Raw genomic sequence first — 72,089 nt, forward strand, 5'->3', positions numbered from 1 at the left:
TCAAATTCCAAATATGTAACTAAAATAATGTCAAGAAAACCATAATGCAGATTTGCAAAAGTGACCCCAGGTAACGCCATGCACCTCTCCACCCTCTGGCACTTGTAACTCTGGTGTCTTTAAAGAGACCACTGTTGGTGGCAAGAATACCATAAGTAGCAGCCCACATGTTTCTTGTTACCATGCAAAAAAGGCAACACAGATGTTGTCTTATTGTATGTTATTCCATACTTGCATTAAAGGGGGGTTTCTGTTTTGGGACCCCAACTGTTTTTTATTTGTTTTTATGTTCTTCTTTTACAGTCTACAGTTTTGCATTCAAAAGCTATGTAAGGAAGTCCGAAGTTTCAAGGTAAACTAATTCATTCTTATTATCTGTTCATATATTTTGTTTTTATCTGAGGTATTTTGCTGTTTTTCTGGTCTTAATTTCTCCTTTTCGGGGTGTTTTGTTATGTAGAAATCATTTCTGTTACTTATATTCAATTAAAAATGTATTTAAGGCTGTTAAAATTTCTTCACTTTTGGACTACCATAGATACTTTTTATAACGTGGCCACCTAGAGGCGCTTCAGCTCCCCAAACCCAACACAGACAGACATCAGGTACAAGTCCAGCAACACAAACATTTTATTTTCTGCTGTGGAAACCTTTATTTTGTCCTCCAGCTCCCTGAACAGTACAAATACACCATTAAACAGCACAGCACTTTCTCTTCTTCTTTTTCTCTCTCTCCTCATCTTCTGCCTCCACTTCTCCTGCGGCCAGGTTCGTCTTCCTATTCCTGACTCTGGCTCCTTGAATGAAGTGAGGCAGTTCCTTTTATGCTACACCTGGGAGCACTTTAGCTCATCAACATTATCTTGAAGTATTCCCAGGTGTGGTGGAAGCCCAAAGTAGGGCTCTGTAGCTCCCCCTGGTGGCTCCCGACAAAACCCAACAGGGCTGGGCTAAACTCTAACTACCATGAAGCCCTATGGGAATCCAAGGCACCACTGAAACCTAGGGGGGCTGCCATCTAGCACTCCGTGGGAGGCAGCACAATGTGTATATCTGCTCCCTCGGCCCTTCCTTTATGATGGCCTCCCAGCTGGGGTCCATCACACTGGATGCCACCGTTTTGATGTAATAGCATAAAACATAAAGAAGACTTCTTCTCGGTGTGTACTTTATTTCTTTTTGTGATTTATCTAATAACAGACCTTCTGCTTTGAATTTAGACCACGATTTTTGCTGTACATTTCTCATTTTGTTGAAAGACAGGATGGATTTGTGGGTTTTTGACTCTGGCTAGGGTTTTATGTTCATAAAAATTACTTACAAATGCTTTGATATCACTTCAATTTTTTTTTTGTCCAGCACCACCTGTCTTTGGCACCTACTAATATCGCTTTACCATTGCATTAATTATAATCAACAAACATTTCAACACACAAACCTCAGAATTATATTCATGCCTCAGGGTAAAATATCCCTAAGCACCCATCAAATCAATAATCTGGAAAGTGTCAGTTCCATCCAATAGACACAAGCTGGCGTTACCCTTATATCTGGAGCAGGACGATATAATAAAATGTCTCCACCTGATTATCAGAATACTGCATAGTCTACTGGATGACTACAAAATGTTCCAGTTGCAGGTATTAGGAGGCCAGGATGTGTATGTCAATTTCAGTGAGAGGGGTGGCAGAATACTGCTATAATTGGACCAGGAGTAAAATCTCCAGTGTTTTTCTGAAACGTATTGGTTCCTTTCTTAAGGTATCTTCTGATCCCAGTACATAACAAAATTTTGATTAAGATTAATGCTATTGTAAGGGTTTATTGCACCCTGGGATCGGTTTTTTGATGACTTCTGTACCAAATTGATATATAATGGGGTATCTAATTTCCAGTATCCCATATTTATCTTTGATTTATAAGTGGGTTATTATTATTTATCCCTTTGATAATGTTGGGGTGATAAAATGTATAACTTGCCTCAGAGCCCCTCTTTTTTTCCCTTATGACTCGGGGTGAAACAAATTGTTAACAACTTGATTAATACTATCATCGAATGTTTAATTAGTGACCTATGCTTTTATTAATATGGGATACAGAGAAATCTTATATGTAATGTAATTATTTTGATATATATATATATGTGTGTGTGTGTGTGTGTACAGTAGGGTGGTACTTGAAAATTACTTTAAAAAATGTTAAGGTCTCAACCATTTTTTCACTTGCAAAGTGCTTGCTTCTGTTTCCATAAACTTTTATGAATTTTTTAAAAAATCTAAAGGTGTCACATTCAGCTTGAACTAGTAACGGTTTCCAGCTTTCGGTGTTTGAACTTCAGATGTTGATTCTACTACTGTACTAACTGCAGGTAAATTATGATACTTCTTACTATTTTTTAAAAAATCCTTTCAAGTTTACTTCTTTATCACTATTGCCTGCCATTTTGCTGTTTACTCTTTGTAACAATCTCAGTAATTTAGCGTTCTTACAGTAATTTCTTGTTGAATGTGATTGGGTGAGTTTTTAATTTGTGAACTTTTTGTAAGTTGTTTCTTACTGTAACTAATAGCGTTTACATTATTTTATGGTAATTTGTTCTTATTTTACTTCCTCTATACTTATTACTTAAACTTACTGCAACATTTTCTGTGACTGCTTGGCAATTTGCTAGCATCTGAAATTTTTGTTTTGTTTGCTTTTCAGTAATTACATGGCCGCAAGTTTGTCTGCACATTTGACACATAACCAGAGTACAGTGTGGTTGGTAAGCCAATTGCTCATATAAATGTTCATAAGCTGCCATCCAAAGGGGTCACAATTATGTTTCACAGTCTGCAAAGTAACTGATCAAAAGTTTGATGCCATCAACTGACTATCTTTATTTTAGTCCAGATGAATGGAATGATCTCCCAGACTATCAAGCAGCTGTGTGAGAATTGCTAGTTGGAAATGAGGCATTGCACTTATTCAGGATTACAACTCTGCAATAATGACTAATGAGGAGCAGAAAGAATATATTCTACAGACAGTTGAAAGGTGCAGCAAGATGTTTCTTGACAGTAGAAAATGTACTGTCGCTGCCGCACAGTGACAACATTTTCTAGTTAACGACTGTAATGTTGTGCAATACAATTTTGATTTACTGTTATCTGGAAAAGCACAGTAGAATGCTATTCAGTGACAGCAGAAACACTGCATTTTAATTTTGTATACTAGTGACCAACATTAAACCTATGATGAATACAGTATATTGAATAGTAAGCATTACATGTACGGAATTTTGATATACAGTATCGCTGAAACTTTGCATACTTTGTGACACCAGTACAAATGCTGTAAATGAAACAAAATTTCTTGCCTGTCATGTCACGTGTATATCAAACACATTCAGGGATTGAGGGTTGAGAAATTCCAACATTTAATTTTTATGCCCATTTAAGTACCACCCTAATGTACAGTTGTACTGAGAAATGGGGTATTAATTAACAACTGGTTATATATAAGGTCAGTTTAATATTTTATTTTTTACTATACCTTTCCCAGTTCAAACAAATGGTTTCTCAGAAATATTTCCAAGTAATATGGTAATTTTCCTGCTAACAATAAATGCAAGTGGCTGTAGTTCCCCTTAAGGTTCTTCAGGTGTCACCAAAAAAAATCTAAACTATACATACTGTAAGAGAATCAAATTACTCAGATTGAACAGTTGTCCAAATAGGTGAATATTTTGGTTGTTTGTCATTAAAAGGTTAGAATCAGTATCTGCTTACAGTACAATCAAGTTCAATCATAGGAATAAGAATAATTGTTTATTGGCTGTCAAATGTCCAAGCTGTACTGTATTTAATTCATTTGTGAATTACAATTAGGTCCATAAATATTTGGACAGAGACAACTTTTTTCTAATTTTGGTTCTGTACATTGCCACAATGAATTTTAAATGAAACAACTCAGATGCAGTTGAAGTGCAGACTTTCAGCTTTAATTCAGTGGGGTGAACAAAACGATTGTATAAAAATGTGAGGCAACTAAAGCATTTTTTTTAACACAATCCCTTCATTTCAGGGGCTCAAAAGTAATTGAACAATTGACTCAAAGGCTATTTCATGGGCAGGTGTGGGCAAGTCTGTCGTTATGTCATTATCAATTAAGCAGATAAAAGGCCTGGAGTTGATTTGAGGTGTGGTGCTTGCATGTGGAAGATTTTGCTGTGAAGAGACAACATGCGGTCAAAGGAGCTCTCCATGCAGGTGAAAGAAGACATCCTTAAGCTGCAAAAACCAAAAAAAAAACCATCCGAGAAATTGCTACCATATTACGAGTGGCAAAATCTACAGTTTGGTACATCCTGAGAAAGAAAGCAAGCACTGGTGAACTCAGCAACGCAAAAAGACCTGGACGTCCATGGAAGACAACAGTGGTGGATGATTGCAGAATCATTTCCATGGTGAAGAGAAACCCCTTCACAACAGCCAACCAAGTGAACAACACTCTCCAGGGGGTAGGCGTATCGATATCCAAGTCTACCATAAAGAGAAGACTGCATGAAAGTAAATATAGAGGGTGCACTGCAAGGTGCAAGCCACTCATAAGCATCAAGAATAGAAAGGCTAGATTGGACTTTGCTAAAGAACATCTAAAAAAGCCAGCACAGTTCTGGAAAAACATTCTTTGGACAGATGAAACCAAGATCAACCTCTAACAGAATGATGGCAAGAAAAAAGTATGGAGAAGGCGTGGAACAGCTCATTATCCAAAGCATACCACATCATCTGTAAAACAAGGTGGAGGCAGTGTGATGGCTTGGGCCTGCATGGCTGCCAGTGGCACTGGGACACTAGTGTTTATTGATGATGTGACACAGGACAGAAGCAGACAAATGAATTCTGAGGTGTTCAGAGACATACTGTCTGCTCAAATCCAGCTAAATGCAGTCAAATTGTGGCGTTTCATGATACAGATGGACAATGACCCAAAACATACAGCCAAAGCAACCCAGGAGTTTATTAAAGCAAAGAAGTGGAAAATTCTTGAATGGCCAAGTCAGTCACCTGGTCTTAATCCAATTAAGCATGCATTTTACTTGTTGAAGACTAAACTTCGAACAGAAAGGCTAACAAACAAACAGCAACTGAAAGCCGCTGCAGTAAAGGCCTGGCAGAGCATTAAAAAGGACAAAACCCAGCATCTGGTGATGTCCATGAGTTCAAGACTTCAGGCTGTCATTGCCAGCAAAGGGTTTTCAACCAAGTATTAGAAATGAACATTTTATTTCCAGTTATTTAATTTGTTCAATTACTTTTGAGCCCCTGAAATGAAGGGATTGTGTTAAAAAAATGCTTTAGCTGCCTCACATTTTTATGCAATAGTTTTGTTCACCCCACTGAATTAAAGCTGAAAGTCTGCACTTCAACTGCATCTGAGTTGTTTCATTTAAAATTCATTGTGGTAATGTACAGAACCAAAATTAGAAAAAAAGTTGTCTCTGTCCAAATATTTATGGACCTAACTGTATATATTTTCCAAGATTCCAATCCTATCCCAGTCACTTTCCATGTGGAGGTTTGACATTGTCTCTAAGGGTGCAGGTTTTTTATCGAAGACTCTGTTAATTTTTTTAAGTTCCTGTCGGTTTGCTTGGTTGCATTAATTGGCAACTCTGAATGAGCTTAGGGGCGGCACGGTGGCGCAGTGGTAGCGCTGCTGCCTCGCAGTTAGGAGACCCGGGTTTGCTTCCCGGGTCCACCCTGCGTGGAGTTTGCATGTTCTCCCCGTGTCTGCGTGGGTTTCCTCCGGGCACTCCGGTTTCCTCCCACAGTCCAAAGACATGCAGGTTAGGTGGATTGGTGATTCTAAAATTGGCCCTAGTGTGTGCTTGGTGTGTGAGTGTGTTTGTGTGTGTCCTGCGGTGGGTTGGCACCCTGCCCGGGATTGGTTCCCTGTCTTGTGCCCTGTGTTGGCTGGGATTGGCTCCAGCAGACCCCTGTGACCCTGTGTTCGGATTCAGCGGGTTGGAAAATGGATGGATGGATGAATGAGCTTAGTGCATAATTTGGTAGGTGAGTGTGTGCAAGCTGTGATTGACTGGAGGGATGCTTCCAGTCCCATGCTTGTGGACCAAAGACTGATACCAGCCATCCTTTAAAGGTTTATAGGGTAGTTATTGTCATGTGTACAGAGTGCAGTGAAATTCTTACTTGCTTGTGCTATTCAACATGTAACACCCATGATTAGTGAGTGTAGCAACATTCTTTAAAGTGTCGCAAAAGTTAATTCTCAATACATAAACCCCTTTTGTAAACTAATTATTTCACAACGGGAAGTCATGCTTTAAATTGTTCTTGCATTGCTTTATCCAATTCATTTCTTTAACTATAAAAAAATATTCCTTCCCAAAATCAAAGATGAAATCTTTATTGAAAGAAGTAAGTCCAGAAAAGGAAAGAATAAATGAGATGTGATAGAAGTTGTGCCTTTTTATAATGGAGATATTTCCATTTCTCTAATAATGTAAAAGAACAAACATATCTCTAAACTGTTTTACAATTTACTGAATCATAGGAGTATGAATTGGCATCAGCTTTGTTCTTGGATTACATCATTACAAAGGCTTAGCAATGGAATAAGGAAAATTAGAAGCAGCTTTAAACTACATTTAGCCCAATTCTGTAAACTTTATTCAGTGATTTTTAGGGATCACAAATGATTCCATCAGATTTAATAAGAGTTTCAGCCCTGTCATTTCTTTTACAACTTTAGAGTGCAATTCTAAAATGCAATATGTTTCAGAAAACTTTCTACAACTGTTTCTTTTTAAGACATCCGGATGCTTCTTTTTCAGTTTCACTGAATTATCATATAAGGTCCCTAAAATTATAAGGCCTAATGTGTTACTTTATAATTTATCATGTACTACACACAACAATAGACCACGTGTAAAAGAAGAAAAAAGTGTAGTTTACAGCATTTTTTGGCAGGCAGTGGTTAAGGCTTTAGATGTCAAACTCTGACATTGCGGGTTCAAATCTCACTACTAACACTGTGATACCATAAGCACGTCACATCACCAACCTGTGCTCCAATTGGAAAAACAAAGGAAATGTAACCAATTATATCTGAAATGTTGTAAGTCACCTTTGGATAAGGGTGTTAGCAGTGACTGAAGTGGATACACATATAGTAAAAGATCTTCAGTCTTGCATAAGGTAAGACACAAGCAAAGAAGGTGCAGGTCAAAGGAAACAAAGAATTGGGAGTGCGGGGAGGGGGTGTACTCTTGGAGTTTCGAGCTGCACTATACACTGACATACTAAGAGTGGGGGGGGGAGTATGTTTTAAATGTGCATAACACAAGACAGTATACTCAAAAACACTGTCAGAATACACAAATCACTCCAAACACTGATGGTACACACCAGCCTACTTCAAGCTGTTGGCTTCAGCCAAGTAATAATATATTTGGGAAAAAAAATTAACTTTTTTTTTTTAGTAAAAAGTCTGACACTTAAACCCTGATACCCAAATCAATTTAAAATAGAACTTTTCTCTTCACTCTTATGGACTATTCTTATTTAAAAGGTCACAGTGTCAACCGTTGGGAGCCTTAAGTGGAAGATCAATCAACACATTTGCAGATGGCAGGGCCTTGCCCATAGCTTAAGTAGCACTGCTGTTTATGGGCATAAGGACAGACTCAGGCTGCCATAGGCAATCTGACTGAACACTTCCTGTTTACACATGCAAGGCAGGTGCTGCAATACAGAGAGTCCATTTACACAAAAGATCTCTCAGGCTGACATTGAAGTGAGGATAAATGGTGTTTAGAACATAAGAACAATCTAGATAATAACAGGCCAATCAGCCCAACAAAGCTTGCCAGTCCTATACACTTAATTCTTATACAAAAACATCAAGTCAAGTTTTGAAAGTCCCTAAATTCCTGCTGTTTTCCACACTACTCGGTAGCTTATTCCATGTATCTATGGTTCTTTGTGTAAAGAAAAACTTCCTAAAGTTTGAACAAAATATACCCTTAACAGGTTTCCAACTGCGTCCCCGTGTTCTGATGAACTCATTTTAAAAATAACAGTCTCGATCCACTGTACTAATTCCCTTAATAATTTTAAACACTTCAGTCATGTCACCTCTTAATCTTTTTGCTTAAACTGAAAAGGCTCAGCTCTTTTTATCTTTCTTCATAATTCATCCCCTGTAGCACTGGAATCAGCCTAGTTGCTCATCTCTGGACCTTTTCTAGCATGGCTATGTCCTTTTTGTAGCCAGGAGACCAAAACTGCACACAGTGCTCCAGATGAGGCCTCACCAGTGCGTCATATGAGCTTGGACTTGTACTCTATACACCGTGCTATATAACCTAACATGCTGTTAGCCTTCTTAATGGCTTCTGAACACTGTCTGGAAGTTGATAGTGATGTGTCCACTATGAGTCCTAAATCCTTCTCATAAGGTGTATTCTGGATTTTCAGACCACCCATTGTGTATTCCAACCTAACATTTTTACTTCCTGTGCGTAATACTTCACATTTACTGACATTAAACTTCATCTACCACAAATCTGCCTAAGCTTGTATGCTTCCCAAGTCCCTTTGTAATAATTTAATGGATTCCAGATAATCAGCCAATCCATCTATCTTGGAAAGAAAAGGTCTCTGCATAAAATATAGCCACTTTTATACATGTGTTTTATACATGTTAAACATGTTAAACTATAATTATGGAGGTGAACGGCAGGTTTAGTATCCCTTGGTGCGTATACTGCATGATAAAAACTTCACTCTTAGTGATAGTTTTCTGTTCAAGTAGGCCTAATATTACACTCTTTTTTGTTTAGCCTTAAACCTGGTTTTGTATTCTGACTTTGAGTTCATTCTTGCCCTTTGGTTTTGCCATTCCGATTATTTAACTTTCCTATTTTTAACTTCTGACTTTGTATTCAGCCTGATGTTTCATTCCCTTGGCTTTTCTCTCACAATAGTATTGAGGTCCTTCAACATGTCCATAACACCCTGGAGTATGTTCTCAACTGTTGCCCTATTTCACTACGGAAAAGGTACTGCCACTTGATTCACGACAGGTACTGATGGAAACAGCCAGTACCATTTCCACCACCACCCAGTACAACCATTTTTAAGCTTTGTGCCAGGGCTAGAAAGAAGACATAATCATAGTCAAAGGCAATGGCAGGACTTCTCAGGAGAGCATCAGACTGGGAATTATCAGTGGACCTTGGCAGGCAGCTGAAATTTCCAGTGTTTATCACTAGTAACACACACAGGATAGACACTGTCCTGCTGTCAGCAACAACAAGGCTGGTGGTTGCAGCAGAGAGGGCCTTTTGGTGTCTATGGCTTAGGAGGAGCAATCTGGGGGCAACAGCCAGTCAGACACAAGCTATGGCCTAATCAACCTACTTGGGTCACCTGGGTCTGCTGCCAAGAGACCTGAAATACCCTATGGCTCCAGGTACAACATTGATGATGTGTCTAAGTACATCAGCAGATGTATTTTGTTAATAAAGCAGCAATAATATTAGTCAAAATTACAGCTATGTCATTTTCTGTTCTGCCGCATGCCGACATATGCTATAAAAAACATTTCCCATAATATTCTTAGGTAATGTTTTGTGATGCCACTAAGAAGCCCTAAATCTGAAACTAAAATTAAAAAGAAAAGAATTTTAAATATTTACATTTAAAGGAATATTCCACCCAAAAATCATATTTTGTATATTGTTATAGGTCCCAGCATGAAACCCTGCAAACAGACTCTACTGTATATCCCGATAATAAACTGAAATACACATATAAAATAAATATCTTGAAAACAGTCATGGCATTCATCTTTGACCTCTCTTTGGCAATAGTTTGAAGAGAGATAGCTGACACAATAGTGTATAACCCAATGATACAACAAGCCAGCCCTCTAGTGGTGAAAAGCTTTGTGGCTTTTGGGATGGAAGAAAAATACTAATCCTAGCAAACTGTAATATCTATCTATCTATCTATCTATCTATCTATCTATCTATCTATCTATCTATCTATCTATCTATCTATCTATCTATCTATCTATCTATCTATCTATCTATCTATCTAAAAGATGTGTACAACTAAAGATTAAAAGTTAAAGAAAAGCATTAACAGGAAGAGGATATTCCTTGGACTTGTGCATATCCGAGATGCTTCAACAAGCAGAAGATCAAATCACCCATGCAGTTTCACAGCCTGCCGAAGAAAAATATCAATGTACTCCAGTTGTGGATCTGAATATAAATGCTTGCTCATGTCTGAGGGTGTTCTGTTTTAGTTCTTGAGAGTGTTTTCTGGAACTGATTTATTTCACAATTTTTTAGTAAAAACATAGGAGTTCTTAACGTTGTGAACAAACGACTGGATGACTTCACACATGCATTATGCAACACAAGTAACGAGAGATTTTTTCACAGGTGTTTTGATATTGTTTGCTGTTGTCCTGCATTGGTCACCATAGACACCTATTATATGAAAACCTTTGTCACCTTCCTTGTGTCTGAAAACATGACATTAAAACTTTTCTTGAAAAAATTGAAACTACCCTATAACTCTACAAACTTCATTGGGTAAGTAACATATAAAAAATATTAGTTTTAGGTGGAGAATTCCATGAATATATGCTAATTTTTACTAAAGGTATTTAAAAAATAAACATATCAAAATAGTTGGATTTCAATAAAAACAAACTGATATCAAGAGTAAAAAGTGTGGTTTTTAATCTTATAAAAATTGTAGAAACATAAGCAATTGAAGCCATTCTTCTCTTGATGTACTGTAGATCTGTTGCATAACTGATTTTTGAAATCCTTCAACCAATGAGAAATAAAGGCACATTCTTCTTTTACAAGGGGGCTCCGCCCCCTGCTCGCTTCGCTCGCCTACCCCCGGCGTTTTGAACCCGTGCCCGCTGGGTAGCCATGTGTGAGGATGACGCACGTTTAATACGGAGAGCTCGCCCGTGTCACTCTGGGGCTCTCCACTGTTAACACGTACCTGATTATATTTTCCCTTTTTCGAGTAATAATTTTCATTTGTTTGCGATACTGTGATGTTTATCGTAATGTTAATAATGCATAACTGTAATGTGATTCACCTATGCCGTATAGATTGGATGTGTGAGGATGACGTATGTTTAATACGGAGCGTTCGCCCGTGTCACTGTGGGTCTCTCCACTATTAATACGAAGCTCTTTCCGAACTATTATACGGTGCATTGTGGAGCACTGCGGACTCTGTAGTGTTTCCCATTTCACTTCGTATATCGTTTAGTCGAGCTGTTTCTTTTTGGAGGAGTCTGTACCAAGTTTGCGTCATTTCAGACGCACGTTGTAGGCACTTGCGTTCATTAATTATATCCAGGCAGGCGCGTGTTTGTATCTTGGTAACTGGAGCCGTGTCGTGTTGAACCCGTGCCTGCTTTGCCTATGCAGTTTGAGACGCGCGTTGTAGGAGTCCACGTTCATTAGATCTACGCATTAGTGCCACTCACAATATGGCGGCCACGCCTGCGCATTCCGTATTATGTTGGTTCTAACCATGCTGTGTAGGCGCATTTGCCTTTTGTACTCTACTGGGCTTTGTGACGCCCGATGTAGGCGCCTGAACCTTCAGGGTCCGTATCCACTGTGTGGTGTGGACGTTTAACTGTCGTTGGTTCTGCCTTTATATTCTGTATGTCGGTGTGCATGTGTTTAGTGCCTAGGTTTTTTTGTAGCTGTTGCATTCCAGGTTACATCATCTGTAACCCGCTCTCTATGTGTTCGTCCCCGTTCTTTAATCCCTTTATGAAGTTTTACTTTGTTTCCTACTGTGTGTTTTATTTCTGACCTCGCTTTATCCTGCTTGCGGCATGTCAGACGGTTCGTAGTCTCTCTCGTTTTACTGTGGGGAGGGGGGCTTTGTTTTGTAACCTGCTCTCTATGTGTTTGTCTCTGTTCTTTAACCTCTTTATGACGTTTTACTTTGTTTCCTACTCTGACGGTTCGTAGTCTGTCCCGTTTTGCTCTGGTGCGGGGGGGGGGGCCCTGTGTGTTGTCTGCGCACGTGGGTAGTCTCTCCCATTTCACTCGGGGGGGGGGGGGGTGTGCTTTGTTTCTTTAATCCCTTTATAAAATTTTACTTTGTTTCCTACTCTGTGTTTTATTTCTGACCTCGCTTTATCCTGCTTGCGGTATGTCAGACGGTTCGTAGTCTCTGTCGTTGTACTCTGGGGAGGGGGGCTTTGTTCTGTAACCTGCTCTCCATGTGTTTGTCCCTGTTCTTTATCCTCTTTATGAGGTTTTACTTTGTTTCCTACTCTGACGGTTCGTAGTTTCTCCCGTTTTGCTCTGTTGCGGTGGGGGGGGGGGGGGGGGCTGGGGGGGGGGCTTTGTGTGGCGCCTGCGCACGTGCGTAGTCTCTCCCGTTTCACTATGGGGGGGGGGCTTTGTGTGGCGCTTGCGCACTATGTCTTTTGCGTCCACAGGCACGACCCTGCGTCCATATCCGGTTTACCATTCTCGTTTAGTAATATGGATAGAATAGGAAGATATACAAAACATGCTTAATTTACAAATTATAAATTTTATTGTCAAATAATAAGACACATGATCACTGTGTATTGTGAGAAAGTTGCACTTGGAGGCTGATATTACTAGTTAATGACTATTACATACATTTTGGATTATCAGGTGCTTAGCTGTCCTATATTATTTCCTTCCTTTCTGCAAACCAGTTTCAGAAATGCATTCCTGAATTTCTGTGTTACAAAGAAATACATAATGGGATCTAGAGCTCCATTGAGGCTCGTTAGAGCAGAAGTAATGCGATTGCTGTGAAAGTGTGTACTTGTGCATGGCCTGTTCTTTTGATTAAATGCAAGGATATAGGCAAATCGGCTTACATGATAGGGAACAAAGCAGACAACGAATATGACTAAGATCATAACAGTCAGCTTAATGGCTTTGTTCTTAATGGTTTCTTTGATGTTTCCTCCCCTCCATAAAGCATGCACGATTGCTATATAGGAACATAGTACAGCAATAAAGGGTATGATAAAGGCAATGCTAAGAGATACAAGTGCTCTCCTTGATGTTTTCTCCCGGTAAAGCTGCAGGCATTCTGTGGTGGCATTCCTTTGCACAGTCTGATTAGACAGAAGCAGTGGGAGCATGGATGTAATTAACATAACCCAGAGGATCACACTCACAATTTGGGCATACACTGGCTTCCTTACTTTCATGGATTTCACAGGAAAGACAATGGCAAGAAATCGATCAAGACTGATGCACATCATAAAGTATAGACTTCCATACATGTTTAGATAGAAGAGGAACCCAAGGAGACGGCAGGAAGGTTCTCCTAGTAACCAGTTGTTATCACTCATATGGTAGATGATCCGCATTGGAAGAATCAAGATGTAAGAGATATCAGCCAAGGCCAGATTCCTTAGGAAAACAATGTTTGTGTCACTTTTGTAGTTGTAGAAGAAAACCCACAATGCCAGTATATTTCCAGGAATGGCTACAATACAAACCAGGATATAATAGACTGTGAATAATGGATTCTCAAGATTTGATTTGTCCATGTGCCAACTGCTGCTGTTGCACATGTTTAGATGCTGATCCTGAAACAAGAAAGACACTAATGATTAATATGGTACAAAATACAACCTTTGATCTTTTTTAATTCAATCCTAGTAATGAATTTGCTTTTTGCATAAGAAATTATACAGTAGATATGGCTTTAGATTTCTTAAGTATTCATTTTAAATTGGCCTTTTTGATTTTATTTGCTAGGTTTTATACTGGATTACCATTTAACTGGGTATAGCATAATGGATGAGCAAACACAGAGGGCACAGAGAATAATGGAAATTAATGAATCAACCCCCATTTTTAAAATAAAGAACAGAAGCTATTGTTTTGTACTTTTGGAAGTTGCTATCCTGCCTACACCATTTTTCTGTCATTAGTAAATTTCTTACTTCAGCAACAAGCTGATCTCCCTTTTCAGACAGCCCACCACCAACTGCTGCTGACTGTGGAGTAACGTGGTCCTTTGGGAAGACAAGGTCATGTGGACCATCCCTTACTTACCACGCAGACACGGGGAGAACATGCAAACTTCACGCAGGGAGGACCCGGGAAGCGAACCCGGGTCTCCTAACTGCGAGGCAGCAGCGCTACCACTGCGCCACCGTGCTGCCCTCTGAGAATCATGAGCACATAAAATATATCTCCATTCAAGATTAAGGGGGCTTGATTTCCTTACACTGTTAGAGTAGGACATGCCGTTTGGTTGCTGTTCTCTGCATGATTTCCAATACAATGATTACTTTTTATGACCAGAAGTGCACACAGTACTCCATGTACGGTTATACTAATGAAATAAAAATTTGGAGCATAACTTCTTTTTGTTTATAATCTGTTTTTTACAATAGAGTCCTTTTAATTGTTTCTGCCCTTTGCTGAATAACAATGTTGTAGCAATGTACATTTCTAAATACTTTACTGAGTATGCATCATGTAAGTCAACTTTGCCCATTTTTATTTGTAATACTAGGTGGCTTCGCCACCTGCTCGCTTCGTTCGCCAACCCCTCCCCCCCCCGTTGTGAAGAGGGGGGCTGATGGCACCCCAAGGAGACGTGGCTGCTCCTCCAAAACCCCTCTTAAACAGTGGTACAACGGGAAACAAATACAGTTTTTTTAACCTCCTCTTTGCTCGATCAGCTACCAGCTTTCTGCTGTTGCTGTGCCTCATGATCTGTACTTCACTCGCTAACCCCTGCCAGTGCTACATGACATTGTGAAGAGGGGGGCTGAATTCATCCCAAGCAAACGCAGCTGCTCCTCTGAAAACCCTCTTAAATGGTGATACAATGGAAAACAAATACAATTTTTTGTATCTCCTCTTTGCTCAATCAGCTGCTGGATTGCTCCTGCTTCTGTGCCGTGTGATCTGCACTTCGCTTGCCTAACCCTGCCAGCACTATGCGTCATTGTGCATTGTGAGGAGGTGGGCTGAATGCACTCCAATGTGATACGGTTGCTCCTCCAAAACCCCTCTTAAATGGTGATACAATGGGAAACAAATACCAGTTGTTTTTTTTACCTCCTCTTTGCTCGGTCAGCTGCTTGCTGCTTCCATGCTGCTTGATCGGCATTTCGTGCATCGCTTCAAACATTTAAAAGCCTGTACAGCACCTGTCTTTTTGTCCTCAAACACTATGCGATCTCTTTTCACTGTTCCGTTATTTCACCGAGTAATATTTTCCTTTTGTTTGCGCTAATGTGATCTTTACTCTCATTTTTTTGAGACATTCTAATTGTCCTACTTCCATTATCTCTAACCTGCTCTGCATGTGTATCATGGGAGTTGCCTCCAAAGGTTGTAAGTATGACGTGACGTGAAAGAGTCTCTGCCTCTCTTCAAAAGATCTCTCTCCCAAAAATCACGTCTCATCACCAGATTTTTTTTATGATAGACATGTTGCTTTTATCTGCAATTATGACTTTGATGTTGTCAAATTCAATTATGTTTTTGAAGTGTTGAGCCAGTTTTGAAGATTATTTTACTGTCATCAGCATTTACTGCATCCCAAATTTTGGAGGGACCTGCAAATCTGCCAAGTTTTCATCACTAACTCTGAATCTTTGTGGTTAATAGTAAATTTAATAAGTTAGTGTTGTGATGTGAGATTTTACATATAACTTGATAAATATTTTGTATGTCTTTATTTGTAATTTAGGCAAAGCAATGTAATTTAGTGTTTACCTACACCCCCCCCGCCCCCCCCCCCCCCCTAGGAATGGGTCTGTTTGAATTTTATGACAGGATTTCGGGGATGTGTCTTAAAAGAGTTTGCAGAGTGTTTCTTTGCTAAAGTCATTTCTACCCCGCCCAACCCCCCGCAAGTAGGCTAAGGTGTACTTTAACATATGGTTTGGGGGCAGGTGTTAAGATGCTCTATTCCCCCATTGGTCTGAGGTATGGCTGTAGGGGTTGGACAGAACATCTATAAATGTACGTGTTTAACCTCACAATCTCTCTCTTGCTAACCTGTGATGATGTAGAAGTATCTCTCTCTTACTAACCAGCATCTGAAAGAAGCATCTCTCTTACTAACCTGTGATGATGAAGACAACACAATGAAGAGCACAGCTCAGCAGCCATTTTGAACAGACATGTGGCTGAAAGCTGAACACCAATGATTCCTTAACTAGAGACATTTAAGTAACTACAAGTCTGTGTGCTGCCTGAACTACATATCACCATTTAATCAGGTTGTATGGTTGCCAATATTCAAATATACTTTGCATTTTGTTATTATTTATGAATATTATCAGTAATACATTATTTTATGTGTAACTTAACTTCTGCTTGTCTTTTTACTACATCTAATTGCCTGAGGTTATAGATATAGAAGGGAAGGTGGGGATAAGTTATATACAATAATACCTTATAAACAGTGGTAAGACTGTGAGATTAGGCATTCTGACAAAGGCTACATATTAATAATACAATAGGGGAAAGTAGAGCAATATATATATTACTCTACCAAGACAAAACAGTTAGAAAATGTACACATGGCATAACATTCAAGTGCATTAGGCAACTAAGTTAACTTATATGAAAGTTGGAGCATTTCATATTTTTTGTTTATATTATCCAAGAGTCATTTATCACATATTTACGTATTAATTATAAAAATAACAGCAATAAGAGAATGCAATTATGTATGTTAGTAGACTACATTAAATATGTGCTTTTAAACAGAACTTTACAATTGAGTTAAAAACAGAGTACAAATAGGCTTATGGTGGCTTATTAGCTGCTATAGGCAGCAAATTACAATTCAAGTGTTGGAAAAATAGCATCGATTGATGTGTGTTAGTAGTGGAAGATCTTTGACTAACTGATGTTCAGTTTCCACATAACATATTTATAATTTATAATTAGCAAATGGGGCGACATGGTGGCGCAGTGGGTAGCGCTGCTGCCTCACAGTTGGGGGACCTGGGTTCGCTTCCCGGGTCCTCCCTGCGTGGAGTTTGCATGTTCTCCCCGTGTCTGCGTGGGTTTCCTCCCACAGTCCAAAGACATGCAGGTTAGGTCGATTGGCGATTCTAAATTGGCCCTAGTGTGTGCTTGGTGTGTTTGTGTGTGTCCTGTGGTGGGTTGGCACCCTGCCCGGGATTGGTTCCTGCCTTGTGCCCTGTGTTGGCTGGGATTGGCTCCAGCAGACCCCCGTGACCCTGTGTTCGGATTCAGCGGGTTGGAAAATGGATGGATGGATTAGCAAATGAAAAATAACTATTAATAGAAAATGACCAATACTAGCCTAAAATTACTGTTAATAATGCCACGTGAAAGAAGAAAATCAACTGAAATAAGTTCTCCATCTAGCTATTAATATTAGTTACAATACAGTCATTTATCCATCCATCCATTCATTGTCTCCCGCTTATCCGAGGTCGGGTCGCGGGGGCAGCAGCTTGAGCAGAGATGCCCAGACTTCCCTCTCCCCGGCCACTTCTTCTAGCTCTTCCAGGAGAATCCCAAGGCGTTCCCAGGCCAGTCGAGAGACATAGTCCCTCCAACGTGTCTTGGGTCTTCCCCGGGGCCTCCTCCCGGTTAGACGTGCCCGGAACACCTCACCAGGGAGGCATCTAGGAGGCATCCTGATCAGATGCCCGAGCCACCTCATCTGACTCCTCTCGATGCGGAGGAGCAGCGGCTCTACTCTGAGCCCCTCCCGGATGACTGAGCTTCTCACCCTATCTTTAAGGGAGAGCCCAGACACCCTGCGGAGGAAACTCATTTCAGCCGCCTGTATTCGCGATCTCGTTCTTTCGGTCACTACCCATAGCTCATGACCATAGGTGAGGGTAGGAACATAGATCGACTGGTAAATTGAGAGCTTCGCCTTGCGGCTCAGCTCCTTTTTCACCACGACAGACCGATGCAGCGCCCGCATTACTGCGGATGCCGCACCGATCCGCCTGTCGATCTCACGCTCCATTCTTCCCTCACTCGTGAACAAGACCCCGAGATACTTGAACTCCTCCACTTGGGGCAGGATCTCGCTACCAACCCTGAGAGGGCACTCCACCCTTTTCCGGCTGAGGACCATGGTCTCGGATTTGGAGGTGCTGATTCTCATCCCAGCCGCTTCACACTCGGCTGCGAACCGATCCAGAGAGAGCTGAAGATCACGGCCTGATGAAGCAAACAGGACAACATCATCTGCAAAAAGCAGTGACCCAATCCTGAGCCCACCAAACCGGACCCCCTCAATGCCCTGGCTGCGCCTAGAAATTCTGTCCATAAAAGTTATGAACAGAATCGGTGACAAAGGGCAGCCCTGGCGGAGTCCAACTCTCACTGGAAACGGGTTCGACTTACTGCCGGCAATGCGGACCAAGCTCTGGCACCGATCGTACAGGGACCGAACAGCCCTTATCAGGGGGGCCGGTACCCCATACTCTCGGAGTACCCCCCACAGGATTCCCCGAGGGACACGGTCGAATGCCTTTTCCAAGTCCACAAAACACATGTAGACTGGTTGGGCAAACTCCCATGCACCCTCCAGGACCCTGCTAAGGGTATAGAGCTGGTCCACTGTTCCGCGACCAGGACGAAAACCACACTGTTCCTCCTGAATCCGAGGCTCGACTATCCGACGGACCCTCCTCTCCAGGACCCCTGAATAGACTTTTCCAGGGAGGCTGAGGAGTGTGATCCCTCTGTAGTTGGAACACACCCTCCGGTCCCCCTTCTTAAAGAAGGGGACCACCACCCCAGTCTGCCAATCCAGAGGCACTGTCCCTGATGTCCATGCGATGTTGCAGAGGCGTGTCAACCAAGACATTCCTACAACATCCAGAGCCTTGAGGAACTCCGGGCGTATCTCATCCACCTCCGGGGCCCTGCCACCAAGGAGTTTTTTGACCACCTCGGTGACCTCAGTCCCAGAGATGGGGGAGCCCACCTCTGAGTCCCCAGGCTCTGCTTCCTCATTGGAAGGCATGTTAATGGGATTGAGGAGGTCTTCGAAGTACTCCCCCCACCGACCCACAATGTCCCGAGTCGAGGTCAGCAGCGCACCATCCCCACCATATACAGTGTTGACACTGCACTGCTTCCCCTTCCTGAGACGCCGGATGGTGGACCAGAATCTCCTCGAAGCCGTCCGAAAGTCGTTCTCCATGGCCTCCCCAAACTCCTCCCACGCCCGAGTTTTTGCCTCAGCAACCACCAAAGCCGCATTCCGCTTGGCCTGCCGGTACCTATCAGCTGCCTCCAGTCATTTATTAAAATTAAATAAATAAATATTATTATATAAATATTATTTATTAATATTATATAAATAACTTGGAAAGGAAATTACTTATTGTATAACAAGCACATTAAAGATTTTCATTCCAGTTTGAAGAATCACAAAAACAAAAGCACCTCTTGGGATATGGATAAACTGAAACACACAGTCAGTCTGTTGTCCATTATACTACCAAGTAATCGGCATGGCGCAAACTGTAAGCCATGTCCTGTCCCAGCTTCTAGCAGCAACTGTGGATCTTGTTGCATGCCCAGCAACACCATTCTTCAGGTCATAGAAAAACTGCAGGTCCATTTTTAACCCCATCCTATGTTTACAGTATATCACTAGGGGAGTTGCACCTTCCTCATGTAAGTAATATGTTTAAATTTTGTTTAACTGTAGGTTGATAATGATTGTTCTTTACAATAATAATCTGCCGATAATATTAGTTCAATCAATTCAATGTTACATATGCTTACATAAAGTAATTGCTTTTCTGTTCCATTTATTTCCAGAGTGATAATTTTTTACTTACCTAAACCAGCAGAATGGTGCTGCTGTATGAGCTGCTTGTATAGGCGCACTCTCTCTGGCACCTCACTTTTAACATTTTGGGTGTGTGATGACCTTTTGTAACTGTTTGCAGGATTCTTCTTGGTCAGATATTTTTGCCCTTTTCCAGTTTTCCAGTAGATCTACCTTTAATTGTTTTAATAATGTATTTAATCAAGTAATAGGTGATATTTATGGTTTCATTTTAGCTGTTTTCAGAATATATGAATGTTATTTCTGTATCAGAACCTCTTTGAAAAAACATTCTCTATTATTTATTGTAACATTGTTTTTGTTTTGTCTTTCTACATTTATAGGTGTTTCATCATCCCCCAAATGTCTGTGTTTTGCAAAGTATCTGTTCTGGCCTGCTTTAGGATATTTTCAAAGACCATTTCAAATATAGTCACATTGTCATTGTTGTTGCTTAAAGGAAAGTTCACATTCCTTTTTCTTAGTTCGTCTTTATTGTTACAAAAGATGACATCTACACAGGCTGATCTTCAGACAAACTTGGAGAGGAAGCAGTCATTTGTCATGAGAATTAATTCAGCTTTCACTTCTGTATTTCAAAGTCCTTGTCAATTTTTAGTGGGTCTCTCATTTCATTACCACTTTCTTTGTATAATACATTTTTGTTTTATTTGAAAAAAACAATATGCTATTGTTTGAATGATTAGAATTAAGTGGCCTACAGCGAAATTAATTCTCCAGACTTGTATTTTACTAACATAATTCATACTAATCTACATGTTGCCTTTTTTGGTGCTGATCATTTGTGTCTGATTTTTGCTTTCAAAGAAAAGTGCTTTAATGCTTTCTCTCCTAACGTATGTATCTTCATTAAAAAACATATGCTATATGTTGCATTTTCAGCAACACACAAAGGGCTGAAGTGGCATAAGGCCTCAAAGAATGCAGCACAGAGTCACAAAATGGCCCAAAAGGTGCTCATAATGCCCACTAGAGGAGATAACAAAATCCTCAGCTAATCAAACAAGGTCAAATGAAGAGTCATTATAAATAACAGATTTATTAAAAACAAGAAATGGTCTGTAACGAGAAGCTCCAAGAAGCACAAAAGACATTAAAGGCAATGCCTTCAAAATAGGCAATGCCATTAGCAAACACAGTGCCAATACAAAATCCAAGAGAATTCCTTGAAAAACAGAGCAATAGGGTAAAAACAAACCCTTAAAATTTCAACACAGAACTCATCAATCACATGGTGCAATCAATGAACCACAAGGGATTGTGGGTTTTCTTCAGACTTTATAGGGCTGAGGGCAGGTCCTTTGACAGTGATGGGAAGGTGGCCATGTGTATTAAGGGAACACCCACAAAACACATTGCACATAGCAACAGACACTCAAAAGATACATAGAAACCAAATGATTATCACAAAGAAAAGAATACAAAATGTACAAAACATAAAAGGGGAATTTAAACCTGAGCCCTATTGACTGAAACATAACACTAGTTATTAATGTTATGTTCCTGTCTATTATTTTCATTTAATCCTGATTCCATAATCTAAAACTACAGTAGTAGTGTTACTTATACTGTATTCTGTTTCTATGTTTTGTGTACACACAGTTTAACAAATTTTATTTTTTGATATTAGCTAAATATTGACTTAGTAGGCTTGGCATTTCTTGTATTTTTCTATTTCCCCCCATGAGCATTTGCGTTAAACAAAGTTTAAATTTTTTTGGTGCAGATTGACACATTTCCTCATTTCTATCACTTTGATTATTTATTGTTTCTTTTTATAAAAACTAAATTTAAAAAACAGGAGTTTTATGATACCCAAATAGTGTTTATTAATTACGTTTATATTAACATTCAGCTGAAATGCAAAAAAATAGGTACAGAAAATGATAGAGACAGCATTTGTCTTGCTTAATCCCGATTCCCACAGAGGTTTCTCTTGGCATTTAAAACACCAATGTACCTTGTGTGCAATTTTGTACCAAACTACCTGCAAATAGTATGAGAAAAAGCAAACAATTAGGAACCATAGACTTGTTAAATCTCCCAATCCTATCAGGTCCTCTGGAACCCTAGGGTGAAGTGGCCACATTGTGCTGTTATATACTAGAAATAAAATGTCACACAGTGCTAGTATATCAATGGATCCAGTATCTTAGGCTTGAATCCTTGGCATGTGAGTTATTTAATTTTTTTCTCCACAACCCCAACAACAAGCTGATTAGTATGGGTGTGACAGTTTGGGTGTGTGGTTGGGGGGCTTGGGAAAGTGGGGCCTGCAAATGTACTCATCTAGGTTTGACTCCTGGCTTTGCATCTGATCCTACAAAGATAAGAATTCTCCAGGCATCCCAAACCTGAATTGGAATTAGTGGGTATTGTAAATGTCACTTTAAGGTTAAGTCAAATTATTGAATGCATTTATATTAGAATAAAAACATTTTTTTACTATCATTACTCTGTGATTCTGAAAGGAGATATGATTGATTGTGTATATATAGTACAATGAAGATTAAGCAACAGCTTTATGAAAGATATACAGTATATGAGGGGTGCCACATGTCTTGATATATTCAGCCCTCACCAGTCAACTCTGTTTCTGTTTATCTGTTTGTATTGGCTGAGACAGTCCACCTACCCCATCATTTCCACTTTCACAGCAGCCCATTGACCACAGGACTGGGCCCAGTAGCCCTGACTTTGTTCACTAGATAGATTTACAAAGATGTCTATGCATTTTAACTGCCAGTTTTATACTGAAGAAATGTGAAAGCATCCAAGTTGTTTAAGTCAGGTGCTTGATTGTGAATATGGCTTAACCCGGCACTGTATAGGCATAACCTGCTGGCTGTAAGCCTTCTTTTCTACAATAAGCAGTAGTTCAGCCCTGGATAGTGTGCTCCTCAGAAAAGGCAACATTCAAGTTAATATATGCTTAGTTTTTCATTTGTCCTATCAATGAAGGGGCAAAACACAGTTAAATAAGTCGTCATGATGATTAACACATATTGCATTTTTTGGAAATCCACAAGACCTAATAATGAATCACATCCAGGCTTATTTCTAAAAACTCTGTGTCCCTGTTGCAGCATGTACCTCTATCACTCTGTTTCAATCACAAGTTCTGCTTTTTGTTGAACATTATGAAAAAATGTACTGCTGTTTAAAAAAAAAAAAAAACTGTCCAATGTTTCACTGAAGTTCATCTTCCAGAGTAACTTATGATCCAGGTACATATGACCCAGTAATGCTCTGTTACAGCATATTTTAACATGCATTGTAATTGAGTGGTTACTGTTTCATTAATACTGTCGTAATATTGTAGTTATTTTGAATTCTTGACACCAGGTACCACCATAAAGGTAAAATATGACAGCAGTTGATTATTCAAGGCTCTTAACATTCTGCTGAATCATTATTGAAAAGGTTCTATTGGTTGAAGTGTGGATTTTAGGCACCACAGAAATTGAAATAAATACATTGAATCTACAAACACTGTCATTTTGAACAAAAAACAAAATACATTTAACATTCTTGTTTCAGACGCCTACTAATAAAATGATACACCTTCCTAAGATATAGTCTGATGTGACAAATGCCTGTTCTTATGAAAACATCCTGTTGTACTTTTGCAAACATCCTGTTTAAAAGATTTATAAATACAAACATTTACACATATATGCACCAACACAAATACACTATATACAGTTAACACTTAGATGCACCTAAAGTGTGTTGCTAAACATTGAGTTACTGTCATATTTTAATCATTTACACTTCCAAATTTCACTGGAGAAAAAGTCGAAAGTGTGGGACAGATCCATAATTTTACTTTCTCCTGCCAAACTGCCTGTAATTAACTGGCAAAGCAACACTGCCAAGTTCTACACCCCTGCACTGAAAAGTTCACTGATATGGAGAAACTGAGTCACCTTGCTGTAACAGCAAAAAAGAGAAGTAGAAAAGTTTCTGCAGCTTTTGCTGCATTTGATCATTACCACTTGAAATAGATAAGATCAGATCAACACTCACAATGTTTATGCTCTTAAATTAGAATGCCAGAAACTAGAACATAAATGAAGAGCAACAAAGTCAAAGGTCTTCTGAAGAGTGGACATATTTTTTAACATTATGTTCAGACAGTGTTAACAAAAGGTCTTTTTCTGGCCCACTCTGACTACTCTTTTGGATTAATAGATTAAAACAAAAATAACCCTTATTTATTGTTTAGAACTAATTTGACAAATAATTTAAAAAATTTGAACAGCTGTCATGTAAAATCTGTACAAACATTACCAGTACAGATTTTATAAGAACTTAAGAAACATGAAATTTGACCAACAAAAGGAGACCAATCTGTCCATCAAGCTGGTTTTTTTAGCTAATAGATAAGCTGTCAGTAAATTTTATCCAGATTTTTCTTGAAGGCTGTCAAGGCTTCTGCTTCCACTACATGTGTCAGTAGTTGTTCCAGAGTCACACAGCTCTTTACATAAAGAATTGTTTCTTGGCTTCAGTTTTAAATGCACTTCTCATTAATTTCTACTGAGGTCCTCAAGTATGTGATTCACCCAGAGAACAAAAGAATGTTGCTGGATTTACTTTATCAGTGTCAGTGAGCTTTTTAAATACCTGGATTAAGTCCCCATGCAGTCCTCTCTGCTCAAGGCTAAAATGGTTTAATTCTCTGAGTCTGTCAGAGTAGAACATGTCCTTGAGTCCTGGGTTGCTCTCCTCTGCACAGCTTCAAGTGCTGCTCTGTCTTTGTTGTAGTGCGGTGACCAGAACTACATAACTAGGCTCACCTGCCTTTTAAGGCGACCGAGTTTTATCCTCAATTTGAGTGCGCTCCATGTGTACATCAGGCATGTAAGTGTAGGGAATGAGAACATCAAAGTGCCCATTCATAACATCTCCCGAAAACCTAAGTTTTTTTATCCCCTCGAGTGCCTGTCCAAACTTGAAGTGTAGGACTCCATAATAATATACTTGAAACTCATAGGGGAACAACTCTCCCACTGCCATTAGCTCAGAAATGGTACCATAAGTTTGAGACTTTGACATTTCAGTGAGATACTGAAGCTCATTTGTATAAGAGATTCCTGACGGCATCATTGTAAATGGCTGAAACCTTGACCAATTACTTAAAACATGTCGTACAATGTCAGCCCGAATCTGTACCGCTAAAGACGGAGTTTCATGCACTAAATAAGCTATAGATGAGAATAAGCAAGCACCATCTCCCGCAGTGAGGCATTTGTACTCCATCAACATTAATTATTTCCAGAGACATAATTTTGTCTATTTTTCCAGCGCATCGCGCACAAAAGCAAGGGAATGATGGGAGCACCAGAACTCTGCTCACATCGCGTCGCTTCGTACCGCAAGCTGCAAGTAGTAAGTCTGTGATAAGAGGAATACAGCTACGCTTTGCACTCACGGGATGGAAAGACAATCCCGACCACTTTTATATAGTAGGATACTCCAGATGTGGTCTTACTAGTGCATTATATAGTTTGAGCATAACACCCCATGACTTAAATTCAACAGTTGTTATGATATAACCTAACATTTTATTTGCCTTTTTAAATAGTTTTTGTGCATTGCTTCGTCGATGAAAATATTGCATCAACATATACCTCTAAATCCTTTTCAGAGGTTGCTTCTTATATGACAGTGTCTCTCATCATGTATTTATAATTGATTGAAGGTTATCCAGATCTTTTTGAATTCTTTTTGCTGCCACCTCAGTGTCTGCCATCCCTCCAATTTTAGTGTCATCTGCGAGTTTGACAAGTTTACTAACTACACCAGAATCAATGTCATTAATATAAATCAGAAAAAGTAATGGCCCAAAGACAGATGCCCGAGGGACTCCACTAGATAGCCTTGCTCCATATGGAGCATTCTTCTCTTATCCGTACTCTTTATCTCCTGCTGGTTAACCAACTAGAGATCCAGATTGGTAGGTAACCTCTGATGCCTACAGCTTCTAGTTTCAGAATTAATCTTTGGAACTGTATCAAAGTAAATTATGTTGTATGTTTTGATTTTGCCAACTATTCTACTTGCTTATTCAAATAATTTTAAGAGGTTGATTTGCAAGACCTTCTTTCTCTCATAAACCTATGCTGGCTGCTGTTTAGAAAATGATTTTTAGGTAATTTTGTCATTTATTTCTTATTATAGTTTTCATAATTTTGCACGGCAAAGAAGTAAGACTAATTGGTCTGTAATTACTAAGATCCATTTTGTATCCCTTCTTGAAGACTGGAGTAACATTTGCAACTTTCCAGTCCTCAGGTACTGCTCCTTTCTGAACTGACTGCTGAAATATACCTAATAAGGGTTTATAGATGAGATCTTTCAATTTTTCAGTACAATTGGTAAGAATCCATCAGGTCCAAGGGTTTTATTAGTCTACAACATACTGAGGGCTTGAAGCACATCTGACAACGAAGTACAATGTTCGTCAACCCGACTACACATAGGAATGAAAAATCAAAAAGAGATCTCCTTAATATCTTTTTGGTTTCTCCTAGACAATAATTATATCAGAAAGAAATAAAAAGGAGACAGTTTCTTTTGTTTCCTGCTTCTCAGATTTTCCTCTTGAGAGAAAATACCCTGGTATTTTCACAAGTGTCACTTCTTCAGTTTCAGCAGAGATCTCAGCAAAGTCACACAATCAGGTCACATTTTCCAAGTAGTTTCTGGACTTTTTTTTCAGTTTTGCATTATGCATTCAGTAATATATTGTGAAATGCATGAACAGTTTGTGGTAGTAAACAACTTTACTATGATTAAAAAACTGTAATCCTTGCTTTTGAGTTACAATATTAGTTGCTTTAATTTATATTGCTGTTCTTCAATGCGATCATACTCAATCTGGAAGAAAAGGGAGATGATTTGCCATAGGGGTTAACACTTTGGACTTCACAGCCTGAGGCTGTGGGTTGAAATCCTGCTACTAACACTGTGTGACTTCAAGCAAGTCACTTCATCTACCTGTATTCCAATTGGAAAAGGAAAAAAAATGTCAGGTCTCTAAAGTTGTAAGTCACCTTGATTAAAGGCATCAGTCCAATAAGTCAAAAATATGATATCTTGAAAAAGAGTAAAGCAACACTAGAAGGAGATCTCACAAAATATAAAATACTTTTCATGTTATGTTGGGCTCCAAATGCTCTTCGACCAGCAATGCCAACAGAAGTATATCTATTTACACAAACACACTTATGTGGAACCAACTTTTTTCTTAAGTGAGTTATAATGAAACATGACTTATAAGTGAGAAAAAGATCTGGATACCTATATTTGTCATATAAAAAACAAGAACTGTTGAGATGAAAAATCATATAAAGTAAAGAGGCTTAGAGAAGAATGATTGTACGTGAAGAAGCACTTGCCGTTTAGCTTCCATCTACCTTGTTCCACACAATTCACTTGAGTTCCAGATACAGTCTGACTTTTGCCCCAGACACAGTACACACGCAACATTATCTCAGGTTGTAGATTACATTTTGATATCTTCTGAGAAAGGAAATGCTACAGTAAATATGTTTTTAGATTCAAGTGCAGCCTTCAACAACATTGACCACTCAAGACTGTTACTTAGGCTTGAAGATGAAACCGGGCTTTCAGGTACTATCCTTGCATCATTTATTTCATATTTACCAAAGCAGTTCCAGTATGTACTGTTGTGTCAATAGTGCTCTATCATTATATTCAAATACATTCTATACATATCTATACATTTCTTTCAAAGACAATTATGTCTATCCTGTACTGTTTTTAATTAATTGTGTTAATTGGCTTTGAATACATAAAAAACAGAAATGTTATTATTTTTAAATTCAGAAGGTGTACATATTAGTTTTATTCAATTGCAGTTTAGGTGTTATCTTTGACACCAGTTTGTCCTTTAAAACAAACATAGACTATCACCTAACATCTTAAAATGCTGAAAAATGATGGCCATATCTAAATATGAAGGATACAGAGAAATCAATTATTGCATTTACTTGTAGAACAGACAATTGCAACTCAGGCTTTTCGAATTTTTCTGTGTGCAGCTTTCAGTTAATTCAAAATGCTGTCATTTATACAAAAACTAGCAAAATACCCGCACTTCGCAGTGGTGAAGTACTGCTTTAAAATTTTAAATAATAAACTGAGGGAAAATGTACCAATAATTATTTGTTAAGGATCTCTTTGTATACCACGTTGTCAGTTCGCCCCTCCGGTTGTAATATGACCAAGCTGTGCGCTGAGCTTACTCTTGAGCATGCAGCGTATAGTTGGCCATGTGAAAAGCAATCTTGCCTCAAATCAATGCCAACCTTTTGCAGGGTCTGTCCCTGAGACTTATTAACTGTCATTGTGAAGCAGAGCCTTACTGGAAATTGGAGGCGTTTGAATTGAAATGGGAGATCAGAGGGTATAACGGGGATGCGAGGAATAAAAACTCTCTCCCCTGAGCCACCGCCAGTAAAAGTAGTTGCCTCAATTAGGTTCTTTTGCAGGCATGTGACCTGAAGTCTCGTGCCGTTACAAAGTTTTGGTGGCTGTAAGTTTCTCAGTAACATTATTGGTGCCCCAACCTTCAAAATTAGATTATGCTCAGGAGTGCCTGGAGGATTCAGAGTGTGGACCGAGCTGCAGGTTATGGACGTATATATGTACGTAAGTAGGATTCAGTTAGCGTTGGGAACCCGCGTACCAAATTTCTTGAAGATGGGCCCATTAAGTAACAAAGTCCGTTGGCAAGTTCAATATGGTGGCCGAAAGTGGTGTCATACCACCGAAATAAGTACGTACATCGGTTTCGGTTAGCGCAGGGAAGCCGCCTACCAAATTTCGTGAAGATGGGGCCATAAATAAGAAAGTTTAACATGGCGGACGTCGTCGACCGTTATGACCGTTACGTGTAGAATTTCGAAATGAAACCTGCTTAACTCTTGTAAGTAAGCTGTAAGGAATGAGCCTGCCAAATTTCAGCCTTCTACCTACACGGGAAGTTGGAGAGATAGTGATGAGTGAGTCAGTGAGGGTATTGCCTTCTATTAGTATAGATGTATATGTGTATGTATATGTGTGTGTGTGTGTATGTATTGTGACAGTTTAAGGTCTCCGTGACCCCTTGAACCCTCAGACCACACGTCAGACACCAGGTAAAATCCAAAGATGAATATTTATTATAATAATAAAGGGCACAAAGCACCACCACTCCACTATACTCAATAACCAATCAATACAATAATCACAATACTCAATCCTCCACTCCCAGACGCTTAGCCACCCTGCCTCCCAACTCAGCTCAACGTCTGGGATTTCCCATCGTCCTTTTATATTCCCTGACCCGGAGGTGTTCCTGTCCAACAATCCCACAAGTCCTTATGACTTCCAGGTCAGGGTAAAAGTCCTTTTCCTCAACCCGGAAGCACGTCGTTTCTTCCTGTCATGTGATCATGATGCACTTCCGGGTTATAGGGCACGTAAGAGTCCTTGAGCCTCCCTGCAGCATCCTCTGGTGGGCCCCACGGTGTCCAGAAGGGTTGGGAATGGAAACTCCATTGTCCATAATTCCCTGCTGGTTTTCGGGGCACTTCCATGCTACAGGGAGGGCTCCATCTAGTGGCCTGGGGGTATTGGCCGGTCATCCCTCACAGTATATATATGTATATCTATATATATGTATATGTATATGTATATGTGTATATATATATATATATATATATATATATGTATATGTATATATGTATATGTGTATATATGTATATGTATATATATATATATATATGTATGTATATTATATATACATATATATATATATATATATATATATATATATATATATATATATATATATATATATATATGATTGGCTCCAGCAGACCCCCGTGACCCTGTGTTCGGATTCAGCAGGTTGGAAAATGGATGGATGGATGTATGTATATATATATATATATATATATATATATATATATATATATATATATATATATATATGGTTTTGGCAGCCAAGCGCTTTTTTTCCAACTTAGAAGTCGTCTTTTGAGATCCGTTTAATCGCCTCATTGATTGCATGTCTTCCAAGGTAGTTTCAATACCCATTTCCTGCACCGAGTCATCTCCCCTTTTATGAGTGACTGTGTTAGTAGCCGTATTTCGTACAGGTCTTTGAATGCACTGAATACTTGTAACTGGTGTCGCCCGTCAGCTACTTTCGACAGGGAATGGAAGCAATTGTCGAGTAACAAAAATTATTTGTAAGTGATTTTGCATTGAAGAAATAGTAAAAACTTGATCACTTGGGTCAATACCTAAAGAAATACACACAGCAAATGCAATTTAGAATACACCAGAATCTGTATGATTTAATTGTTGCTGTGCATCTTCATAAACTATGGGAGGTTTGTAAGGAAACAAAGCATGAAGGAAATGAAGCTGCTTTTCGGTGAGGTTGAATTTTTTATCAGCGTTTAAACTGTCATAGACATGAATTACAGCACCATCATAATAGGTATACACCCAGTGAGTCACTCTTTCAGTAGCTGCAGAAGGTAATATTTGAATATGTTTTGCATTTTGTGGAATGGGCATTATAGGTATGTCAGGAGTCCACATTAGCAAAACCTTTTGAGTTTGGAAAATTGTATGCGCAGCTAAAATTTCATTGAATTTGCTCATGTGATCTGCTGATAAATAATCATTATTTACCAACTCATTCATTGCAAAATCTGACACTGGTAAGATCACGCCTTCCATAACACTAAACACAAACACTAAGTAGACACAGTAGCGTAGCGTGGGTGTCAGCCGCCCGGGGTGGAGGAAAATTCCGCCGCCCCCTTATTTAGGTATGGTTCAAATTTTTACAAGATATTATTATTATTTATTGTGAAATTTTGCCGCCCCCTAAAAGTGCCGCCCGGGGCGGGCCGCCCCTGCCGCCCCCACTACACTATGCCACTGAGTAGACACTAACACTAAAAAACGTCAACACCGCTGGGAAGAACACTAAATGAGATAAGGTAAAAGTCTACTAAACTTCTTTATTATAACTGCTTTATTATAGCAGGTGAGGGACGCTGGCGCACGCTTGTTGTTGCTGCTCCTCCCTGTTAACAACACTTTTCGCAAAATTCGCCTTAATTCTGCACTTTCTTACGCTTGTTTTTTTTCGTTTATTGTACGTATAGTCTGTGGTGGGTTGGCACCCTGCCCAGGATTGTTTCCTGCCTTGTGCCCTGTGTTGGCTGGGATTGGCTCCAGCAGACCCCCGTGACCCTGTGTTCGGATTCAACGGGTTGGACAATGGATGGATGGATGGATGTACGTATAGTTCGTGGATACAGGTGACTCGAATTGCATGGATTTGGCTTAATATTTACAGATTTTATGGACTCCACTTTACTGGGAACAGCTGAGTCTGTGGATCACGGGACGAGAAAATGAACATTTCTTTGTACCTGGCGATCTAGCACTTCGGGATGATCTGTCTCCGTGATTATATTCGCTATGCTGATCTGCTCCCGTTTCATCTTACATTACCCTACGACTGGGAACTGATCTGATGTTCATACTAACTTGGTTTATGGCTTATGGCTCCGGGGCGATCACGCCTGAAATTACCAAGCGTTACTGTTTATGGCTGTGTATTGGAACATCCAAATCCTGCTTCCTCCTCCTGCTGTGCTTTCTGCTGCTTGCTATCGCTGCTCACCTACGTTACCACACCCGCCTGTCCTACCGGCTCCGTTGTGCTGTGCTGCTTCTACACTGCTATCAGCTAAGTATCACTCAATATTTTAGCGCTTTGAGTACTGAGAAAAGCGCTATATAAATGTAATGAATTATTATTATTTATTATTAAACACTAAAGTACAAAAATGAAGTAGAAAGTAACACTAAACTGCAACACCGCTGGGAACACCGGCACACCGCGTCTACTAAACACTAAGAAATACTAAGTAGAAACACTAAAGGAAAAAATACTATTCAGTAAGTACCTCATCTACTAAACAGTAAATCGGTAAAGGAGAAAGCTGCGGAGCTCAGCTCGGAGCGAAATGAAGTGAATGAAATGAGGTGAATGGGAGGGGAGATAATCACGTGACTCCAACACCCGCCTTAACTCTCCATAAACACACAAACACAGCCACATGGATCCCAGCTCTCCTTTATATATATAGATGGTGTTTCAATAACTATGAACTCACCCTTTACTATACCACTTCTCTTCTCAATAATCTGCTGTGTTACTTGGTGCCACTTCTATTCTGCCAAGTTGTTCTCCTGCCCAGTGGAATGACAACATAAATACTTTGGAGCCTTGAAATCCAGGGAACTTAAATCTTTGTCAACCTAGAAGTCAGCATTCACTCTTGGACCAGTTTCAGATCACAATGGAGCTCCTCCAGTCTAAGCCCTTTTTCTCTCAGGTACTAGCTGTCATTTTGTTTACACACCTGCCATGCCTTTCATTGTCCTAAGGACACCTTTATTAAATGGGGTGCCCATTGGGACCCTAACCTCATTCTCACCTTTGTCCTTTTGTTTATCCTGTTATATATAGTCAAACGTTTTAGAAATTTAAGCAGTTCAAGTCCAGTGAATAACCTGAAATGGTACAAAGGTAAACAGTAAACGGCCAGAGGTAAAAAGAATTTCTGCAGCGATGAAAGTTAATTAAAGCTTGAAATAATTGATACAGGTGACCCTACTTACTTTACTTTCAAATCTCCTATCTAAATAAAAGCAGTGTTGGAACAATCTGTGTTGCTAAACCCCCTGATTTGGACAACTAGGGGGCTCCCCCGGGTTTGGAGACTGTTATTTTCATTTCATTCATTTTTTATTTCTTAATTTTTGCCAGTAATAAAGCTCTAGTGAATGAGTTACACCCCCACCATGCCCCATCCGGGTCGCGCAATGCACCAGCCACTTCGCATCTCTGCCTCTCGCATTGTGAAGAGGGATGCTGAATGCACGCTAAAGAGATGCGGTCGCTACTCCGAAACCCCCTCTTAAACGGTGATAACAATGGGAAACAAATACATTTATTTTACCTCCTCTATGCTCGAACAGCTAGCTTGTGCTGTGCTGCGTGATCTGCATGTCATGCAGCGCATCAGACATTTAAAAGCCTGTACAGCAGCTGTCCTTTTGTCTCACCTCCTTGTCTCGTGGGACGTTATTAAAGTGTCTCCGAGAAAATCACGTCTTGACCAAAGATTTTTTCATTATAATAGAGATATTTTACATTGTTTATTGCTATCATAATAATAAGAAAAAGGCAATTAACAAAGGAAGTCAGGAAGAGCATTATAACCTTAAAAGGTTTAGGTCTTTTCATTTAAGAAATTGCAAAGAAAGCCAAGGTGTCAGTAATTACAGTTTCCTACACTACCAGAAGGAACTTTTAAAATCGGAGGAAACTCTGATTGAACCAGGCCTGGCAGACCCAAAGCCACAAAAGAATCAGTACACAAGTCTAAAGGCTGCATTATAGATACCTCTCAGATCAACAGCTTCACGTACATTTTGCCGTGCTGTACTGATGTCTTCAATTTTTTGTGCTGTGACTTAATTTCCTAGTACATTGAAAGTGGTGGTAATTCCTGGCCCAGATAAGCTTCTCTTTCTTGTTTTGCAATTTTAGCAATGACTTTCTTACAGCCACTTGACCTGTCAAACCTGCAGCTCAAAGTCCTTTCTTCACAGTTAGATGACAGTTGCTTACTTCGACCACTACCCTGTGAGGTGCTTATCACATAAGTTATTGGCTCTCAGAAACGTGTCTTCTAATTCTGTAATGGTTTTGGGTCTTACATACTGGTGGTGAGTCAGTATTGTAGCAGTACCTACACGATGAGGACAAAAGAACACAAACAAATCTGCAACATAGTGAATGGAAACAAGAAAATATCCAAGTCAATGAATATCCCTTACAGTGCAGTTAAAGGGATGGAAAGAGTATGGTGCAGCTGTAAATCTGTCTACATTAGGCATCCACAAAAACTTACTGATTGTACAAGAGGAGTAGTGAGGAAGGCCACCAAGAGACCTATGATAATTCTGAAGGAGGTAAAAGCCATAGTGGCTAAGATTGCAGATATTGAGCAGACAACTGTTTCTAGGGTGCATCATCAGTTTCAGCTTTATGGGAGAGTGGTAAAGAGAAAGTCTGTTACAAAAAAATGCACATGACATTTCTTGGTAGAGTTTGCCAGAGGCACATGGGAGACTCTGAAGTCATCTAGAAGAAGACTGTATGGTCTGATGAAACCACAATTTAGTCTAACAACCAGAAAGCTCAACAATATGTATGAACGCTGCACATTATCCAAAACATTCTGTCCCCACCATAAAGCAGAATGGTGGCAGCATTCTGTTGTGGGGATGCTTCTCTGCAGCATTCCCTGGAAGGCTTGAGAGGGTAGAGGATAAAATGAATGCCACAAATTACAGGGAAATCCGGGAGGAAAACCTGATAAAGTCTGCAAGAAATCTGGGACTAGATTCGTCTTCCAGCAACCCCAAGCATAAAGCCAAAGTTAGATGAAAATTGCTTAAAAAAACAATGTCGATGTCCTTGAGTAGCTGAGTCACAATCCAACTGAGAATGTGTGGCTAGACTTGAAAAAGGCTGCTCACTTGTGAACTCTGTACAATCGCACACAGCCTGAGAAGCTGTGAAGTGCTGATGTTCAGAAAATTATTAGTGTCCAGATATATGAAGGTGATAGAAAGAGAAACCTGTGCTCACAGACTCAAGGCTCTCATGGCTGCCAAAGATGCATCTAAGAAAATACTGAAAAGTTAAGCTATTAAAACATTTTGTTTTATTTTTGCAATTAATTTAGACTGATTTTCAGAGATCTGCTTTCACTTTGACATTAAAGAGTCTTTTCTGTTCTTCATTATTAATAAGCTCAAATAAAATTCTGGAAAACATCCAAATTATTTGAATCCAGTGAGGGTGCAGACTAGTTTACAAAATAGTTGGGAAGACATTGTATGGAGTTAATCTCAAATTAATGTTAATGTGACACAAAGTAAATACAGTACTAAAGAATTTTTATTTTTACAAATTTTAGAATTCTATCTGAAAACACACAATAATCCAAAAAATTAAACATTTTTGCATAGCAATCATGAAATAAGCATAAAACAATTATGAATAAAAATACGTTATCATGAAATGTGACACATATACAATAAACACATTTTTACAATTGCTACATATATTTGGCTATTACTCCTTATTAAATGGTAGTTGGAGTTCCTTTAAAAAGCAGAAAAATAACAGACAAATACAGCTAAGCAAAATAGACTATGATTAATGAAAATTCTTTTTAAACCAAGATAGGTTTATGCTTAGAAATTTTATACTACATGAATACAAGCAAAACTAAAATTTTTGTAAGTATAATTGTCTAAAAATCTGAGATTAACTCATGGTTTCTTCTTACCATTCTTAGGACTTTTAAGAGTTGATGTGTACAGTGAGTTCTTCATGGCATTGTCTGGTTTTTGCAGCTTTAACACCTCAGTGTGTACATGCAGCAAAGTGATGCAAACAAAAGGAGGGTTAAACTGAACAGAGCTCACATTACCTAATTCACCACAACAGTTGCAGTTCTAGTTTGCTTCTCACAAGAAATTCTTAGTTAAAACAGCATTATTTAAGCTGTAATGATAAGCAGGCAAAAGTTATGAACTGGAATACACTGCCACTTCAGTGATGTTCTAAAATCATAATTTTCAATTGCTTCATACCTTGACAATCTGCCTTATTTACTTTTGTGTGGTTTATTAGGCTTCATGAAATTGTTTTCTAGGCTTCCAGATATTAGTGGATTGGGAAGAGGAACTACTGAGCTGTTAGCAAAGAAGCCAATGCAGGAAGCCAAGTAATGCAAGGCTTTACAAGATGAGGTTGGTGCATACTGGAGAAGTGTAATTGCTGTGAGAAATGTTCAACTCAGTAGCTAATTCTTTTCAGCTGTGATGTCTGTTACAGTCCAGGCATCGAAAATCTCCGAACCCCAGCTCCCTGAAGCTGACTGATATAGTGTGCTATCAGCTCTCCTTCTGGAGAAGTCAAGAATTTATTAGAATCAAACTACAGTCCATACAAGCAAGTCAAGTTTAGCAAAACTAGGTTTGAAACTAATCAACCCCCACCCATGACAAAGAGAGCCAAACTTTAACAACAGTAAAGATATGTAAATACATAAAATAATAAAATTAAATAGAATAAAAAAAGAGGGGAGAGAATCCACTTCCTCAATTTAAGTGCTTATTCTAAAATGTTATTTATTAGATCCTTTGTTAGATCTGAAGTTTTGAAAAAGTTTTATACAGATCCTCTAAGTGAGAATTTGATTTTTTCCAGTTTTAGATAATATATAATATCATTTAACCATTGACTTAAAAGAGGTGAGTTAGCATTCTTCCAGTTGAGCGAGATAAATCTATGTGCCAATATTAAAGCAAAGGCAATTACAGTTTGTTTGTCCTTCTCAACTTTAAGCCCATCTGGAGGTACACCATACACAGCTGTTAGTGGATTAGGAATGATTGTGACACCAAGGCTGTCTGAAAGGCATTTAAAGATTTTGCTCCAGAATGATGTTAATTTGGTACACATCCAAAACATAAGGCCCAATGAGGCTGGAACTTGATTGCAATGTTTGCAGGATGGATCTTGCACTGGAAACATTCTGGACAATTTTTAATGAGACAGATGCGCTTGATATATAATTTTAAATTGGATAACTGTATGCTTTGCGCATATGGAGCTCAAGTGAATTTTATGCACTGCTACCTTCCACTCCTTTTCTGAGATGTTGAATGAGAGATCCTTTTCTCACTGTACTCTGGGATCTTTGAAAGGGAGGGACTTTAAAATGTTTTTATATATTACAGAAATGCTGTCTGAGTCCTCGAGACAGATCAATATTTTTTCCGGAATAGAGGTAGGTGGGAGGGGAGGGAAATTGGGAAAGTTCTGTTTAACAAAGTTTCTAATTTGAAGGTAGTGAAAGAAATTTGTCGCTGGAAAGTTAAATTTGGAGTGTAATTGTTCGTAGGATGCAAAGACATTGTCTGTGTACAGATCTCTAAGTGATTTAACCCCAAATGTTTTCCAGACATTAAAAGCTGCATATGGTTGTGAGGGTGAAAAAAGAAGGTTCTAAGCAGAGGTGCTACAGATAAAAGCTGCTCTGTCTTAAAATACTTCCTACATATTCTATATTCTGAGTGAGTGAAGCACGATTTTGGTTGTTAGTATATTGGCGATGACTTGTACTTATTGGGGTACAAAACAAGGAATATAAAGAAGTGCTGCAGGATTTTATTTCTATTGTGGACCAAGCCTATGTCTGCTCACCTATTTGTTTCAATGTCCAGGTTTTTATAGCTTGTATATTTACCACCCAGTAATAAAATTGAAAGTAAAGAGGAGCCATGCCACCTTCTGCCTTAGGTCTTTGTAGGGTCACCCTTTGGATACATGGATGTTTTGAATTCCAAATAAATTAGATTATGATTGAATCTAATTTTTTTTTAAATAATTTATTGATGTAAATTGGAATATTTTGATATAGAAAAAGAAGCTTAGGAAGGATATTCATCTTGACAATGTTAATTCTTCCAGCTAAAATGAGATGAAAGGTAGACCATCTATGCAAGTCTTGCTTAATTTTTTCTATGCAGACAGCAACATTTTGTTGATAAAGACCTTTATATTTATTTGTAATATTTACCCCTAGGTATTTAAACTGATCTGCGATGATAAAACGGAAGGTGTCCAATCTAATGTTGTGTGCTTGAGAATTCACTGTAAAGAGTGCACTTTTATTCAAATTAATTCTGAGACCAGAAATCTTTTGAAATTCTGTTAGTGCTGTTAGGACGATGGGCACAGTATTTTGTGAATTTGATATATATAGTACCATATCATCTGCATATAGAGAAATTTTCTGTTCAAGTCCTTCTCTGATAATATAAGCATAAGCATTTTGAAAGTGAGCTGCCAGTGGATTAATGGCGATTACAAAAAGTAGTGGTGACAAGGAACATCCTTGTCTAGTACCACATTCTAGTTTGAAGTAGTCTGAATTAATGTTGTTAATACAATCTGAAGCTTGTAGTACTGCTTGTAGCAGTAGTTTGATCCATGCACAAATGTTCGGGCCAAACCCAAGTGTTTCCAATACGGTGAAAAGGTAGTTCTATTCAACTATATAAAATGCTTTTTCTGCATCCAATGAAAATACTATCTCTGGGCTGTTAGACTTTGTGGGTGAATATATTACATTAAACAGGCTTTGAAGACTGGAAGCTAAGTGTCTGCCTTTAATAAATCCAGTTTGGTCTTTTGATATTGTAGCACTTTCTCAATCCTTCTAGCTAGGACTTTGGAGAGTATCTTAACATCATTATTCAAAAGTGAGATTGGTCTGTATGATGCACAATGTAGTCCTTGAGAAGTCAAGAATTTTGATTCCAAACTCCTGGCCGTGTACTTCATCATTACACAGTTGGTATGAAAGCACTTCAGGGGACCCCAATAGATTTGTCTTTATAATGTGAAGTCGATTCCTATAATTACAGGCATTTCTCGTCAGCTAACACCTTAAACTGAGCACCGCCTTAGTCCAGATATCAAAGATATGCCCTTTTCCCCATTTTCATCCTTACAGTAGTACGCTAACTAGAATTTCTTAATGTATCCTCTTTTATCGCTTTGTATCCAGTTTAGTAGTTTTGCTTTGTAAATGTTTTTGACCTGTATTTCTCTTTCCTTTGCTTTGTCTTTCACTATTGCTTTGTAACTGTATCCAATATCTGTCATGGATGTAAAAAGATGATAGGTCAGCCCTACTTCCCTGGTACAAATGGCATATACCAGGGGTGCAATTTTTGTATCTGCCATGTGTATGCCTATTCCTAATATTATCCAACTGTTACATTTAATAATGTATTTTGATTTTCTTTACTCTGTAAATTGCCTTGCCTTGTGATGGTGTAAGCTGTTAATGTTGCCATATACAGTCATGTGAGGAAGTAAGTACACACTATGAAAAGTTTTTCTTTTTTAACACATGTGGATATATCAAGATTTGTTCTTAGATTAAGGTGATATAAAATAACAAACTTGATCCCACATTTACATTTTGTAGTCCTTTGTATTATTTAAATAAATACAAATGCAAACTTCGAATTTGGAAAAAGTACATACAACCCCACATTTATCACTACTTCAAATACCCAGAATTTCTGTAGAGTCAGGTGCCAGTGACTAGCACATCATTAGAGATAATTTTGGAGAAATCTGTCTTATTTAAAGTTCATTAGGTATGTAGTTTGGTTTGCTGTTTGTCATTATAGTGTGTGTTATCAACATGCTTAGATTGAAAGAGGTCTCTGAGACCTTCATAGAAACCTATGAGTCTGGGAAGGTTTTTATAACAATTCCAAACAATTGGAAATCATTCATTCCGCTATCTGGAAGAATAGAAAATATTTCATATAACTGACAACTTGTTCAGTCTAAGATGCCCCAGCAAGTTCAGACTGAGACCAGAAAGCAAGATGCTGCAAGAAATCTCTAAGGACACCAGAATTTCATTGCAGGACCTACAGGTAGCTCTTGACACTGTTGGTGTAAAAGTGCATTAGTCAACCATTAAACAGAGGCTGCACAAGTTTTATCTATAGGGGGAGGTGTGCCAGGAGGAAATCTTTATTGTCCAGAAAGCACATTAGGGTAACACTAAAGTTGGCCCATGAAAACCTAGGCAAAGACCAGAACTTCTCCAATAAAGGTAGAGTAATTTGGCCACAGTATCAGAAGACATGTTTAGCAAAAAGCAAAAATAGTATTTGAACAGAAGAACCTAATTCCAAAATGTTATGATTTGGAGATGCTTTGCTGTATCAGGCCCTAAGCAGTTTATCATTATAGAATCCACTATGAATTTCTTTATTACACCAGAGGGTGCTTGAGTATAATGTAAGACCATCTGTCAGAATACTGAAGCTCGACCCAAACTGGATCTCACAATAATACAATGACCCTAAGCATACCAGTAAATCCATCAAGGTATAGCTGAAAAGAAGGAAATGGAGAGTTCTGGAATGGCCAACTTAAAGTCTATACATCTGAATTTCATCAAGATGCCATGGGGGAATTTGAAACAGATTGAGCACACAAGACATTCCTCAAATATCAGACAGCTGAAATAATTCTTGATGGAGGAAAAGGAAAAACTTTCTCCCAGTCAATATCAGACACTGGTAAATATGAAACGGCTACTTGAGGAAGCAAAGCCAGCTATTAGAGCCAAGAGTAGAAAATGTAGTACTGTGGACGTACCTTTAATTTATTTCTAAAGTTGCTGCGGGTTATTTACACACTGTTTTCTGCTAGTACTTCTTCCCAGCTTTCAGTGGGTCTTCTCTTGTCTGTGTAGATGTACAGTAGGTCTGTTAAAACCTTTGACCTATAGGGTCTTAAAATCTCTGAAATCTGGACTGTCTTCTTTCTCTTTTTAATTTTAGAGATTATTAGTCCATCATTCTGAGGCTTTATATGAAATAGGTGTTTTGTTATATGTACTGTAAAGTAAGCATCAGTCAGCACCACTGATGAACTTAATTATATCTTGCATGTATAAGGTGCCTCAGTGTAATTCTGGAAACTTACCTTCACAAAAGAATTTTTTCCTGTTAAAATTACAGATAAAGTCGGCTTCATTTCTGCTGCATGGGTATTAATAGCAACTTCCCAATATAAGATTACTTTCAGTACACTTATCCTGGTAAGAGTCACCATTTGTTCTATGAATCTACCAGTTAATGAACAAGAGGTTATACATGAAAAGCTGGCAGTTGAATCAGACATGGCTATTAAATATGGTGAGTCTTCTAAATACTCCCACAAAACATTTTAAAATCCTACTTTTATAAGTCAGGGCCAATTACTCTGTCACACAATTTCCATATGCACCCACATTTTCAACAACTACCAGAAATTGTGACTCAAACAGTTCCAAATTAGAATATTAATCCCACAGGATTCACAGAGTAGTATAAAAAGATTTTTATAGTATCAGTTTCTTCTACTGATACTTACAGTATGTTTCTATCCAACAGAGCGTCAATGTTCAAAATTTATGTCAATGATTATCTCACCTGTACACTGTGTACGGCAGTAGGGTCCTATTTTTTACCAATCAGTTTATATTTTATTAACAGAACACACAATAAAAAGGCACCTCATAAAACAAGAAACATTAGAATACAAAATCAAATAAACCAATAAAAAACACAAAAAAACACACATCTACAGGAAAAAGAAATACAGAACAGACTAATACAAAGATGAGAGTAGAAGTACAAAATAGCCAACAAATCTTAGCACTGAGCAAAAGGAGCTTTACAAATTGAATACAATCACAAAGGTACAATATAGTGCAAGATGCTTTTTTTCACAGCTAAGGTTTAAAGTTTGTGTGCTTGCGGTATAGCCGGTCCAAGGCTCAGAAAAAGAGGGCTGTTTTAATAAATAAATAATTGTTTGGTCGGTTCGCTGTCCGTGGCTGTGCATGCTCACACAGCTGCAAGGGGTTATGGAGTAACTGGGGTGAGACACACCTGCGGTCTCTCTCAATTACTTCCTGCGGTTAGCGATTGGGATGTTTTGAGCATGGAGGCATATAAGAAAGAGCCAGCACGAGAAAAAAGAAGATCAAATAGAGAATCGGAGAAACAGATTGGGGGAAACTAAAGAAAGAGGAAAGGAGGTTAAAAGATGGAGAGAAAAAGAAGCAGCAAGAGAGAGCAAGTGCAAGGGAATGAGAATGAGAGAAGGCAGACAGCCAGAAGGAAGTCCCTGGAGGGAATACGTGGCCAATGCTCAGGGGCTGATGGCCAACCCACCTGAGCAACCTGGAAGCTGGAGTGACTGATACACATTGCTTTGTTGGATCAACTCCACATAAGGCCAGAGAGAGGAAGTGCGGCTGCAGGTGAATGAAAGGCTCAGTGAGGTGCTCTGCGGTGATGCCATGGGCCGCAGGGACGCAAACCTGGCAGCAGGAGTTGGAGGCTCAGGAAAGGTGCCCTGCTGGGAGCCATAGATGGCTACAACAACAACATTTATTTATATAGCTCATTTTCATACAAAAAGTAGCTCAAAGTGCTTTACATAATGAAGAGAAGAAAAATAAAAGACAAAATAAGAAATTAAAATAAGACAACATTAGTTAACATAGAAAGGAGTAAGGTCCGATGGCCAGGGTGGACAGAAAAAACAAAAAAAAACTCCAGGAGGCTGGAGAAAAAAATTAAATCTGTAGGGGTTCCAGGCCACGAGACCGCCCAGTCCCCTCTGGGCATTCTACCTAACATAAATGAAATAGTCCTCTTTGTAGTTCGGGTTTTTCACGGAGTCACTTGATGCTGATGGTCATACAGACTTCTGGCTTTTAATCCATCCATCATTGTTGGAACATCATGGTGCTTTGGGTAGATGGTGGTGGCGCACGCCACCACCAACAGGACACCGGAAAAGGAAACAGAAGAGAGAGTAGGGGTTAGTACAGATTTTGAATGAATAGTTATTATAATGAATTGGATATACAGAGTATCAGGCCCAGGCCCAGTGGCCCAAGCCTAGGAGCAGCACCAAAGGTTGGCTAAATTGCTGGTTAGGCACCTTATTGGCTGCAAGAGCCCATATAGAGTTAAACCGAGAAGGCTTTTCCATTCCGTCTTACTCAGAACTACTACCTGCTGACTTCCAACCTAATAGACCCCAATCTTAGGGAGCTGGCAAAATATCTTGAAAGTTGGAAAAAATATAAAAATCTCCACAAAACACTGGGTGACCGTATAACCTCTGGCTTCTACACAGAAGGCCAAACAAAAGTTCTTCATAAATGGAGAATTTTTTAATAAAAAATACACAAATGAGGCAATTAATAAAGTATCTATCTATCTATCTAATACTGTTCGGAAGAGCAAACAAAACAAAAAGAGGCAAAAAGGACTTGCCTAAAAGGCAATCCGAATGCAAACAATTCCCAAAAATGCTAATCCAGAATCAAAATCCAATAACCAGAGCAAAATGATCACAAAACCAAAACAAATTCCAAGAAAGACAATAGTCACAATAAAACTTCTTCAAATGCCATGATCTCCTGAGCTTACTCTACTCTGGCCTAAACAGTAAGAGGGAGGGCTGATGAGTGATGATGTCATTGTGGTCCCATCTCCTTTGGCTCCACCCGCAAAACACACAGAACGGAGGCACATTTATAAAGACAGTGAGTAATTACACGCATCACATTAAGAAAAATCTTCGTGAGATATTGGGACAGCTTGATAGACTGAATGGTCAAATTTCTTATGTTCTTATATATATCACAAAATACATGAAGGTATGGAAAACAATAGTTAAACGAGAGCAAAAACAACACTAATATTAATAAATTTAAACTGATGCCATATTAGGGTTGGTTGACACTTTTTGGCTTCTTTCTTTCCAGTCTTTCTCTTGTTGTCTATTTTTGTTTCCTTTGAGAGACTTGGTGTCATTTTTCTACTTTTGAGTATGACAGTGTATTCCCAATTTTTCATTTTATCTTTCTGACTTTCTTTCAGCTTTGCATACTTGATGTTGTGCAGAGGAGAGCAACCAAGTGCATTCCAGAACTTAAGGACATGTCCTACTTTGACAGACTCAGAGAATGAAAACCTGTTTAGTCTTGAGTAGAGGGGACTGCATGCTGACCTAATTTGTTCGGCTCAAGGGTGAATCACTTGTGATCATCAGTGGAAATTAAAGGGAAGTACATTTATGAGTGGTGCCAGAAATAACTTCTTTACAAACAGTTTTGGGACTACCAAGACATGTAGTTGAAGCAAAAACCGTAACAACCTTTAAGAAGAATCTGTATGGGATATTGAGACAGCTTAGCTATTAGCTAACAAATAGGCTTGATGGACTGAATGGTTTCCTCTCAATTGTCAATTTTCTTATCAATTTCAGTGTGTGTTTCAGTATATTGGTCTTGTGAAGGATGAAGACCATTGTAAAAATAATTCTGTTTAATTATGGTAAATGTTTTTACAAAGCACAGGGTTCAGTTTATTTTCAGTTTATAATGCATTGGAGTAATAATGTGACTTTGTTCTGTTAAACCTTTATGGTCTGAATCTGTATAATACAAAAGAGGAAATAGGATTTTACATTGTAAAGCATTTTACAGTATGTAGATTTGTAAAGCTTTATTTTAATGTGCTTACTAAAATGTATAAATTTAAACTGAGCTGAGAAATCGAAAAGGAGCGGAGTCTGAATGTAGAGTGCAATGCAGAGAACAGAGTGGGCCAAAGGCTGTAAAGAGCATCCATGCTTGATTAAAGGGGGTGAAAGTAGCTTAAACCTTTGTATGCAGGCCTATTAAGTTTTGTAAATCTGAAAAGTGAATTTTGATTTTAATGGTGGTAAAAAGTATAATGCTGGAATAAGGTAAACACAATTTTGTGGTTAATTATTTTTTGAAGCCCTTATAATTCTCAGGGTACGCCTAAATAAGGAAGCCTACTGTAAAGGCAAGGATTTTTCAGCAGAGAGCATTTGTTTAAAGACTTTTCATTGGGTTTACAAGGAATTGCTAAGCACTTTCATGTTGGAGAAAGAAAACATTTTTTTAATGGACACTCAAGTATAACATGAATAAAGGGTGACTGTTTTGATTAATAATTAAGTAAGTCTCAGTATAAACAGATACTAATAAGAGAGCCAGGAGTGAGGTTGTCTTGGTGCTAAAAAAATCTATCTATGCATTTAGAGCCTGAGACCAGCACAGGTTCAAGAGAGATTTGCCACTGGCTTTTAAACTGTGTCCCCTTTTGCTGCATTCGAATGTGTTTACCTTTTTACAGGTTCTAGGCATACACCTTGTTTTACATTCAGCAGCTGAAAGAATTACCAAGTTCAAAAGACTCGTTAATTTCACAGTTTGCCATACTCATTGCTTCCAGAATTGTAGTATCCCCATCCTCCCAGAAAGGTTTGAAAGAAAAGATGAAGAGGTGAAGGCAGATGCCAAAGGGTCAGACTAAGACTTGAAATTTCTTTGCTTGTAACTTGACAGATCAAACACCGTATTTCAAATCTGTGCAATCATTATGCAAATGTATTAATTATAAACAATAGACGAATTAAAGAGATTTCAAGAAGGAGATTCTAAGGAAATATCATGCATTTAAATTAGACACCTGTATGAATCTTTGCCTGAGGGCCAAGCCTTTGTAAGATCATGAATAATTGATTGCTACAGTGCAAAATACAATATTGAAAAATAAACACATAAATAAATTCATATTATTTCAACCCTCAACTGGAGGAGAGTGAGTTTGAAGAAAGAAAGAAAGAAAGAAAGAAAGAAAGAAAGAAAGAAAGAAAGAAAGAAAGAATGTTTCACCCATCTCTTTATCTGTATATTCTGAATGCAATTTTAAGGTTGTAAGGAAGCTGGAGCCTATGGCATCAGAACCAAATTCATGGCAGAAATATACCTTGGACAAGAAAACAGACCATCACAGAGAAGTTATACTGAAGTCTTGTTCAGTTCTGCCTATAGTCATGCCATCTAGAGTAATAAAACTCCTCCTGTCTCACTTATGAGCCTTAAACTACAGTTTATTTTGCAGTGTTATAGCTCTCCTTCTAAAATAAGTATAAATGACTTCTTCTTCTTTTTTCTCCTTTCACATTCTTCAGTCCTTCTCACAACACAGAATATTCATATCTGAGTTAAAAGCGGACTTCTGTTAATGAGACAGCTTTTAGCTTGTGGATATACATTGATGTATTTATCCATCCATATCATGAACCTGATTAATCTAAATCAGTCAATAGGAATTTGGAGCCAGCATATGGTACTGTATACTTTGAATCTTTGTTTTTACATTTTTTGATAAGTTTATGGTTTTAGTATAGATGGCTTATGATTTACAGTATGTTGTGTATATAGAGTGGGTGGTAAATGTGTTGTGGTGTGTGTGTGTGTGTAAGATGTTTCACAAAGGAGAACCCTTTTCAGTTCATTAAGCTCTTTTAGTTATTTAAAAGCTCTGTTGTTCCAGTGTCATTCAGATATTTTTAAAATGGTTTGCACTTTAGCTACTCTGTAGGTTGCTCTAGATTTCTGTCTTAAATGCACTATCCTTTTCACTTTTATTAGTGTCATTGGGAATGCAATTCACTATTTCATTGAAAAAATTTTAATAGGTCAACTTTAAAGTCCTCTGTTAGATCTCCACATCTCCACATGCCTTTTTGGCCCAGGAAGCACTTGGTCGCTACTTTCCAGATAGCTTCTTTGTTTTAATGTTTAATTTTGATTTTGAGAACATCTTATCGCTATGCCATATTGGTTTTAGTGTTACGGCCTACTAATAGGCTGCACACAAATGAGACGGCGAGAGCCAAAGACACACAAAAACAAAGGGTAAAAGAAAAAAACGCAACCAAAAAAAACCCAAAGCCAGACCATCCAACCCTAACTCTGCATACCTTATTCTGTTCAACACAAATCCTTCTCCTCTCTCCCTGCTCCATCCCTAACTGAGATTTTTATATTGTATATCCCATTCACAATCCCTGGTGATAAAAAGGAGAAGGGCTTCATATTATATGTTTTAAGCTACATCCACAATTCTGAAGGTAAGATCTGGATGTATTAAAAATTTGTGTCTACTATGAACTTACATGATACAAATATGTGATTGCATTAGGCTTCTTTATAAAAACGGAATTTCAATAATTATTCATTAACCTTTATTCAGGGACAGGTGAATATGTATGTAAGCTTAATACTGTAATGGCGATGGACAACTTATATAACCCATGGATGAGTCACCAAACGCTGGCATTACATCATCAATAGCAGGAGCACCTAGAAAAATGGCAACTCCACATAGTCGCATGCACTTTTTCCAACTAGTGCAGCAAAAGGCAAGCAGTTCTTTTAAGGATAGTGAGCCACCTCAAAGACCATATAAAGAGCAGAGAATCCATCAATTGTAACGCTCTGTGCCAATGCTACAATACATAATAACAGGAGTCTGCTGAACATCTTACCTTGTGGAAAAGTGAATGCCTGAGCCAGCAAAACGGTAAATGCCAAACCTTTGCCTCATTGTAAAGGTCTGTTTGTTTTCTCAGCTGGATGATCTCTTCTCTGAGAGACATGTTTTCATCAATTGCTAGGTGAACAACTGCTTGATCTGGAGCCAAAGTGTAGTCATGGTCCTCGAGCATTTTTATCATCCTCCTCCTTGACCGGTGTGTCATCCACCATCAATTGCTTTCTCCTCTCCCAAAACCCCCAGTCTTGAAAGTGGAATGGAGAAATTGTTCCACTCAAATAAGGCAGAATTCACTCCTTTCTGTAACAGTCACCTCCATGTCTCAGAGCCTGGCTTACAAAAATCCTCTTTTTAAAACACTGACTACAAACTTGGTTATGGAGACTAACCGTAATCCTCTCTCTCTGAACAGTGATGATCCATTTAGATTGGGTTCCCACATTAGAGGGAAATATATGCAAACTAAGTACCTTGTACTTATTGGAAGCTGAACCTAAAGGTATATAACAATATTCAGCTGTAGAGCTATCTGTATTCTGAAACTTTCTCACCACTGGACAAAGGTCACAACTGCAGTATGGACAACAGAAGTAACTAAGCTGGCTGAGATGTATGAGTATGTCAGTACTACCATGGGCATATAGTCTGTTAGGGCAGGCCTCAAAGACAACTGATCAAAGAAAGGGAAAAAAAGGTTTGATTTACAAAGCAGTAGGTTCAGAGTAGGTCAAAACAGTAGTATGGCTGCATATGGGAGTATACAACATGTACAGTAATGTCATTCACAAAGACTAGCAGTTTCTACTCTGGAGTATACCAATTCTAGGATCCAGATGTTGGTATGCATTGAGTTATTTTTATTTGTCTGTTCCTGTTTACATACTAATTTTTTTCTAGTTAAAATGTTTTGATTTTTTTTACTTAGCATTTTAAACTTGATGACTGATTCGCTTCTTTTCTAGTTTTGACTTTCGCTTCTTTTCTCAGCCACATCTCATCTCCAGATCCTTTTTTATTAAACTTTTTTACTGTCTCATCTTGAGTACATTCTATGACTACTGTTTTTTTTTAAAAAGCATGGGTCCATAACTTTGATTTTGTTTTCTCTCTTGGTCATCACCATTTTGTAAATCTGTTTGTTTATGGTTGCTGCTTCTGTTGCCAGTCACGTGATGCGTTATGTCATTTCATCTAGCCTATTTAAGTTGGGACAGTTTTATATTTTTCCAAGTTTTTGAACACTTCGAACAAAAGCAAAACAAAAATCTTTGCAGTGTGATTTAGTTAGGGAAAGGATTTCTATTTATGATCTACAGCACTTAGGTTCTTGATCTTTGTAATTCATTTTTTGACATTGCCTTTTGTCTAGCATTTTTGGTTTATCATTATTGGTTCAGTTTTTAATTTCCCATTATTCTAAGCTTTCCTGACTTCATTTTTTTTTTGCTCCTTAAAAGTATTTAATCTCATGGCATTTTCACAACTGCTTTCAATCCATAGCTCTCCTAATTTTCAGAGAACATTTCATTATTTGCCCTTTTATTTTCATCTGCCTCGATAACCTAGATAATGAACATTTTGCATCTACGTGTATCCCTAAATCGTTTTTCCATCAGGAATGTTTTTGAAATATTTTTAATTATCTTTGTTTTCCTTTTAAATGTTATAAATGTTTAGATTTCATTTCATCACCATTTTGTTAGCTGTGTATTTTTCATGGGCACCTCATTTTTTTGTTTTCATGATGGCTGCTCTATTGTGTGTTCAGTCTCTATGATTCTGAATGGCTGCTAACCAAGCAATGCACATTCTATGTGAGCCGTGACATCTTACAGTAATAATGTTGTTGCAGCTAAGGTAAATAATGGCAAGTCTAAGAACTTAGAAGAGTAGAAAACAACCAAAAAAAAAACATGTTTAAGGGGATACTAAAAAGAGTTCATTTTAGGCAGACATCAGTACAAAATGAATATATGAAGACCAAAATTCAATAAAGGCAAACATTCTTAACATCTCTACTGTCCTTCCCCTATATAAATATGCCAAAAAGCATTCATAGTGACATAGTAAAATCACAGTACCGGCAAAAATATCACCACAACAATGGGAATCAACCAGACCTTTGCGAAAAAAAAATAAAATACAAACTAGTCAAGAGATGACATTAAGAAAATAACACAAAAAATTATGTTTACAGCTTGGGTTTTGATTAAAGGATATTTACCTATACATTTATATGACCATAGCTCATTTACTGGCTATTTTTTCACCTTTTCCTGTAAAGCTATATGTTCAGTTATATCTGCAATGCTTTTAAAATAACCTTTCTAATTCAGGCACAGCATTTTCCAGGTTGCTCCCTGTAGGTCATGGCTGTCCATCTTTTATATAATTAATGTCAGTTTTAACTGCATGTAGTACTTTGCACTTCTCTACATTTAACTGCATCTTCTAGTTCCATTGGTAAATTTTCTTCAGATAATCATTTTGTCCTTTCTAACACTCGGTAGTTCTTTCTCATATTTGTTATTTTATTTTTAGTGTTGTGGTGCTTGAACTCAAAAGAAGCAAGGTAATAAAGCAGGTGCTGACACTAACTTCATAAGGAGATTGAAGGAGCTTTTTGCAAGCTTGTTAATGATTTGACCTCAAGCCTGCAGGTGCCTGGTAGCTGGGAATGAAAGAGATGACAAGGAGATGCAGAGGTGATGTCTGGGAAAGGCTAAAGTCAGAATACTGAGAGAGCAAAGAGAACCGATCAACAAAACACAATGCCTAGCAAAAAGACTGCAGTCAAAGAAACCAAGTAAAGGTCCTAACAGAACAAAATCTTGTTCAACATGCTTTTTACCTCCCTCTAACACTAAAGAGTGAGTAGTAGAAGAAAATAAATCCAAAACCCGGATGACATAACACGTGACATGGCATCTTTGTCATGTAACCTGGCAACAGGCAACACAAAAACAAACAGTATATAAAAATACACTTGTAGTGACAAAAAACGAGGTAAATGAAAGCTTGTGGTGTTAGTTCCTTTTAGCTGTTATTTTTCAGGCTAGTATTAGAATTGAATTAATTTTTGTTGTTGCTCAAACCCAAATAACATATTTTGCACCAGTGTTTTTTTTGTGTGTAGAGTGACCTACTACACTGGCATATATTCTTCAAAGGCATCAAGTCTCTGATTCCAAAAGTAAAATAAAAAAAACAAAGGTTTAAAACCATTAGTAAGCAACAAGACAAGCATAAGGTTGAAAGGCGAAATCTAAATCAAATGTAGTGGTCCACTAATTTAAATGCCCAAATAAATGCAATAATCCTAATATGTGTAACTATGAAAAGTAAGTAGATGGGCGGGGAAGTAATAAAATCAAAACTTGTTGTGGCTTTGTGTTATTATTTTTTATCTAATAAGTGATTCCGAATTTGCTTGATCAATCTGGTTACCATTGCTGTTAGAATTTATTCTATTTGAATTGATACTTTTCTCAACCAGCTGTAGTTGGTGCCTCGTGCATGCGCATAGGAAACAGCATGAGGGCTTTTGTGATGGTAATTCTCCGTCGGTCCAGGTGTTGGCGCTTTGTGACAACCTTCTTTTTTTTCCTCACTCTTCAGACCAGAAGATTGAACACTCTCCTCTACCAATATCACTTCCAGTTTCCATCCACCTGGACCCACCCCTTCCTGGCCAACTGCCATAGGACCAAAAGAAGCACCATCTTGAGCAGTCTGCCAAATGAGTCTTGGGTTTGAGAAGACGTTTTGTGCTTTACACACATTTTCTCTTTTTGAAATTAACATTCAGTTATACGGGGCTTGCCCAAGGTTCTCCCCAACATTTTGACGGTTTCTGTCTGGCTACTTAGTGTTATGTCACGATAGGGTCCTAGGGTGACCCTGTGTCCCCCTTTTATACACTTTATTATGTAGACCTTAACAGAACGCCTCAAATTCCATATTTTAATCACACTGTCAGGAACTGTAGTTCAGCATTTCCCCTTTATTTTTTATCTGCAGCACCAAGCATTTAAGCAGAGTACAAGAACAGGCAGGAGAAAAGTTTGCACTTCTGAACAGCATTATTTGAACAGATAGTGCCATACAGGACAGCAAAATAATGTGTGAACACCATACGACTTGGTGCTGCTAGATGTTTAGCCTTCCAAGCAGCAACATTTCTTACGTGTCTTGAAGTGTAAATTTAGTCTTGATACAAACCTTAAATTAATTGATAACCAAAAAATAAGGTGTATAATTAGACCAAGGGATAAAACCAGACCCTCCACCAGGGGCATCTGTAATAGAAATTTACTATAAATTAAAACAAAAAGTATATCACCAATTCAGAAAGAAGCATACAATTTTAAATGCTGCTTATTGAACATTCGCTCTCTTGGCACTAAAGCTGTTTTGGTAAATGATATTATATTAAGTACAAAATCTGATCTGTGTCTTCTCACCGAAACCTGGCTTAGTAAATGTGACACTGTACCCCTAGCTGAGGCGTCACCAGATGGCTACTCGTTCCTTCATAAGTCTAGAGATTCAGGTCAAGGAGGGGGCCTTGGAATAATTCATTGTAACAAAATGCAAATCACTTCTAAAAATTTAGGCAACTTTACATCCTTTGAAGCATTCATTTTAAATATTAAAACAGATTCCAACACAATTATAGTGCTAGTCTATAGACCACCAGGGCCGTATTCATTGTTCATGTCTGAATTTAGCAACCTTTTATCTGACTTGGCTATAAATTATGATCACGTAGTACTGATGGGGGATTTTAATGTACACATTGATGTGGAAACTGACACTTTTAGCAAATGTTTTACTTATTTGTTAAATTCAGTAGGATTTTGTCAGAATGTCAAAGGTCCAACTCATAATCATAACCACACATTAGATTACTTATAACTTACAAAGTTGAAATTCAAAATTTAATTATTACTCCATTAAATGAAGTTATTTCCGATCACTACTTAATTACATTTGATTTAGTCCTGCCCTTGCCAACACACTCCCAAATTAAAACAAAGACAGTGCGACATCTAGATTGTAATTCTGCTTCAAAATTTATAGATACTTTGAGTAAGTCGAGTGTAATTGTGGAAAACCATTTAGATCAGTTAACATCAAATGTAAACGTGGAAAACAATTTAGATCAGCTAACATCACATTATAATGTGACCTTGAGAGATGCTCTGGACACAGTGGCTCCCCTTAAAACAAAAGTGATCAAAGCACATAGAAACTCTCCCTGGTTTAATGAAAACACTCGAGCTCTTAAATTAGAGTGTCGAAAACTGGAACGCAGATGGAGAACAACAAAGCTACAGGTCTTTCAAATTGCATGGACAGAGAGTGTTAATAAATATAAAAAAGCCCTCTTTAAAGCTCGGTCAGAATATTATTCTACATTAATAGATAACAATAATAAAAATCCTCGGGTACTGTTTAGAACAGTGGCTAAATTAACAAATGGAAATTCAGATCAACAGTGCAAAATACCAACAGACATTAGCAGTACAGACTTTATGAACTTCTTCAATGAGAAAATTAAAAATATAAGATCCCAGATCTCTGCATCACAGTACAAACCAAATACTAGCTTAGCAGACCCTGTCTCACATTGCACTCAGCACTTTAGTAATTTTAATCCTGTAACTGAGCAGGAAGTCTTAAGTTTAATTTCTAAAATGAAGCCCACTACTTGTTCCCTAGATCCAGTGCCAACAAAACTAGTAAAAAGTGCAATGGATGTTCTTGCAGCGCCTATCCTAAACATTATCAATAGTTCATTATTGCATGGCACAGTACCTGATACACTAAAAGTGTCAGTCATTAAACCATTACTTAAAAAGTTAGACCTTGACCCACATATACTAAATAATTATAGGCCTATTTCAAATTTAGCATTTCTCTCTAAAATACTAGAAAAAGTAGTCGCCAGTCAGCTTCAGACACACCTTATGCATTACAATTAATTTGAGAAATTCCAGTCTGGTTTTCGCACGGGTCAAAGTACAGAAACGGCACTAACACGGGTTGTAAATGACATTCTGATATCCTCTGATGAAGGAAACTCCACTGTAATTATGTTGTTGGACTTAAGTGCAGCATTTGACACCATCGACCATTCTATTTTACTGCACAGGCTAGAAAATGATGTTGGGCTCACAGGCACCATTCTCGCTTGGTTTAGTTCTTACTTATCAAATCGATTCCAATATGTACAGAAATGTGCTGACAGTACTCCATCATTATACACAGAAGTTCAATATAGTGTCCCGCAGGGCTCAGTACTGGGACCTTTACTGTTTTCACTGTACATGCTTCCACTGGGATCTCTCATTAGGAAACATAATGTTAATTTTCACTCGTATGCAGATGACACCCAGTTATACCTTTCATTTAAATCAAATGAAGTTTCTCCAATGTTGTCTTTAATTAGTTGTGTTAGCGAATTAAAGGAATGGATGAATGAGAACTACTTGTCTTTAAATACAGATAAAACAGAGATGTTAATTGTTGGAGGGAATGATGCTGATCACAACAATATTTTGTCATCATTTAACTCAGTTGGAATCCCAGTCAATTTTACTGAATCAGCCCGCAATCTAGGAGTTATCTTTGACTCTAGCATGTCATTTAAAGCGCATATTACAAAGTTGTCCAAAACATGTTCCTTCCATCTTAAAAATGTTAGGAAATTAAGGCGCTTTTTAAATAAACAGGATTCTGAGAAACTAATTCATGCATTTATCTCTAGTAGGATTGACTACTGCAATGCGGTGTTCAAACTGTTCTTTATACAGCCTCCAGTTAATCCAAAATGCGGCTGCAAGAATTATTACAAGAACAAGAAAATACGAACACATAACTCCAGTTCTTAAATCCTTACACTGGCTCCCGGTTAAGTTTAGTGGCAGATTTCAAAAGCCTTCTTTTAACATATAAAGCATTAAATGGTCGAGATCCGGCTTACTTGTCTGAACCTATCATGACTTATAAACCTGAACGCACATTAAGATCTCAAGATGCCGGTCTGCTTATGATTCCAAGGATTAATAAAATAACAGTGTGAGGTCGAGCTTTTAGTTACAGGGCCCCTAAACTGTGGAATGGTCTGCCTGCTACTATAAGAGATGCCCCTTCGGTCTCAGTTTTTAAATCACGGCTGAAGACTCACTACTTAAGTTTAGCATATCCTGACTAGAGCTGCTGATTAACTGTACAGACTGCATCTCTGTTGTTAGTCATTAGCACTTAAACATAAGTAACATGACAGTTGTAATTGTATACTAACCCTCACTTATTCTGTTTTTCTTCTCGGTACTCAAATGTGGCACTTGGTGCCATTGCCCACCTGCCAAGTTGTTTTGCCTGCCTAAGGAAAAGTCATCCCAGATGGAGGATCGCAGGAATCGTGGGAAAGAGGGGTCCTTTCATCGGATTGGCTGGCCCAGCACTGTTTCAGCCATGGAATGGCCAAATGGGGGAGGCAGCTTGAAGGATGAGGTCTCCAGGACTCTACACAAATCCAAATCTTATTATGGGATATATCATCTACTGTTAAATTCTGCTCTGTACTTCTAAAATTTATATTTTTTATTTCTTACTATATTGAGAAATTGTTCTGTTCTGTGTACTGCATTGTATTGTATTGCCCCCCTTCTTTTGACACCCACTGCACGCCCAAAGGGGGTCTCTCTTTGAACTGCCTTTCCCAAGGTTTCTTCCATTTTTTCCCTACAAGGTTTTTTTGGGAGTTTTTCCTTGTCCTCTTAGAGAGTCAAGGCTGGGGGGCTGTCAAGAGGCAGGGCCTGTTAAAGCTTAGGGGTAACCATTGACTGTAATCTGAATTTTAAATCACATATTAATCAGATCACTAGGACAGCATTTTTTCACTTAAGAAACATAGCAAAAGTTAGACCTCTTATATCATCGAAAGATGCAGAGAAATTAGTTCACGCATTTGTTTTCAGTCGGCTAGATTACTGTAACGCACTCCTCTCAGGACTACCCAAAAAAGACATAAATCGTTTGCAACTAGTGCAGATAAATGTTTAACTTCATTTAAATCATGTATACTGTTATTAAACATGTGGACACGTTGGACAGTGATGAACTAGCTTCCCATCCAGGGATTGTTCCTGCCTCACGCTGTATACTGACGTTACCTCAGCCATGCGCTATTTGAACTGCTTCCATATGGCAAACGCTTCAAAGCCTTTCCTGTGGGGACCTCACGGTTCAGAAACATTTTCATCCCAAGAGCTCTAAACGCACTCAATCAGTCCATCAAGTGCTCCTTATAGAACTGTTTGTACGTATAAGTACAATTATCTCACTGTAAACTTGCACTACAGTTATACTACTGCACAACCTGAGCCACTTTATAAAGCTCATATTTACATATGATGACTATATCGTTTTTAAGATGAAATGCAGCAAAATATGTTTTTTACATTATACAGATAAAATTTTAACATCATTTAAATAATCTATATTGTTAATAATTAAACATGTGAGGACATGGTGTTGCAGCGCTAGCGACGATCTGGCGCCCCGTTCAGGGATTGTTCCTGCCTCGCGCTGTATTCTAGCTGGGACTGGCGTGATACTGGATGGATAGATGAATGGAATAATTAAACATGTACTATGAAGATATTTCAGTGTTCCTTAAAAGTTTTGAAGAATCAACATTCTAAGCTTATAGATGGCTTGACATTTATTAAAGAGTTGATTGAGTGGCGATTGGTTACTTTGAGAAAGAAAAGAAAGGACAGGAATTGGGGTTAGTACGTTTGAAAGAGACAGTACTGCTGCAGTAAATTATTTCATCAAAGGTCACGTATGCTGCAGAAAGCATCTTGCGTGAGGCTGGAACAATCTCTGGACAGGGCGTCAGCTCGTCGCTACCACTGCACCACTGTGGCCCCATGTTTAATGCAAGGTTTAAATAATTTCATCATGAAAATGATATCAAGTATACAGTATTTAGATTGTACAGAGAGCTGTATTATCATTAATGTAATGTATTCCGTGTCCTGTCATCATAATGATTCACACACATAGAGTACATAGAAGAACACACAGAATAAGAAGCATTTAACGTGCTACTTTAGTTACGATGGGATTTGAGAAACTAGTCAATGAAAAGATTTTAAGATTAAGTTTATGACATTCTAATTTAATGACAAAATAAACTATGTGATTAAAGTGGAAATTTCGAGATTAAGTTGACCTTTCAAGCTTTTTTTCCACTGTGTCATTATTTTTTTTTTCTTTTCTCTGTACCCTAATAAGCTTCCATATGACACTCAGATGGTGGGTTACAACTTGCCTTTTCACAGCGACTTTGATATTTGACCACTTTTTTATTATTGCGGGCACTGTGCAACTTTCTGAAGTTGAACTTTCGATCAACTTCATTATGTTGTTTATATCACTGCTTAAACCAACAAATAGTATGTTTTTACTTTCCTCCACTTGGCATTTGCTGATATTCTTCTTTTTTCCCCATGCTTTTGCCATTGTCTTTTCACAGAACGCTGAACTTAAGGGAATATTTATATTGATTTGCATATTCAAAGAGGCATAATTCTGGGAGGAGTCTGGGAGGGGCAGCAGGCACGTGCACAATCATTACATTTGTGTGGAAGTTGACTTAAACACTGTTTTCTCCATCTGAATTTTTTTGTGCTTACGCTCATTTCGACTTTTGTCCGTACGCCATATTTTAGTATGAATTCTACGCACAACGTTATGCATGAGGCCCCTGCACTCCAATTCCCATGCTACCCTGTGGGTGTCCCAACTGGGATTAGTCAAGAGGAACACTGCCACCTTCCATCTGGGGGTATGAACTGCTCCTAGAATCCACCTTCACTCTATACATCCATTATTTCTCAATCCCAGCCAGAACAAAAATTATAAGGCATTCCAGTTTGGTTGTATCCCCACTCCTTTAGTCCTTCCTTTATGGCCTCCCGGCTGGGCAAGATTTCAGTCTCCATATAATTTACAGAAGCCTTTATTGTAAGTAAGGCCAAACCTAAACAATATGTAGAATTTGTTACTTTCAGCTCAATCACTTGGGCATGATAACGCAGTTCTGGTTTTGCATTCATCCCATGTTACAAACCTATTTCTCAATGGAACTTACGAAAAATTTTAAAGTCTAGATTGTAAAGTTATTTAAGCTTCATGATACATTTAAAATTTGCAATAAAATTTTCAGATTTCATTTCATTTTGGAATTATGGGCAGTTTGGGGGTTTCCCCCCTCACTGATGAAATTTTTGAAATGTTATTTAGCCTAAGTTAGACTAAGGGCAACCTACAGTCAAAATGTCATGCAAATCAGTTCAGCCATTTTTTCTTCACTGGTGAACAAACAGACATACGAGATACAATCTTAGGGTTGCATTGATATCCATAGTGTGGAACATGGATAAATAACTTCAAGTGAGCCGAAAAATTGAAAGGATAGACAAGGGATATTGCAAGTTTATTCGTATAAATAAATTTTAATGAAAAACTTGCGTTACACATTGATATAACCCAATATTGTTACTCTGCTCTTCTGCCTACAATTAATTATGAGAATTATAAGAAAAACACTTCCTGGGATTATGAGTATGGCTCGTTGGTACCCTGACTGAGCGGTTAGCTAGATTTGATTTTTTGCTGTGAGTTTAATCAATCTGTTGTGGAACACAGCCCGGACACAGACAGGCGGACAGCGATGGTTCAACCCACACATATTTATTATACATAATATTTACAAATGAAACACAAACACAACCCCCAAACTCCCCAAAAGTCCAGGCCCTCACACAATGCCTCACTCTCTTCAGGCCGCCTCTTCTCCTCTCCACCCGAGCTCTGTCCTTCTCCTCATCCGACTCCATCCCCCGAATGGAGGGAGGCGGCCCCTTTTATGATCACCCGGATGTGCTCCTGGTGTCTTCTGATAAGCTTCCGCCGGCACTCCCCAGTGTGGCAGAAGTACCGGCTCTGCACTCAGAAGCACTCCGGGTGTCCCTGGTCCTCTTCCTTCCAGGTGTGGTGGAAATGCTGAGGTCCAGGACTCCGTAGGCATCAGGGCACCCCCTGGCAGTGACCACGGGCCCCTACAGGGCTGAGTTTCAAAGCTCTGTACCAGCTCTGTTTCAAAGCCACCAGGGTGGTCGCTCCCACATGGGCTGGGGGAGGCGTAAGCCCTCCTCCGGTCCTCCGGGGTGTCCCGGCTGGGTACCAACCCCAGCCACCTGTGACACTGTATAACTCTGTATATTCTGCCTGCTTGTTGTTCTACACCAAAAATATGACAGGCAGCAAATAAGAAGATGAGCAAGTAGAGACAAATGAAGGAATAGAGAAAATGATGGGTAGAAAGACAAAAAACAAAAGATGAAGCTTCTTGTGATGGATTCTAGGCTTAGACAGAATAGCTTTGTAAGGATTATGACTCTCAGGCATGATTCTTGTGGATTATTTTCATTATAATTAAACAATTCACATTGCTGTTACTTTCTTTTGTTATTGATGTCATTCTGGCGATTACAAACTGTTGTCTTTGTTTTTCGACTTATTGATTTTGTTCTTGTATTTTGTGCTGTGACAACCCATTCTTTTGAAATTACTGTACTTACTTTACATGTTCACTTTATAGTAGCAAATATAATCTCTTTGTTTTTGTTTTTGGCCATTTTATGAGATCGTCTGTTGTGCTAGGGCAGCATAATTATAAAGATTTGTAATTGTTGATATTTCAGATTACTCTTGGGGCATGCCATGTCAGAATGTAGAAGCTTGAAACACTGTGCCATCTTGTGTTTAACTGTTAATAAGTATTTTAAACATTTTCTAAATGTTTGTTTGACAGCCAATTCATTTATTAAAGATTGTTTTGCTCTTTGATGTGGCAAATGGCTCAGTTAAAAAATTTTAATCGAGAACTCGGCTACTTCATGTTCAGATGACAAATACTATACTGTAATTTCATGGTAATTTATCAAATGGAGCCATATATCTAGAGAAGGTGACTTTAAGGTAAAAAAAGACAATTACCAAGGGGACGCAATTTAGCAGGATGCTACCGTAACTGTGGCTCTTTTTGGAAATGAAACAGATGGAGGCAGACTTATTTATACCAGACTCTTCTCTCTTTCTGACAGGTGCTACAACTAAGTCATGCAACAGCTGATAGAAAATGACAAAGAGTTTGTATTATTCTTGCCTGGCCAATGACAAAGTGTTCTTTATGGGATCATATTCTTCGCTTTTCTGCCCTAAAGTAATGCTCCATCTGTTCAGCATTCAAGATTGCACCCAACATTAATCACCAAGGTCTGTTTAACTTTAATGTAGCAAGCTTCTTGAATACTGAAATGAGAAATAGGCTACTTTGCTGTGCATTGGTAAATTACAGTATATACTACTAAAATACCTGTAGCTTTGAATTTCATCTGCATATTTAGTGTTTTGTCAGTTTTACTAAGTTTGAGTCAATATCATGAAGCCTCTCTGTTTTGTTCTTTCTGAAGAGTAAATGAAATGACCCATTTTTCAAAATCATGCATTTCTTCTGTTAATTTTTGGAAATACCAGTCCATAAATAACTATGGCTAAAAGAGTTTACAAATCAGTAATTTGTTCACAATTGAAGTAATCTGAGCCTTTGGACGTTTGTGTACTATGTTTCTTAATGAAATACTTAAAAATCAGCGATTGTTTGTTCGTCTGTTCCTAACACTGTTGGTCAGTTGGTGGCAAACAGAGACATTAGGATGGTATTTAAATTTACTGAGATACACACCATCTCTGATAAGTGGCAAATTCCTGTGACACAATTGTCAGAGTTGTAGATGGCAGTTGTCATTTATTATGTTGGAATAATTTCCAGTTGGTAATGTGTTAATAGCATGTGAGGCAGGGAAGCAAAGAAGCCTTTAATATAAGCCGTATTAATCCAGTTCAAGATACTGGGGAGGTAGAAACTAAGGACCCACCACACATTGCCTATTTAGAAGCACCAATTAAAACAATATGTCCAGGTTTGGAAGATGAGAGGAAAAATCCCAACAGGCATGATGAGAACATTCAAATTCCACAAAGACAACAACTGAGTGTGTGATTGTAACCTAGGACACTGGATCCGTGAGGAAGCAGCACTAACTACTATGCTGCTCTGAAGTTGAACTGCTTTTCAGATTCTGTTAAAAATGCTCCTCCAAAATATCTGTCTTATCATGTCTTCTCATTTGTTTAGTGTCGCTGGACCTATTGTGTTAGACAATGAAAAATAATAATAGCAACAGGCAGATGTATTAATGTGGCAGACTCCCACTTGAAATATAGTTGTCTGTCTCATAAATGTTTAGCAGAATGCTCATGAAATACTGCATGTCACCTCTAGTGCTGCATCTTATGTCTTCTACTTTTGCACTGATGGAGTTAAATATATGGGTGCACTCTAATTAAACCAAATCCAGAACATGGATACCAGGACTCATCATGAAGCCACATTTGGTGTTCACTCACAAAACTCAGGGTGAGTCATGTAGTCCTGAAGAAGCCATAATTTGAGAAGTCACTGCATGAAAGGCAAAAGGTAGGAAATGTTGATGATGCTGTAAGAAAGTTAGCCAAGAGATATCAAAGGTTTGGGGCAGCCACCCGTATAATATGCCCTGGCTGCAAATGGGTATTTTTTTGTGAGTTGTGTTCAGGTTGAAATCCAAAACAGAACTGATTTTAGTTTGATAACATGGCAGCTTTAAATGCCATGACAGGAAGTGACGTCATCTGGACTGGGACCAGAAGTGATGTTGTCGAGACCGGAAGTGACATCATCCATAGCACTGGAACTGGAAGTGACGTCTTCGGGACCAGATGTGCCATCATCAATAGTGCCGGCACCTAGTGCGATTTCTTGTGGATAGTCTGCGGAAGACAGAGAGAGAAAGCTAGTGCAGCTTGCCACCCCCTGGTCTGGCGTGGGACTACTATTATTTAGGCCCAGGGGTGTGCAAAGCCATTCCTGGAGGGCCGCAGTGGCCGCGGGTTTTTATTCCAACCCAGTTGTTTAATTAGAAAACAATCCTTGCCAATAATTACATTTCATGGCTTTTTAGTGCTTTAACTCTGCTATGTCAAGTCATTCTCAAATCCTAGATTTTTTTTTCCATTCTAAAGATATCCAAATATTTTGAAGTGTAAAACGGATGGGTAATTCTCAATCCTTGACTTTTTTGTCTTCTCTTTCCTTCCAAGTATTTAATTAAACCAAATAGTGCATGATAAATACACACAGGTGTAAAGGGTAACAAGCAAAATGGATAACTGCTGGTTTCTTTTGTCATTTGCATCTTATTGCTAATAAGGAGCAATTAAAAACCAAGAATGCAGCTGTTTAAGACTTAAATAAGCAATAAGGGTTCAAAATCTTAACGAGGGAGATAACTAAAATGAAGCAGAAGTGTTTCTAGAGCAATTAGTGCTTCTTATTAAGCAATTGGGTTGGAACAAAAGCCTGCAGCCACTGCGGCCCTCCAGGAATGACTTTGCACATCCCTGATTTAGGCCCTCTAGCTACCTCCCAATCGCACGTGTGTGACAATGCCAGCGGCGTTACAGGTGTGATCAATGCAGGTCAAGATAGATACTTGACCAATATTGGAAACTTCAAATGCAGAATTTGTGGAAGACGAGTAGACAGTTGAAAAAAAAATATTTGAACATAACAAGTAAAGAAAAGTACTAAGAACAGATCATTCGGCCCAAAATGGCTCATCAGTTTCTACTCATCTAAGATTTGCAAAATATCATTGCGGAGATTTGAATGTCAAAAAGTGCTAATTTCTACAACAATGAATGACAACTTAATTCACCTATCAATAATTATTAGTATTATATAATTTCTAATGATTGTGTGAAATTTCTGTGCCTTTAAACTTGAAAGTACACTTTATATGTTTGTAGGTTGATAGGGTCCTAGTTGTCACATATACAGAATACTGTACAGTGAAATTCTTCCTAGCATATGCTTTCAGCATGTAACATTTTACCACTCTCTGGTGCCATTATTAGTGACTATGACAGCCTAATCTCAAAACTTCAGTCTTCTTTATTTGAAAAATCTCAAAATGACATCAGAACAATAGAGTAAGCCTGAATTTCAAAATAGTTTGAATTAGCAGAATGAGAGGCTATTGACTTTTTATTTTTCTAGAGGAAACTTAATGCTGATTGACCTGCAAATTAAAAGTCAAACTAAAGTTATGTTCAGTTTCATTATTATACAGTATTTAATTTAATGATGGTGGTCCTCCAGATCTGTCATGAGGTAAACCTGTGGCTGCAGGATTTTGTTGTAACTGGAGTAGAGTATAATAATTAACCAGCCATGGATAACTCAGAATGTTCACTTCTATATTTTACGCCCGGCACACACTGATATTCAAAAAAAATAGCTGCATCCCCCAAGAATCATTTCCTATCCTTTCCTTAGGTAACACACTTTTTAACACTCCCCCTAGCGTTCTGGCAGAAATTACAATTGAACACAACAGATTTAATCTCAAATTACTTTTTCTTTTAATTATATTTTCAGTTTATTGGTTTTGCTGTCAAAAAAGAAATTGTAAAACTGGATTTTCTAAAAATGTATTGCAATGTTTAGTGTTTTTTTTTATCTTGTTTTTTAAGATTTTCATTGTCATAATTAAAATATTTGAATATTTAATTAAGATTAATAAAAGGATAAATAATTTAGTGTTAATTTATATATTTTTAACTTTGCATATAACTATACTTATTGTGTCACGCGTGTGCACATAGGGGACAGTTTAATGGCTCTGATGACAATAATTATCTGCTGCTCCAGGAGTTGGTTCTCTGTGATAACGCTTTTTCTTTTCCTCCCTCTGCAGACTGGAATATTGATGGCTTTTCCATCACTGACATCACTTCCACTTTCCGTCCGCCTGTACTTGCCTCTTTCTGCTGCAAACCATTATAATTGGAAGAACTGCCACTTGATCAGTCAGAACCTGACTCCTGTCTCAAAAGATTTCTTCTTCAATGCAATTTACTTGTGTTTTCTTTATTTAAAATCTCAATTATACAGGGTTAGTTCCCCAACACTCCTTACTGTTTCTGTTTTGTTATTATAATTGTTACATTAAACTTCATTTGTTTAATATCTGGTCAAGTTTGCCTCCTATTTTTGATGACTCTAAAAGTATATATATATATATATATACCACAAGCTTTCTATAGCACTCTTGAATAAATATTAAGTCCAAGATGGCACTTACTGGTGTAGAAGTCCGTCTGCTCATCTTGCTAATTTATGTTTTAATTTCGTTTTGATCCCAGTGGCTAGTGTCCTACGATCATGTTTCCTTAGTTAATATCTTATTTGGAATGTTATCCTCTCAGTTTTCTTCTTCTGATGGGATTGTATTTGAATCTCCCCTTGTTTTATGTATCTCCTGACTTCTCTACCTGGACACCAGTGTTCACATGTATGAGGGAGTTGGAGACGCAGACTCCCTCGATGCTGACACAAAAGGCATGCCAGCTTTGCTGCTAAACAACTCAGTTTTTCCTTGCCAGGCTTGGATTCTCAGTGCTTGAGAGTCATCTCTGACACGTCTTCTCCTTTACAGGACACAGGCCCTGGCCTTCAGATCCTGAAAAACCTAATTTAATTTCCCCATCTCAAGGCAAAATCACTTTTTCTCTGTGTGTTCTAGGTGAGTAAACACTTAATCTTTGTAGTCTCAACTGAGATTGCCCCACAGTGAGCTTTTCTACATATCTCAAGGCTGCTCTCCTTAATGTGAGGTCAGCAGAGGCGGCCTTAGGGGTGTGTGGGGCCTAGGGCTGACCAACCTCACGTGGGGCTGGTTATGTCAAACGCTGTTATGGGTATGTGTGAACTGTATAAACTTGCATGCGAATTTAATAAAAATAATGTTAACATATACCGGATTTCAGTATTCAAGTAAATTTTTGCAAGATAACAAGCGGACCAAAATATAATGATATAATCTATTTAAAAAGTGCAATTCATAATTCATGACAATCCCACGGCAGTGCGAAATGCAATGCGGTGTCATGCGGAAATTAGCAGGGTCTCTTCTAGAAAAGTACCCAAATTGCAAGTATATGAAGGATGTCATAGTCATAACTCACGTTGATGTCATGTCAGCCAGTTATCATTAGCAATACGTGTTTTTGTGCATTAATATTCTGACATGTTTATGGCCTACAAATAAATTGTGAGTTTCAGTGTTTCGACAGGAAGTTTGAAATTAACATAGAGGTATCATCATGAAATCTCTTACCGGTTTCCAGGTTCAGAGACGAAAATCCACTTTACTTGCCTTCCAATTGGAAAAGTCATTGATGATATCTTCGTAGTCTAATCTGGATGCAATGTCTTTTTCTATAGATAGGAGAAGCCAACCCAACGACTAATGGGCTATACCTATTTTAGAAAGTGATATACTGGCAACCCTTTTCAGCCGATGAAGGTGGACTATGGAATGTTCTCAAAGACGTACATGTAGGGAATTTGACCTGGAAGAGGGATTTTAAAAGGGTTTCTCTTAGAAGCATCTCAAATATATATATACTGGATAATATAACTTGACAAATCCGCTCGAGTGGGGCACACAGACCTCAAAAGCGGGGCCCCCTTAGGCGCAGGGCCTGGGGCGGTCGCCCCACTTGCCACCCCCAAACGCTGCTCTTGGAGGTCAGTGTCAAATGAAACTCTTATCCTGCAGGACTTTATCACTTCAAAGACTTCTTTTTCATCACCGAGTCCTGGATTGTTAATGGTGGCTCTTCTTGTTTCACTGACTTGGTTCCACCAGGTTATTCATTTTTTAACTCTTCTTAGCTGTCTCATTGTTATAGGGGGTGTTTGCCATTGTTTATCAAAGTTTGTTTCTGTGTCGGAACCTTACTAGGGGTCCATTTAGTAGCTTCAAACTGCAACTTTTTGAAGTGTGTAGCTCTTCTTCTTTGTTGTGTGTTGTGGTTTATATGCCTCCTGTAATTAATAATGTGTTTGTTTCTGAATGTACTAATCTCTTGGCTGATTCTACGCTCTCCTATGATAAAGTACTTATTGTTGGCAATTTTAACATACATGTTTGCTGTCAGTCTAAACCTTTGGTAAATGACTTTTTATCATTATTGGATTCATTTGATTTTATCCAGAATATTAATGCCCCAACTTAATCCCTTGGTCACACCCTTGATCTCATTCTTACATGTGGTATTTCAGTTAATAACATTGATATACAGTATGTGATGTTCCTTTTACTGATCATTTTTCTCTAATGATGGATTTTAATATTACTGTCGACTTTGCTACTGCAAGCTATGCTCTACACTATTCTCGCTTTATAAATTCTCCTATTCTATCTAATTTTAAGGCCAGTGCAATACTATTGATGATTCTGTCTTAGCTTTAAATTCATCATTTAAAATGGTTTTAGACTCAATTGCACCCCTCAGAATATGCTGCAGAAAGTGAAGACCAGCTCCATTGCTTAAGGACACCACACGGCATCTGCGCCACACCTGCAAGATTGCTGAAATTCGGTGGAAGAAAGACAGGATGACTGTATCTAAGCAGATTTTTAGGACTTCTCTGTTCATCTTCCAGGAGGCAGATAAGAAATATAAACATGACCTCTTCTTAGATATGGTATCCTCTCATTCTAAGAATCCCAGGGTCTTATCTAATGAAATTAATGCAGCTATTTACCTCCATTCAGAGATGGGATTATATAGTACTATTCAATCATATGAGCAGTTTCTTTCATTCTTTGTCAGCAAAATCCATACTATCTGTTCTGTTATTGTTTCCAACAGGTTATGTACTTCCTGTTGTTAATCATGGCATCGTTTTGGAATCCTTTGATGATTTTCCATATTCATAACTAAAAAGTACTATCGACACACTTAGACCTACTTTTTGTCCTTTTGATTTTGCTCCACCTCTTACTGGAAGTTTTGGATATCTTGGACCCAGCATTGTTGGCTATTATAAATGGTTCTATTAGTGGGGGGTTGTGCCCCCACTTTTTAAATTCAGTGATGCAACCCTGTCATAAAAAGGCAGAATTATTATTATTAAAATTATTTATAATCAACTGGATGATCATCATGGTTCCAAAAATGTATTTGAGATCTACCAGTCTGGCTTTAGGCGCTATCATGGTGTTGAGAGTGCCCTCCTGAAAGTATTTAATGACATTTCTTTTATTACTGACTCAGGTGGGACAGCGATCCTTGTACTCCTATACCTTTCTGCAGCTTTTGTCACAATTGATAATGATCTTGCTGTTGTGGCTTAAGCATCTGGTGGGGCTTAAAGGGGCTGTTCCTAACTGGTTCAGGTCATATCTTACTGATAGACACTTCCAGCAACTTTCTATTCCTTTGTTTCAGCTACTGCTCCTGTTAAATATGGTGTTCCTCAGGAATCCATTTTGGCTCCTATTTTATTTTCTATTTATCTTCCTCCTATAGAAGCTATTTTTAGGAAGTTTAATATTTCTTTTCACTGTTATGCTGATGACACATGGGTCTATATTCCTGTGTGTAACTCTGCAGTGAATCAGCTACACAATTGTCTTGCAGAAGTAAGATCCTGGAGGGTTGACAATTTTTTCAATCTTGATTAAAATAAAATGGAAGTGCTGATAGCTGGTCCTCCTGCCCAAGCTCAAAGTGGTTTTGAACTCCTTGGCTCTTTCTTGGACTTTTGCAAACCTAATGTTCGGAATCTTGGGGTTATTTTTGACAGTAACCTCTTTTTTGAGAAACAGATAAATTCTAGGGTCAAGAGTCGCTTTTTCCAGCTTTATCCTTTAGCCAAGATTAAGACTTTTTATCTCCAAGGGATCTTGAAAAAGTTACTCATGCTTTTTTCTTTTCTCGGCTTGATTGCTGAAACTCATTGTATTCTAGGATCAGCAAATTCCTGATATGCAGGCTGCAGTTGGTCCAGAATGCTGCTGCCCATTTTTTGGTTGGGGTAAGAAAGTTTGATTCTGTATCTCCAATTTTAGCCTATTTACACTTTCTTCCTGTTAGTTTCAAAATTGATTTTAAAATTTTGCTGTTGATTTTTAAATAAATACATGAATATGCTCCAACCTATGTATATGAATTGTGTGTTATACACCAGCCATCCGGAGTGCTTAGATCTACTGTTCAGTTGTTTCTTGTTGTCCCTTGTACCAATTGCAAAACTAAGGGGGACAGGGCTTTTGCAGCTGCTGCATCTCGTCTGTGGAATTTGTTTCCTAATTACATTAAGGAGTCGCCCTCAACTGAACTGTTTAAAACTAGTCTGAATACTCATTTCTATTCTCTAGTTATCTGTGACCTTCGGTAATACTGATGGTTACTTCCTCATAGTTATTTGTTTGTTTCAATTTACTGCTGGTTTGTATTATGTTTTATTGTATTTTGTTCTATTTATTTTACGTATGTTTATTGTATATTTTATCGTAAAGCACTTTGACTACAGCATTACTGGTTTCTTGTGCACTATAAATAAACTGACATTGACATTGACATTTTCTGAAACAGGCAGTTTATTTGATTTTGGCCCTCTTAAAGGAATGCTCTACCCAAGATGATATTTGCAGTGGCATCAAAAGTTTGGACACCCTTGCTTTAAATTTACTGTTCCTATGAATAGTTAAGTGAGCAGAAGATGAACTGATCACCAAAAGGCATACAGTTAAAGATGACACATTTATTTTCAGCATTTTAGGCAAGATTAGTGTATTGTTTTTCTTTTGTACAATTGTGCAGTGAATAAAGGAAAGGAGTACCATGCAAAAGTTTGGGCACCCCAAGATATCTGAGGTCTTGAATAACTTTAACCAAGGTCTCAGACTTAAATTACATAAGACATGATCATTTCTTTCTTTTTTCCATGGACATTTTTCATATTATTTGCTGTTGTCCAGAACTATCTCAGTCTTCAATATGTAATTTCTCCACAAAAACTTGAGATTATATGTTTTTCACAGCCACCACTACAATATACATGAGGTATGTAACTTATAAAAAAAATTGTATTTCTGATTGAAGTATTCCTTTAATTAAAGTAGTGCAACTTTTCATGTAGTCTCCAGATCATTAAGAATTTCATTAATAATCCAATCTGGGAGTTTTCTGACTTCTTTATAGGTGACAACGTTGGAAAAATATGAATTGAAAAAACCTGCTGTTTCCTTTACTGTAGAGTTTACTTCCCATTTACAGTTTTTAATAAGTTTATTTTCTTCTTTGTCTGTTCTTGTACTCCTGTTCAAAACAGCTCACACAAGCTGCCCAAGTGTCCCGATGTACAACTGATACAAAGTTCATCCAGCCTGGTAAGCCTGACTCTCTCTTAGCAGTGTTATCTCTGAAACTACTCAAGAAGGATGTCAGGAAACATTTCAATGTTTATATTTGTTCAGTTGTGTGTTTGGTGAAGAGTATTGTTTGTTAATTTTGCTGTACAAAAGAGATGTGGAATTAAAAGTCTGCATGGGCCTGAATTTAAAGCTCTTCTTTGAGGGGAATATTGCAGTGATTAGCACTCTTGCTTATACTCTGGTGTGACATATGTAGTGGCAGGTAACTCTCAGATGACTGTCCTTACAGTAATAATCGGTTGACATGTCTGTGGTCATTCCGAAATTAATATCACACATGATATCTGATATTTCTCTGACAACATTCTGTCTTTTCATTGTTACAATCTCCTTACATTATGAGAGATGGTAGTAGGATCTGGTAGCACAGTTTTGGCTGAAACTCAACCATGGCTACCTCCCAAGTTTATAAGTTCCTGTTCCAGATCAATAAAACCTTTTCTTGCTACTGTGGCAAAATGTCTAATATCCCAATATCAAAATTCTATGCATTTATCAGAAATATTTGATTTGACAGGATCCATTACTGATTTAACAGGTGCAAAGAAGTACTGTGACATTGTGACATGGACGTTTGCCTCGGACTGCTAGTACATGCTGTTGAAGTTGAGAAGCTGCACCCACAGTCCACATGGCGCAGAAGAGAAGATGTGCCAGTTCTTTTGCTGTCGTTCCTCAAATCAGCAGAGCAGACTCATGTCAGGTTGCAAACCCCTATGCGTAATTTTGCTGTTTTACAGTAGCAGAAGTGTATCTATGTGAAGTTTGCACATTCTCTCCATTTCTTTCACTCCTGCTACTTCAGTTTACCTTCTACATCCCAAGGACATTTAAGTTAGGTTAAACAGAACCTCTAAAGTCTTTCTTTTCTATGAAGCTGCAGTACAATTTGATTGATACTTACTATGTCTTCTATTGTTAGATACATTGTGCTCAAAGATTTTTCAGTTAAGAAAGACAAGTTTTTGAGGCAAGGTTGACATACTCACTAATTTTGGAGTCCCTGTGGTGAGTCCCTGTGGTGATGTGTTACATTTTGATTAGCACATGCAAATAAGAATTAAACTGTACTCTGCAGAGGCATAGCTGGGGGGTTTGCAAGGGGGGACATCTGTCCTCGGGCGTAGCATCCAGGGGGCACCAAATTTCCCTTCCCCATTGCATTTTGGCAAACAGGAGGGGGCGAGAAATCTTCAGTTGTCCCCGGGCGCTGAAAACCCTAGCTACGCCTCTGGTACTCTGTACACATGATAAAGTGACCTGATAAACTTACTGGTTTAATGTCAGAGCCATATTATTGCTTGTGACGGCTTTGTATTTCTACATCATTCCCATTAGCGGTGCCCCATTTAACATTATCACATCACTACTACCAAAATCGTCTCTGCTGCATCCTAACCAGAAATTAAAGACAGTTAAATATTAATCTTTACAAAACTCTTTTCTCAGACAGGAAAAAGACATAAATTATGGACTTAGGATTTTGAGTATGATTTCTGGACGATGATTTTGGTTATGGCACATGATTGTTTGTTTTTTCAGTTTCTGACCTCTGCCTGCTATTCAACCACCTTTTTGTCTCTCCTCCATTTGTATTTATCATCATTTCCCAGTACAGTTACTCAAAAATTGCCTACTGGTTTATTACATCCCCAGAAACATGGTATACATGTTGTGTTCACTTTTAAATATAATTGTGCATATTGCAAAATCCTGGTTGTCAATGTGTACTCATTGAATTTTATGCATTTGTCTCTTCTGACTACTTCATTTCAAGTTTAACTTTTTCTTCCACATAGTTTTTTGCACTTACTTTGCATTTCTTCTTCTTAGAATGTATATTAATATTTAAATTTTGATGTTTCCTACTTTTCCCAATCCATCTTCATTCTGTTTTAGGGGCAATAATAGTTTTCAGAAATTTTGCAACACAGGAAATAATTCTGGTTATAGGCAACTGTCCCTCATAGCATACACTCAAATTCATATCCAGTTAATACACACCCATCTTTTAGATGTGGGAAGAAAATCAAAGTTGGTGGAGAAAAGCCCATGCAGACATGCCAAGAATGTGCAAAGACTACAAAGACAGTGACCAGACCAGGGGGTAAGCCCAATCTCCTACTGGTATGAGACAGCAAAGTTAAACAAATGCACCTCAAAGTTACTGTCAGTACACATCTACTCATCTGCATTAACCATTCTTTACTACTTAAACATGATGCTTCCCTCCTGATATTCATAAATGTCTGCCTTTCCCATCCCTGCTGCCATATGCATGGAGGTTACATGCTCTTGCTGTGTTCACATGGATTCTCTCTTTTATCAAAAATGAGCACCTCTGACCTGGGCTAATGTGATTGTGTCCTGTAATGAAGAGATGTCCCATCTAGACTTATTGTCTTCCTTATGCCCAGTATTGTTAGAATTCTATGTGGCTTTGATCGTCCCTGTAATGGACCAATCAGGATTAGGAAACAAGTGGCCAAATAATTTGATATTGTTTGTAAGTGGCATTGTTATTTTAAGCACAAAACTGCATAGAGATACAGTCAATGCAATATAGAACATATTAGGCAGATTCTGTTCCTTCGTCAGTAACCCTGTGAGCGCTTTTGAAGTTTTTGGCATTTTAATACACTTTGTGGTTTCCTCATATTTTCAAAGGGACATTGTGTAATTTTCTAATTTGCTCATCAGCTTTCACATGATGCTCTATGAATACTATAAAATGTCAGAAATTACTTTTGACACAAACAAGTGCCCCCAATCCTGCCACAGTTAACATATGGTTAAAATCCTGAGGCATTTGGAGAACTCCTCAAATCAGCCTTTGTACATTCTGTGTAGTTTTAGTCCTCCTAGGGCTACAATAAAGCAAGCATCAGAACTTCACCAAGTTTTCATCTCTGACCTTAATTTTGTGAAAGCCCTTCAGGGAGTTAGTGGAACTCTAAACAAAAAGAAAACTAGTGATAACAGGTGTTTTATAATGAAAGTGTAAGAGATACAGTAAATATCAATTATAATTAATGAAATAAAATCTTACAGCTGGGCTATATCACAGCATACTTTCAGTAATATGTGCCTGAGCTCCAACTGCTAATTAGATTATTGTTTATTTAGCCGTATACCTGGCTTTTTGCACCTCTATAATAGAATACACTCAGAGGACTGTTAGTGTGAATTTTGTAGATTTTGAATTTATATTGTATGTGAGAGTTTATGAATGGATGAATGAATGAAGAGAGATAAATAGCTAGTGTCACACATGCATGAATAGGGGGCATCTTCAGGGCTTATTCGCTGCTCCAATATTACTCTGAGCCAGGAGTTAGCGTTGTCACTTACACCTTCTCCTCCTTTTGCCCACTGAATGGAAGGTCAAACGCAAGAGGGACTGTGATGACATCACTTCCACTTCTGCCAAACAAAACCACCTCTTCCTATCAGAAGCATATTTAAGAACGCCACCATTGGATGGAATCAGTCAATGTACGACTCCCGTCTGAAGAAGGCATCATTCCACAGC

General features: G+C 38.3%; 1 protein-coding gene across 2 annotated transcripts; it reads right to left on the reverse strand.

Annotated features, from left to right (window-relative positions):
* Window positions 1-12,593: 12,593 nt before the first annotated feature.
* Window positions 12,594-35,496, reverse strand: si:dkey-96n2.3 (uracil nucleotide/cysteinyl leukotriene receptor). 2 transcript variants are annotated; one of them, XM_051928859.1, is made up of 3 exons: window positions 35,375-35,496; window positions 32,444-32,519; window positions 12,594-13,653 (listed from the first exon to the last, which is right to left on the reverse strand). In XM_051928859.1, exon 3 carries the CDS (start codon window positions 13,636-13,638, stop codon window positions 12,715-12,717), a length of 924 nt encoding a protein of 307 aa, XP_051784819.1. In that variant the 5' UTR covers window positions 13,639-13,653; window positions 32,444-32,519; window positions 35,375-35,496; the 3' UTR covers window positions 12,594-12,714. The 2 variants fall into 2 exon arrangements, with proteins under 2 accessions (XP_051784819.1, XP_028660312.1); XM_028804479.2 differs by lacking the exon at window positions 32,444-32,519 and having other exon boundaries at window positions 35,375-35,495.
* Between the last annotated feature and the right edge of the window lie 36,593 nt (window positions 35,497-72,089).

Source organism: Erpetoichthys calabaricus, chromosome 6 (genome assembly GCF_900747795.2).
Source record: "Erpetoichthys calabaricus chromosome 6, fErpCal1.3, whole genome shotgun sequence".
In the NCBI taxonomy this organism is placed as follows: domain Eukaryota; kingdom Metazoa; phylum Chordata; class Cladistia; order Polypteriformes; family Polypteridae; genus Erpetoichthys; species Erpetoichthys calabaricus.